General features: G+C 37.8%; 1 protein-coding gene across 1 annotated transcript; it reads right to left on the bottom strand.

Annotated features, from left to right (window-relative positions):
* Positions 1-30,100: 30,100 nt before the first annotated feature.
* On the bottom strand, positions 30,101-66,194 carry LOC149080559 (protein D3-like). The gene is made up of 4 exons (XM_089239673.1): positions 65,675-66,194; positions 44,192-44,315; positions 34,526-34,663; positions 30,101-30,426 (listed from the first exon to the last, which is right to left on the bottom strand). Exons 1-4 carry the CDS (start codon positions 65,858-65,860, stop codon positions 30,206-30,208), a joined length of 669 nt encoding a protein of 222 aa, XP_089095799.1. The 5' UTR covers positions 65,861-66,194; the 3' UTR covers positions 30,101-30,205.
* Positions 66,195-71,241: the final 5,047 nt, after the last annotated feature.

Raw genomic sequence — 71,241 nt, 5'->3', positions numbered from 1 at the left:
ACAAAAGTGATTAGACGGCAGGCTACGAAAATATTCTTTTCGATATTTTAATCTTTTTACAAAATCTTTAAAGTATTTTCAATTTTTTATCGTCTTTGGAGGAGAGCACAACCCCACCCCAGCGTACGCCTGTAGAAAGGGAAATACCTACGGCAATCCGTAAGGACTTTAGACAATTGCTAATTCGTTTCTCTTTTAAATGAACATATTGCGTTCATTTATATATATATCTATTTGTTTACTTTATTATTAAATGTGGAAAATACAAGGAAAATTTTGGCTGAGTACAAATAAATGCACACGAGTCGATATGAAATAAATAACAATGAAAGTGAAGTAACCGTAGTGTCGCTTTATGCCTTCAGATAGTCTAATCTGGCCTGATACCTGATAGCTCACGGTCGATTCAGAGGGCCAAAATATCTCGGTTGGATAAACATCCAACCAGAAATAGAAAAACGTGACAGATTTATGCAACGGTTCTCAACTTTTGCCAATCACAGCTCCCTCTTGTCCTAGTCTTCGTTTATCCTTAGTTCCCCAGAATAGTCCAGAAAAGAACCACTTTAAAGAACTGAAAAGGACTGATATTACCAACTCACCGCTTCAACTCTGACAAAAAAAATTGGCGACTCCCTTAGGAACCATGCAATCCCCTTTGAGAACCAGTGGATTTGAAAGTCTATCAGCCCGTAGGATAGATTACTTAATTATTTTTCGAAGGAAGGAAGAGAAATAGAGGGAAAAAACTCTCCTCAAATAACATAAATGACCGGTGCCAAGAGTATTTATCTCCACTCTAGAAGAAACTTCACGCTTCTACAGAGAAAAGGAATTCCGACTCTACTCAATCGTCCTGTGATGATATGCGGTCAAGAAAGTATACGGAAACTACAGTTTTCTACCGATTCCGAACAACATCGTTCGACATTTTTTACTTTCATGTGTCTTCCTGAGAGGTTGGGAAAGCCCTCGGAGGGAAATTTCATGCGGTAGCAATCTGATTTGCTGCCATCTTCCCACTAGTTCTGTTCTACCTCCACGACGGGAAGGATTCTGAAAAATCGAGTATCAAACTCACGACACCTCTGAACATCCTTTGGTACAATAGGCGAGTATCGTATCGACCAGGGATACATATTTGATCATTTTTGTCGCACCACGGTCATTTTCTGCACACGAGGGCAAAGTAGACCAGGACCTACAATTTATTGCCGATTCCGAACGGCAGGCTTGTTTTTTATACTCATCGAGAGGTTGGTGCGCTAACCCCTCGATGGGGGACTCCCTGCGGTAGCAATTTTTTGCTGCGGTCAAGTCGCCGTTTTTTGTTGTACCCCTACGTCACAGGAAAGTTTTCTGACAAGGACGAACCGGGTATCGAACTCGCGACACCTCTGAACATCCTTTGGTACTTTAGGCGAGTATCTTATCGACCAGGGGGTCTATTACGCTCATGTCGTTATGCCCGCGTTTCAAACGTGTTTGGGGTTTGCGGTGCATTGTGGGATAGATTTACGTCACCATCGCTAAAGGTTGATTTTTCTCACATCGTTACTAGCGATTTTCGTTATGGTCATCGCTACGTGAAACGTTAACTAACGAGAACCGAAGACCACTCGTTATGTTCGCGTTACGGAAATAAACATGGCCGCTCGCGCGTACATTTTTCGATGGTCAGAGCAACGGAGACAAATTAGTTGGAATTGGAAATTATTCATTCATTATTAATTTATCAAGTTGTTCATTATAATGAATAATAATTCTCTGAATTACGTTCCTTAATTTAGTAACATGATTCAGAGACAGCATTATCGTTTAAAATGTTATCTGTACACATACTGATTGGAAAAAATTATTCATAGTCGTAAATCGTTATAAATTATTATACTCGGTACAAAGATAAATCACTCTACAAAACGGTTTTTTTTTTAATCTTGCATGGAAATGCCTTTATTCTAATCTTAAACTCATCTCAATATAAGAATATTATTTAACTGGCAAATCTCTCTATCGCGATGTCTTCAAGACATTTTGAAATTCGCTCAATATTTTTTTTACATCTCGTTCAAAATCGACGTCAATATATATTTAAACGTCTCCAGATTTTCCCCTTCTTAATTCGTTTAATAACATTGATATTTTGTAATATCAATGAAGTATTGCTACTTTCTGTGCAGTACACAGAAGTGTAATGCAGTAAACACCATTACACACACTATACTCTCCGCACACTCTAAGTACAATATAAAAAATCAAAGTAAATTTTATTAATCGACAAATAAATTTTTTCTAATCCTTGAGTGCATTTTCTGATCGGAGTATAAAAAAGATGTCAACAACAGTGTAAATTTGGTGGCACTTCATTTTCATGTGTGAAACAAGGAAATCAATTGTCTAATTAATGATGTAAATAAAAGGTTACGTGTTCTTGATTTTGACTTAATATCAAGACGGTAGAAAAATGTGTTAAAAACATGGTAATATTTGATGATGATATTTTTGATAGTCATTTTGGAAATTCATAACATCAATGAACTTCAATAGAAAATCATTTTTTAAACGTAATAATTTAGAAAATTTCCCCGCGCGCCAGTATCATGTGCGTGCATAGCCTACCTTTTTCTCAAATATTTGATGAAAATAAAAGAATCCGGATGAATTAAAAAAAAATGCAGCTTAGAAAATTAGGGACAACCAACACACACTAACGCGCACAAATAAATAAAATAATAATAACGCACGTGCTGCAGCACTCGTTGATAGTGATGATGATTATCAGCAGCGGAGAAAATTATCCGATTGGTCCATCCCTTTCGGAGCTAACGAAACTCTCGGACCAGGGAGTTTTTCGTAAAATAGATAACGACATACCGCGGGTTGCTGAGAAAAATTAAGTTTTTGACGATGGTCGCTGAGATTTGCGTTATGAGGCTCGTTGAGAATTTGCGTTAAGGACGTGACGTCACTAACGACCTCGTTGTATAACGACGTGAGCGTAATAGGCCCCCTGAACTACTGCGCCCTCGACCAGGGATATCGCTTTAGAAGAGGTATAAGGCAGGCATTTTTTTTATGCCTCTGCTAATGCTACTGCACCTCTTGATCAAGAAAGAATGTCCATTCAGAAAAGATGGACAATGCACGAGAACCGAGATTCAAACCTTCACTTGAAGATCGTACACAAATGAATTTTTCTTGCAAAGGTTCATAAAAATCTTTGTTTGTTCCCTAGAATCTTCCGTGACACATTGTAAACCGGTGTTTTTAGGGAAAAGCTCACTCATCACACCGGCTACCTATGAGTATAAAAATTCCTCGTGACCGGAGAACAGTTTGTTAAGTACAAGAATTACTATCAGAATTGTGAACAAATTTTGAGCCTAAACTTTATCATTTGAACTCTGAAATTCAAAACTATTTCTTGATGACTCGAAAAACTTTTACTTTCGCGGAAGTTTTTAACTTAGACTTTTTGTGAGATTGAGTAAATGAAGTTTTGAAATCATTAAACATAAAATAAAAATGATATTTCAAATTGTCATTAGTTTGCCAGTGATAGAAAGGAACAGCAAAGAAAGCGTTGCTTTTGGCAGAATCAATCAATTTCGTACAGGCTGAATAAATTTCTTTAAATGAATGGAAAGTAAGATTGAGGGAAAAGTAATTTATTTGTTTCTTTCGAAAGTTTTCTTTGCTCGGCTACTCGCTTCATTTGGCTAGATTATATACTGGAAAGATAACTCAGCAAGGGGTTTATAAATATACCTTATACAAACACATTTTATCATTCCTTCTGACTTACTTTTCGTATGATGGAAAAAACTACTCCAAATGCTACTTTACTCTATTTTTTCCACCTAAATCCATGGAGAAACATCAATCTATATCTTTCTAGATCCTTCTTCTTTTTGAATAATTGAAAACCCCACGTGCGAATAAAAGCTTCAAGATCGTCATTTTTCTGTTTTTGATTACATTTTTCGTTTCTATTTTTTTAACCTGGCTGGTTTTAGTAGATACGAATATTTGTTTCGAATGCATACCATTTACGTTTTATATAAAAATCAGATTAACCAAGATCATTATTTGATGGCAAAACTATCATAGTAACACTCCGACTTGTGTCGTTTCGTCCCAAAAGTAATTCGTTTTCAATCTGACGCACTTTGACCAAAACTTGTTGTCACTTCAAAACTGCGTTCTTAAGCCGGTTCCGCACCTGCAGCGCTGCGCCGCGCCGAGCCGCTCAAATACCTGTTCTAGATGTGTAACTGAGGTGGCATTCATTGATTTTGCCATCAAAAACTGGATTTTACGCAGCCCGGAGCAGAGTAGTGCTTTGGGTGCGGAACCGACTTTAGAAATAAAATGCTTCTCCACGAGTGTCTCATCAAAGAAGCGAATAGATAAGAAAGAATACGGTGACCTCATGACCCCGTCTTTTACGGAACGTTCCTTTAATTTTTGCTGTCCCGATTTTTTTAATAAAATTTTCGTACTTTCAGCATAACTTACGCGATTTGTAATCTGAACTGAAATCGTACATGAAGGTAGTACATGTCTGCGATGAAAAAGCTTTCTTAAAAATAATTAGTGTTTTTTATAGATTTGGATGCTAATTATATACTGGAAAAATAACTAAAAAATTCCATCACGTCTGGAATTTAATATCAAAAACCTTACCCTTCCCTCGCTACAACGAAACTAATATATTTTCACGATGGCGACTAAAAAAACTAATAATTCAACGTCGTCGGAAGAAATTAATAAAATGGAAGTGAATAAATGAAAGTGACCTTACTCAGACCTATGTAGAGCCCGTTTTGGCTGACGTATTCCGTTGATACTTGGTGCAGTCGACGTTCGTTATAACGACCATTGCTATAAGTGGTGTGTGTGGTGTACCAAATGATTTCTATTCACCCCCTCCGTTATTTTTCATTTTTCATCGAATACAGTGTTTGTTTCCCACAGGAGGCAATATCGCCCCCTGTACAATGGAAGTGTCCAGGGGGGCGGTAGAAGCTTTGGATTTAGTATAGGATCCTATGGTTGGTTTGAATTGGGGGGGGGATGATGGGAAGAAAACATTTTTGAAGAAGGTCGTGATGGAACAAAAAGCTTGGGAAACTATGATATAATATAACGATCAGGGGCGTCTTAAGTGAGGGTGCAAGGGGTGCGGTGCACCCGGGCGGCAGGTTGTTAGGGGCGGCATCTTAGACTACCGTTGGACACAAAAACTTTTAAAAATTTCCAACAGTAAAAATTCGCATGAAGTCACGTTGACAACACGTTGAAAAAAGATAGGGCCTGGGACAGTATTACCAGAAATAAAAATGCACTCTATCACAAGAGGCAAACAGTAATTTTTCCGGAAGTCAAATAACGCAAAGAAAATAATTCGTCTTCTCCCTTGCCCGGTCCCTGAAGCATCAGAAACGCCTTTGAAATAAATTTCTTTATAAAAATCGCCTCGTCATACATCAACTTTACAGGATAAGTGTAAGTAATAGTGGCCCATCAGTAAGTGCTGTTTTGTGAATTATCTGGTATAATCAAGAGTGGTAAATAACGAGAGAGAGAAAAGCAACAACTCTGCTTCGAAAACGCAACATTTTCTTCAAAAGCGGGACGTATGGTCAAGCATTCTCGGTGGATAATTATGTGAGATTTCTCCTAAAGATAAAATAGGTTTATCCCAAGGTCTCCCAGGATACAGCTCTGTCAGCCTCCCGCCATGGTCGTCTTTAGAGGCGGCGCATAAGACTGCACCCGGGCGGCGGGTAAGCTTGAGCCGCCCCTGATAACGGTCTACAAAGACCATTCAAGCCAATACAACGTCCAAACTCCACCTCTTTCTTTGAAAAGAAATAAACAAAATCCCCAACTTTCGTTTGCCGAAACTGTGTTTAACCTTGACCTTAGATATTAAAAAATTTCGTATACGAGAGCGTGCAAAGCATTTTCTATGTAGGATTATATACAGTATATGTGTGCCACATACACTGTACTTCACTGTTATATACACTAAAGAGCCAAAAAAATTGGTACACCTGCCTAATATCGTGTAGGGGCCCCGCGAGTACGCAGAAGTGCCGCAACACGGCGTGGCATGGACTCGACTAATGTCTGAAGTAGTGCTGGAGGTAATTGACACCATGAATCCTGCAGGGCTGTCCATAAATCCGTAGGAGTAAGAGGGGGTGGAGATCTCTTCTGAACAGCACGTTGCAAGGCATCCCAGATATGTTCAATAATGTTCATGTCTGGGGATTTAGGTGGCCAGCGGCAGTGTCTAAAGTCAGAAGAGTGTTCCTGGAGCCACTTTGTAGCAATTCTGGACGTGTGGGGTGTCGCATTGTCCTGCTGAAATTGTCCAAGTCCGTCGGAATGCACAATGGACATGAATGGGTGCAGGTGATCAGACAGGATGCTTACGTACCTGTCACCTGTCAGAGTCGCATCTAGACGTATCAGGGGTCCCATATCACGCCAACTGCACACGACCAATACCATCACAGAGCCTCCACCAGCTTGAGCAGTCCCCTGTTGACATGTAGGGTCCATGGATTCATGAGGTTGTCTCATCCATCAGCTCGAAGCAATTGGAACCGAGACTCGTCAGACCAGGCAACGTGTTTCCAGTCCTCAACAGTCCAATGTCGGTGTTGTCGGGCCCAGGCGAGGCGTAAAGCTTTGTGTCGTGCAGTCATCAAGGGTACACGAGTGGGCCTTCGGCTCCGAAAGCCCATATCGATGATGTTTCGTTGAATGGTTCGCACGCTGACACTTGTTGATGGCCCAGCATTGAAATCTGCAGCAATTTGCGGAAGGGTTGCACGTCTGTCACGTTTAATGATTTTCGTCAGTCCCGTTCTTGCACGATCTTTTTCCGGCCGCAGCGATGTCGTAGATTTAATTTTTTACCGGATTCCCGATATTCACGGTACACTCGTGAAATGGTCGTACGTGCAAATCCAAATTTCATCGCTACCTCGGAGATGCTATGTCCCATCTCTCGTGCGCCGACTATAACACCACGTTCAAACTCACTTAAATCTCGATAACCTGCCATTGTAGCAGCAGTAACCGATCTAACAACTATGCCAGACACTTGTTGTGTTATATATATGCGTTGCCGACCGCAGCGCCGTACTCTGATTGGTTCCATATCTCTTTATTTGCATACGTATGCCTGTACCAGTTGTTTTGGCTCTTCAGTTTATAAGATAAGAGGTATATATGAAAGAAATATGTGAGAGAAATACTCTCACTTTATTCTATTACTTCGGCGGGCAACCCCACTTTTCTCTTCACATCATATATTGTTTATTTCGTCAGTGCTATGAAAAGTGACATGTGAAAGCACCAGCTTACTGACAAATTTTACACTATTAAGCAACTAAAAAATAATGTGATTCATCAAGAACCCCCCGAAATGAGTCACCTTCCCCATGGCGGGGGGGTCTCCAGGCTATAGCCCTATGCGCTCCCCTCCCCATGAGGGCCACGAAAAATTTTCACTTGCATTCATTCTAACAACAAATGAAATCCAGGGTCCCCAACCAAGGACCTGGACCTAATTCGAATATTATTAGTCGGGGTCCCAGACTGTATTTATCTCGGGTTTCCGCTGTTGCAAATTTTAGTGTTAAACAACAAAAAAGCAATGAGATTCATCCCGAGCACCCCCTTCCCCCCCCCCCCCCCCACCGAAATGAAATCTGTCAACTTGTTTGTGGAGGACAGGGGGTCTATTACGCTCATGTCGTTATGCCCGCGTTTCAAACGTGTTTGCGGTGCATTGTGGGATTGTCGGATTTACGTCACCATCGCTAAAGGTTGATTTTTCTCACATCGTTACTAGCGATTTTCGTTATCAACATCGCTACGGCAACCGTTCGCGAACGAGAACCGGAGACCACTCGTTATGTTCGCGTTACGGAAATAAACACCGCCGCTCGCGCGTACATTTTTCGATGATCAGAGCAACGGAGACAAATTAGTTAGAATTGGAAATTATTCATTCATTATTAATTTATCAAGTTGTTCATTATAATAAATAATAATTCTCTGAATTACGTAATTACGTTCCTTAATTTAGTAACATGATTCAGAGACAGCATTATCGTTTAAAATGTTATCTGTACACATAGTGATTGGAAAAAATTATTCATAGTGGTAAATCGTTATAAATTATTATACTCGGTATAAAGATAAATCACTCTACACAACGTTTTTTTTTTTTTAATCTTGCATGGAAATGCCTTTATTCTAATCTTAAACTCATCTCAATATAAGAATATTATTTAACTGGTAAATCTCTCTATCGCGATGTTTTCAAGACATTTTGAAATTCGCTCAATATTTTTTTTACATCTCGTTCAAAATCGACGTCAATATATATTTAAACGTCTCCAGATTTTCCCCTTCTTAATTCGTTTAATAACATTGATATTTCGTAATATCAATGAAGTATTGCTACTTTCTGTGCAGTACACAGAAGTGTAATGCAGTAAACACCATTACACACACACTATACTCTGCGCACTAAAAAAAGTACACTATAAAAAATCAAAGTAAATTTTATTAATGAACAAATAAATTTTTTCTAATCCTTGAGTGCATTTTCTGATCGGAGTATAAAAAAGATGTCAACAACAGTGTAAATTTGGTGGCACTTCATTTTCATGTGTGAAACAAGGAAATCAATTGTCTAATTAATGATGTAAATAAAAGGTTACGTGTTCTTGATTTTGACTTAATATCAAGACGGTAGAAAAATGTGTTAAAAACATGGTAAGATATGATGATATTTTTGATCCGGATGAATTTAAAAAAAATGCAGCTTAGAAAATTAGGGACAACCAACACACACTAACGCGCACAAATAAATAAAATAATAATAACGCACGTGCTGCAGCACTCGTTGATAGTGATGATGATTATCAGCAGCGGAGAAAATTATCCGATTGGTCCATCCCTTTCGGAGCTAACGAAACTCTCGGACCAGGGAGTTTTTCGTAAAATAGATAACGACATACCGCGGGTTGCTGAGAAAAATTAAGTTTTTGACGATGGTCGCTGAGATTTGCGTTATGAGGCTCGTTGAGAATTTGCGTTAAGGACGTGACGTCACTAACGACCTCGTTGTATAACGACGTGAGCGTAATAGGCCCCCTGAACTACTGCGCCCTCGACCAGGGATATCGCTTTAGAAGAGGTATAAGGCAGGCATTTTTTTTATGCCTCTGCTAATGCTACTGCACCTCTTGATCAAGAAAGAATGTCCATTCAGAAAAGATGGACAATGCACGAGAACCGAGATTCAAACCTTCACTTGAAGATCGTACACAAATGAATTTTTCTTGCAAAGGTTCATAAAAATCTTTGTTTGTTCCCTAGAATCTTCCGTGACACATTGTAAACCGGTGTTTTTAGGGAAAAGCTCACTCATCACACCGGCTACCTATGAGTATAAAAATTCCTCGTGACCGGAGAACAGTTTGTTAAGTACAAGAATTACTATCAGAATTGTGAACAAATTTTGAGCCTAAACTTTATCATTTGAACTCTGAAATTCAAAACTATTTCTTGATGACTCGAAAAACTTTTACTTTCGCGGAAGTTTTTAACTTAGACTTTTTGTGAGATTGAGTAAATGAAGTTTTGAAATCATTAAACATAAAATAAAAATGATATTTCAAATTGTCATTAGTTTGCCAGTGATAGAAAGGAACAGCAAAGAAAGCGTTGCTTTTGGCAGAATCAATCAATTTCGTACAGGCTGAATAAATTTCTTTAAATGAATGGAAAGTAAGATTGAGGGAAAAGTAATTTATTTGTTTCTTTCGAAAGTTTTCTTTGCCCGGCTACTCCCTTCATTTGGCTAGATTATATACTGGAAAGATAACTCCAGGGCCCTCAACCAAGGACCCGTTACCCAATTCGTATATTTTTAGTGGAGTCCGAGACTGGATTTATCTCGGGCTTCCGCTGTTGCAAATTTTACAATGTTAAATAACAAAAAACAACAAGATTCATCTGGGGCTCCTCGCAATGAAACCTATCAACTTCTCCATGAAGGTATCTGTCCATTGCCCCGCCCTTTGTACCAGGACCCTGCGTGATGGGAGCACTGGTGATACATACGTATACATAGCTCTCGGTACATACACATAACTTGGTCCCGATGCGTCAAACGGTTCCCGATATATTCAGGAGTTGAATGAAAACTTGACCCAAAATCGTAACCAACTTCCGTTGCATAGAAACGGGCACTTTTCGAGTTTGTGATTTTATATTACAGGGTAGATATACGAGACATGTTTTTTCACAAAATTCGGATTAGGCCTGTGTTTACCAAAGTGGGAAATATCAAACCCTGGTGGCGGATAGAATGGTTCGGGGGGGGGGCGATAGAAGCTACGAGTATAACATAGGATCCTATATACGATCCGCTTGAGTCGGGAGGGGGGTGATGAGAGAAAAAAATTTCTGAAGAAGGGGGCGATGGCACAAAAAAGGTTGGGAAACTATGGATTAGACCATAGTTTCCCAACCTTTTTTGATCGCCCCAACGCAATCTAACCCATAGAATCCTGTGTTATACCCGTAGCTTCTACCGCCTCCTAGAACATTCCATCGCCCCCCGGGGACGTTAACGCCCACGTTGGGAATCACTGGATTAGACAAAGGGAAGGAAGAAAATATAATTCGAATACCATTTCTTTTCCCCGTTTCAAAAAAAAATGTGATAAAGCATTCCACACTCGGAACTTTCTGCGGCTGAAGAACTAGTTTTGAATTCTAGTCAGATGAGGTCGGATTGAGATCTCAGTCGCCCGCTTGCGTTATGTTAAGAACCTAATTTTTTTTTTCAAACTTTCGATATAAGGAGCTCCAAATATAACGTCCGTTTTCAGTAGAACGATGGGGTCGTTATAATTAGGGTGATCATATTTCGTCGAAAAAAATACGGGAAATTTAGTTCGCAAATACGGGACATCGTCAATTGTCGCCAAATTACGGTGAAATTGCCAATTAAAGCACAAAAACTAACCAAAATTTTCTAAAATATCACAAATAGCTGTTTTAAATCCCCAAGTTTGAAAAGATTTTCAAAATAAGTTTGTGGTGATTTGAGAATTCCGAATATTTTTCACATTTCCCCACCCAATATTTTCTCTCGAGTGAAGGGAAAACGACTGCTACCGGAATATTTTCACATATTTGTTTATAGTTTCACTTTATGCTCTGAATGTGTTCATTCTGCAAAAATATATATAATAAAAAAAGGATTTTCGATGAAATTCACAGGCTAAGTCCACGTTTTATTTGAAAAATCAACGCACAAGATGTTGAATAAAATCTATCTAATGAATTAACTTATTCACAGCTGCCTATCAAATGGGAAAAGCAGCAGGCTTCTGACAAAAAAATGTTAATAAGCATTCTACTCTCTGTCTGTATGGTTTATTTATGTTGGAAATACTGCCTCACTAAATATTTCGAAACCCTTCAACTCACTTTTGACAACTCAAGTGTTGTCAATACGTTCAGAGAAAATATAAATATATATCACTGGAAATAATGTCAACTCGTCAACTTATAGTTATTGAGTTATGAAAATTACCTGCATCTGCATTTTTGATGAAAAACGAATTCAAGAAAACTCTATTTAAAAAACGGGAAAAACCGGGACATTTTTGCAAAAAAGTCGGGACGGACAGAAAAATCCGGGATTGTCCCGGGAACTACGGGACGTATGTTATGACGGACATCGACTGTGTGTACGTTATACATATTAACCATGGGGTACAATAAAACTACAATAGAAAATTATAGCTCGCGTTCGACCACCATGAGAGAAATTGGCGCATAAAGCACAAAAAACGAAAATTGGAAATAAAACTTCATTTATAATCCCAGCATTCATTCACTGTGCGTTTCATTTGCATTAATCACATACATTGAAACCTTGCTGCAACGAGAGAGAGAGATAAATCCCTCTACAACAATATTTTTTTAAGTCTTGTTTGGAATTTTTTCTCTAATGGGGTTGTCAATGAGTGGAATAGTTTGCCTCCAGGGTTGTGAATTCTAACACATTTGATACGTTTGAAAAGAAGTACGATAGACATAGTAAGATAAATCGAGAAGCTATCCATACTTATATAAGACAACCATAATCTTTTTTATGCGGGCAGTGTATTATATATTATTAAATTTTTTTGGTGATATAGGTGATATATGCTTTTATATTGGGTATTTTGGTTATGTTTGACATCCATATTTTTTCATATATGGGCATGCTTTTTTCAGCCACCACGTTGGGCAATTCGCCTGTTGTGGCGTATTGTATTGTTGTACAGTTGTATTGTATTGAAATGTCTAAACATTTTTATGTTGAAGTGCTGCCTCTCGATATAACGATAATCTCTCTACAACGATATTTTTTTTAACCACAGAGCATCGTTATATCGAGGATTCGCTGTGTTCAAAGGGTATTACAGCATGTTTCAATAGTAGCGAGAAGCGCTTCTTGAAAAATTGCAGCTACACAGCGTATATGTTAGCCACTGAGCTATAAGTAAAGTATTGAGTTTACTTATAGCTCAGTGATGTTAGCTTTGAATTCAGGCCAAGTTCGTATGCTTCCTCCATAGACACGATTTTTCATTAATTCCCAAGGGCGTACTAGAGGGTGATTATTTTACACCGGTTGATTTTCTTACCAGTAATTGGTCTTGGATAGACAATTTATGAAACGCAATTCAGCTGGTCCAGTTCGGGTGGGTATAGGCGATGGGGCGTGCGGAACATGTAAAAAAAAGTTAAAAAATAATATTTTAATACCAGCTGAAAATTTATTTACGTGTTATTTGGACTATTTTATGATGTTTTAGGTATTCAGCTGGTACTCTGAAGGTGGGGTATACTTTAGCTGCTTATTTGTTTATGTAAAAAAAACACGTTCTGTAAAAATATTTTACACCGTATGAAAATTCCACACGAGATAGTTATGTAGGTATAAATCAAGAAAATCATGTTCAGCTGGCTCGGTAGTGGTGGAAAGATCTTCAGCTGAGGCTATGAAGTGGTTTCGCGCTAAATTATATTCGAGCACCGCGCGGTATCTTCAATCATCCAGCTGAAGATCTTTCCACCACTATCGAGAAAGCTGAATGGGATTTTAAAAAAGAAACCTTGCTTTTTAAACCATAACACACTCGAGTTTCGATTGTGGGACCTATAACCCGCCCTCAGAATACCTAAAAACATCACAAAATAGTCCAAATAATATGTAAATAAATTTTCAGCCGGTGTAAAATATTTATTATTATTATTTACATGTTCTGGACGCTCCTCAACCAACACCCACCGCGGTCGTGCCAGCTGAATTTGATTTTTGACATTACTTATAAATTAGCTAACTATTGTTACACAAATCAGTCGGTGTAAAATGTGTGACCCAAAAGTGTCGCTGCCTCCCGGACTAATTGGGCGCTGCACCATCTTCATGAAAAAAGTAGTCTCAAAACGTTCTCGTTCTCGTATATACACTGCTCAAAACAATTAGGGGAGCACATGGTTTTAACAAAATTACGCAAAGATGTATACCGATAAGTAACATAAAATGAATCATCCATAATTTAAAGCCTAGCAGGAAACGGAAGAAGAAAACTTCATATGCAAATCAAAGTTCATGACGTCAAAAACCAGAAAAAGGAGATAAGGGCAGAAATCGGGATGTTGCAGAAACGTCTGTTTTACTGCCGTAACTGTGAAATTCGATTGCGCAGTATTTTTTTTTGAGACAAGGTGACTTGAGGATGTCTCAACAACGTGATTTACCGGAATCCATGGCATGGCGTGTTATAGGCAGACTGGAATCCAGGCAAACACAACGTAGTGTCGCGGACGCTGTTGGAGTCGCCAGAAGTGTTGTTGCAAGGCAGTGGAATCGATTCCAAGAAACAGGAAATGTTAGACGTCGACTAGGGCAAGGTCGGCCACGCGCCACTACAGCAACTGATGACCGGTATATACGGTTAACAGCCCGTCTAAACAGAACAGAGAATGCTACGCAGCTGCAAAGACGGTTGCTCTTGGCAACAGGACGAAGGGTGTCCAGCCAAACAGTACGTAATCGGCTTCATGAGGGAGGGCTCTATGCACGTAGGCCAATGGTCTGCATTCCGTTAACCCCACGCCACCGTGCGGCCCGAAGAAGATGGGCTGCTGAACATCGAGATTGGGAGCAACATGATTGGAGCCAAGTGCTGTTTACAGACGAGTCCCGATTCAGTCTGGAGTGTGACACCTGATGGTATGGAGGGACAGGGGCACTCGAAATAACCCCGCATTCGTTCGTGAAAGGTCACAATACAGACGAGCTGGTTGGATGGTATGGGGTGGAATCAGCATAGGCGGACGTACGGACCTGCATATCATTCGGAATGGCACTTTGACGGCCCAAAGGTATGCAGACGAGATACTGCGACCTCATGTCATCCCTTACGCTGGAGCCATTGGAGATTCCTTTGTTTTCCAGGATGATAATGCCCGACCGCATAGAGCTCGTCTGGTGGAGAACATGCTTGAAGCTGAAACAATACAGCGTATGGAATGGCCAGCATGCTCTCCTGACCTGAATCCAATCGAGCATGTTTGGGACATGCTCGGACGATGCATTGCTGCGCGACCAAGGCCGCCTGTTACTGTCCGAGACTTGCAGATTGCACTTCTTGAGGAGTGGAACAGTATTCCCCAAAGTCTGATCGATAACCTCATCGCATCCATGGGAAACAGGTGTGCAGCAGTCTTAGCTGTTCGAGGAGACCACACGCCCTATTAAAACTCGTGCATCATGTCTAAACAGTACTTTTTTTTATCGTTTACATGTAACCAAATTGTTGCCCTAAATCATCTTTTCATGTTTTTTCCATATTTTCAAAGAATTAAAGCTTAATTCCAAATTTTTTTACGTCTTTTTTCTGTATTGCGCATTGATACGCGTGTACTATCCATTGTATGCCAATACGTGGCTGTCTCGCACGGTTTTCTTCACTTTTTTGCTTGCTCCCCTAATTGTTTTGAGCAGTGTATATATAAGGCAGGAATGACTTGCTGCTACATAAGATTTTAATAACGGACACTCGTGACGAAACACTTTTTGGGCCTCGCATTTGAGCATGTGGTTGAAGCATAGGCAATGCACATTAAACAATTGCTGTAATTTAATGGAGTTTTATGTTTCAAATTTGTGTTTCTTGTTATTTATGCGCCACTTTTTCACTTGGTGGTCAAAAGCTCTTGACTATTTTTTTTATTGCAGTTTTCTTTTCCCCATGGCTCACATATAACGTATCAGTATACCACACACACACACACACATAAGTTTCAATAAAATACGTCAACCAAAGCGAGCTCTACATAGGTCTGAGTATGGCACTTCAAATACAACCACCCTGTACCAGGGGCGTAGCCAGAAATTTCGTTCAGGGGTGACCAAAGTGATAGAGCAATAGATTTGGCCATCTTTTTCCCTTTTTTCGTCTATTTCCTTGCATTTCAGGGGGGGCCAGACCCCCAAGTCCTTCCCCCCCCCCCTCGCTACTTGCCCTGTACAATAAATAGATTATGATCACTAGAGCCCGGATTATATGCACTAAAAAGTGGCGAATTATGCTTTAAGAATATGCACTTAAAGACGCCAAAATACGCATTAGAAAAACCCAAAATACACACTAAACAATTCTGTAAAATTTAAAAATTCCGAAATATACCAAGAATGAGAAAACATGCATTACAAAAAATCACCATGCAAAAAAATGCAGATGTTTTTAAAAAATGCATACTTTCTATTTCTTAGTCCGTATTCGTTTATGAAAAAATATCCCCAAATATAAATATACATACTGCATATGTAAATAACTTCTACATATTTTTTATTTAGACATTTTTAATTTCTAGTTCGTTGTAGCTGCTCAGTAATAAAATGCCAGTACCAGAAAAATTTCGACACTATTTCTAAAAAAAATTAAACAACACTTATAAAACACTTTTGACATACCTCTAGAATTAGCGTTGCAATAAAACGGTCCATAAGGAGCGATATTCGCAGAGATATTTGAATTTAAAAAACGGAGGAAAGTTGGGGAAAAAAGCAGCAAGCCAACGATTCTTTCCTCCTATTTGCTCTTTGAAACGTGGAATTTCTTTTTTTTGGCATTTCTTTTTTTAGGAGAGACAGGGCAAGAACTCTCTAATTGGGTTTTTTGGGCACAGGGTGTCCGTATGAAAAGTTAATTTTATTTTAATAACTATATATTCTCTTGCAACATGAATGGCGTATCTGAAATTCCTGAGTCTCTCTTTTCGCATATTTATATTCCGCAAGAATGACCAATATCTGTCGCCGTTTTCTTGCAATCCTATTTTGAAAACCGTCAGTCAATTATGGGACATACTGTACATGCGTCGGCCAAAATGATCGAGTTAATAAAATCCGCTAAACAATTTCAATACTTTTCTGAAGTTACCTTACGACCAGCAATATCAAAGCTAAGGGGCTATTCAAGTATTACGTCAGCATCAATGGGGGAAGGGGTTTCCGATTTGCTGACTTGATGACAAGGGGGTAGGGGGTTTGGAAATGTAAAATATTTTTAATGGGATCTTACTCGGTGCCCCAAAAACGAGAAAAACCTTTCGATTGTTTGTGGGCACTTGAAGTAACATTCCCCTATTGGAAGAAAGCTGATTTTTTTGCTTTTAACTGATTTGTTACGTTCTATCAATTGGAATTTTTTGTTAACTTTTTCCAATGTTGATGAAGCCTTAAATGTATTTTATGGTATGATTTATGACATATTTAATAAGTGTATTCCTATAAGTTCAGGACTAAAAAAAGTAAATTCCCACCATGGTTCTCTTCTGATATTGTTGGATTGATCAAAAGAAAGAATAGGCTACTTAATTCATATCGGAATGGTCACTCTGAATCTGTTGATGATCTGCGCAGTGTCAGGGCTGAAATTAAGCGTAAAATACGTCTTCTGTATAATGATTATATTTCTTCACTTGAAAATGATATTAATCACAACCCTCGTAAATTTTGGTCTTTCTGCCGAAATTTAAGATGCCGTAATTGCTTTCCCAGTGTCATGTCTTATTGTGGCAGATCATCTTCTGATTTTCCTGTTATTGCTGAATTTTTTAAAGATTTTTTCAGTTCAGTTTTTCGTAGCTCCAACAACTTATCTGCGGCTGAACTACCAAGTTATGATTTTGTGAATAGTTGTTTTTTTTTTGGTTCCATTACTGAACATTTGTCTGCTGTAAAAAACTCAAAAGTCGTAAAGGACAAGGCAATTTGACTGTGTTCCTCCCATACATAGTTAAGGATTGTGGCACATATTTAGCTGTCCCTCTCTCTATCATTTTTAGTATCTCTATTAGTTCAGGTGTCTCCTACAATTTGGAAAACTTGCTCAGTGTTGCCTGTCTTCAAAAGTGGTGATAAATCTGATGTTTTAAATTATCGACCTATAGTTAAAATGAATTCTATCTACTGTATAAGGTATTTGAACTTATCAACCATGAAAGAATTTATGGCCACACTCGTTCCTGGTTTTCTAGTTGTCAGCATGGTTTTATTGTTTATCTTCATTAACTAATTTAGTCGAATTTTCTCAATTTATAGCACTAACTATAGAGCCGCTGTGGTGGTCGAGTGGTCATAGTGACGGACTCGCATCGCGGGGACCCGGGTTCGAGCCCCACCGTCGCCACAGTGGTGGTCAGCTGAAGTTGGTTTTCTGTGGTTCCCAACTTCGAGGCGCAAATGCGAGCCGATCACCCCGTTAAAAAGTCTCGCCACAGAGAGCAACAGGCCTACAAACATTACAAATATTCAATCATTACACTTCACTCACTTCACTTCTGAGATATAGATGGCAGCACTGAAAAATCATACACAACACTAGATACGCACTAAGACAATTAGGTACACACACTTACACTTCCGGCACAACTCACTAGGTAGTAAATTGCCTATGGCGATAGACCTGAGTTGTGCTCGGTTAAAAAAGCACTAACTATAGATAATAAACAGCAAATTGATATTGTTTACACTGATTTCTCAAAGGCTTTCGATTCAATCAATCATATTATTCTTCTTCAGAAGATCAGGGGTTGGGGCTTTTCTAGACATCTGTGCAAATAGATTGAGTCATACCTTACTCAGAAAGTAATTTTTAATGGATGTAAATCCTCTTGTTACGCATGATATTCTGGTGTTCCCCAGGGGTCGATTTTGGGTTCCTTACTTTTTGTTTTATTTTTGAATGATTTACCGGACTGTGCATTGATACTAAATGCTTAATGTTTGCTGATAATGTAAAAAAATTTCATGTTATTAATTATGCTGATGACGCTGCTAAATTACAAGAATCTACGCCAGTAGCACAACGATATAGTACAATATCTAGACCATATCGTTATATGGGGAAATAAAATCCTCAACGATATTCAAGTGGAAGATGTGGAGGTCCTAAATCTTCTAAAAAATATATGTGCAAGCAAAGCACCAGGACCAGATGATATACACTATCTACCAATAAGTATTTGGACACCTGTGATAGAAAAGAAAAACTAACTTTATTCAAAATCAATAGTTGGTAGAGATTCCACGAGAGGCAATTACAGCGTAAACCCTCCGGGGCATACTTTCCACAAGTCCTCGTGTGACGGCTAGTGGTATTTTCTTCCACTCGGCTTGGAGAAGACATGTCAGTTCCTTCACCGATTTTGGACGGGTAGGGCACCCCTTAATTCGGCGATCCAACTCGTCCCAGAGGTTCTCGATAGGGTTCAGGTCTGGGCTCTAGGCAGGCCAGTCCATTCGATGAACCCCATTGGCACCATACCAAGCCTTGGTTAACCTCGCAGTATGACCGCTGGCATTGTCGTCCTGGAAGTAACAGGGGTCCACCCCGTAAAACTGCCACAACGTGGGAAGCACATTGTCATCCAAAATAGTGCAGTAGGCATCGGCGTTGAGCTTACCATGAATGGGGACCAAGGGTCCCAGTCCATAATTCCACCTCCGCCGAACTTGACTGTTGGCACAATGCATTCTGGCAGGAGACGTTCTCCAGGCAGACGCCAGACCCAGACCCTGCCATCCGAACGGTAGAGTGTGAACCTTAATTCGTCGCTCCAAAGAACCCGTTTCCACTGATCTACGGTCCAATTTCGATGTGCTTTGCACCACATTAACAGAGCAACGCGGTTGGACTTTGTGATCAAAGGCTTATGGGCAGCAGCACGACCATGAAAACCAATCAGATGGGCTTCCTTACGGATGGTATTCATTGAAACAATACTCCCGGATGCCTGTTGAAACTCCTCGCGGATGAGGGCCATCGGTTGGGTGCGGTTCTTCCGAATTTCTCTGGACAGCACCCGTCGGTCTCTATCTCCCAGTTTCGTTGGTCTGCCGACTCTGGGCAAATTCCGACAATTACAGCTCACCTTCCACTTCTTAATCACATAGGCCACTGTCGATTTTGGGTACTTCAGCTCGCTAGATATGTCCCTTAAGGATCGGTCATTTTTGTGATAACCGATAATTATACCTTTCTCGAAATCAGAAAGCTCCGAACTGCGCGGCATCTTGCATGCGACTAATGCCAATGTTGTTTCCTACACGATATATACCAGCGGGGGGCGTGACGTATCTCAGGACCGCAGATATCGTCATTTGCATAGGTGCCCAAATACTTATTGGTAGATAGTGTATATCCCAGGGTCCTCATGGAATGTGCTGATGAATTGTTATGGCCAGTCGCACAGATATACAGGAGTAGTGTTGCTGAGGGTATCGTCCCAAGGGATTGGAAACTTGCTAATGTTGTTCCGATATTTAAGAAGGGTAATAGAGAAGTTGTGTCCAATTATCGTCCAGTGAGTTTGACGAGCTCCCTCTCGAAAATTTTGGAAATTATTATCAAAAAGCAGTTTGTGAAGTGGATAGACGAGAATAATGTATTGTCGGATAATCAGCATGAGTTCAGGAAGGAGAAGTCATGTGTAACCTAACCTCCTTTGCTTCTATGATCACGTGACTAAGGCTTTGGGTAAGAGCAAAAATGTAGATGTTGTTTACCTTGATTTCCAGAAGGCATTCGATCGGGTCCAACATGGTAAACTCTTGAAATGTTTACACGAGATTGGAATTGGGGGCAACTTGCTGAATTGGATAGAATCGTGGTTAAGAGATAGGTCGCAACGAGTTATGGTGAACGGGGAATTCTCTGGTTGGACAGGCGTCACAAGTGGAGTTCCTCAAGGAAGTGTCCTTGGCCCCATACTTTTTTCACTTTTTATCGATAAACTCGATCAGGGTATCGATGGGATAACTAGCAGATTCGCAGATGATGTGAAGCTAATGGGGGTAATCGGGAATCAAAGTGATAGGGAGTTGCTCCAGACCAACTTAAACAGGATTGCAGCATGGGCAAATGAATGGAGCATGACGTTTAGCGTTGATAAGTGCATGGTAGCTTCATCATGACGAGCGGCTTAGGTTTTCTGAACATTGTTCAGCGGTGGTCAAAAAAGCAAATAGAATGCTTGGTCTCATTTTCAAGGTCTCTTCGCGTTCTCCTAAAGTCATTCTTCCGCTTTTTCGAGGTTTAGTTCGTCCTGGACTGGAGTATGCTGTAAGGTTTTGGAGACCATACCTACAGAGGGACGTAGACTTGGTTGAAGGGATGCAGAGAAAAGCTACACGTGTCCTTATTGGAACACGGGGCTTGAGTTATGAAGAGAGACTTCATTTTTTGAATATGTTTACATTGGATGAACGCAGATGTCGAGGAGATATGATCGAAGTGTTCAAAATTTTTAATGAGATGGATAGAATGGACCATGAACTTTTAGTACACCGCCAATGGACTGCTTTTACAAGGGGACACCAGTATGGATTGGTAAGGGACAATGCAAGGTTATGGTGTCGCAGGGGGGGAATTTTTCTCTAATAGGGTTGTCAATAAATGGAATAGCTTACCCCCAGAGGTAGTAAATTGTAACACAATTGACACGTTTAAAAAGAATTATGATAAACATGTTGGGGTAAATCGAGAAGCTATTCATACTTAGAATAAGACAACCATAAGTATTCTTTATGGGTATTGTATAATATTTTATCATGTGTATATATTGTTTATAATGTTTCTAATTACATTTTTAATTGGGTTGCTTTATTTTTAGAAATATATGAAATCCATATTTGTTATGGGCATCTTTTTCTCAGCCACTTCATTGGCATTTTGCCTGTTGTGGTGTTGTATTTGTATATATCGAAATGTCAGAGGAATATCAGATGTCATAACTATGATATAGAACGATCTTGTCCTATATGGTGCAAATTATTTATGATATTAATTGATCTAGTGTTTAATTTTTCAGTCAAATATGTATTTGATTCCATGTGAATAATCTCTACTTTAAAGGACAACAACTTGGGACAATAAATTATTTTAATATAATTTGAAAAACATAGATCTATATCGTGCACCTGAGAAAGATCTATATCAGATTCTCGATATAGATCTATCAAAAAGACATAGCTCTATATCCTGAACATGACATACATCTATATCATGAACCTGTCAAAGATATATATCAGATACACAATATGCTGATATATCAACATATCGTGTGCCTTTAAATAAAAATTTGGAGAAAATTTAAAGTCGAGCATACAATTTTTTGTTTGAATGGAAACTAAAAACGTTTGAATGAATCATTTTTCATATGAAATTTTAATAGGATTAATTATGTTGATATATCAAAATCATTTCATCAGTTATAATTTAATCCTTACTGTATATGTTTTACATAGTAGATGTTGGTATTTTAGGAAGAACAAGAACTTATCCACCGTAACTTTAATTGCACATATTTTTTAATTTAGAAAAATTTGCTCTTGTTTTAGTTGTATATGTGTGTGTTTTTCTTAAAATTATTTATTTTTTTCCTTTGATGTTTTCATTTTTTACCATACTTTGAGAATTTTAACTTTTTTGTGTTGCATATTTTTTATTCTGTATTTTTTGTTTTATTAGCATAAATTAATAATTTTAAATAAAAAATTAATATACTACACAATACATTAATTTGTTTCTTGTGTTTTTGTATTATATATAATTTCCTTAATTATAATATAATTGTTCACTTATCTGCCTCAAAATGATAAATGTCTCACAATTTCTATTTTGCAATTTTTGTGCATACATGAAAATGAATAAATTTGATTGAAAATACAAGTAAAAAAAACATTACATGTAAATTAATGTTATAATAACAACTAGCAACCTGTGCTGTAGTGGTGGGTTGGTAAGATATGGGAAAAGTTCAGCGTGCATGGGTTCAAACCCACCCACCTCCTCCAGAAAATTGCTTTTTTTCATTTCTTCTGAAAGGGCGCCATCTATCGTCCAAAATTTGAAGTACTTGAATATATCACATTCACGATATAGATCTATTTATCTCTGACTATGCCTTTTTTAGCCAGAACGATATCGTGGTCCGATATAGATCTATATTGGAAACTGAAATTTTACGATATAGATCTATATCTTTGTGCTACTTGGGTATTAACAAACTGAATTTATGGTGTGTAAATAATAAGTTGTATTTAAACATTGATAAGTGTGTAGGATTTCGAAGTGGATTCAATACAATGAATCACATCCAAACAATCAGGGAACTTATAGAGACACAAGGAATACAAATTACCATTGTGTATGGCCTTCATTGATTTTGAGAAAGAGTTTGTCTCTGTCTTTACATCTGCTGTTGTTAAAGCTCTAGATGTAATTGGGGTAGAGAAGACTTACATCACAATATCATCAACAAAATATATGACAACGATTCGTTTGGATAAAGGAAAAGCAAAGATTACACTCTGAAAAGGAGTCAGACAGGGTGATACTATCTAACCGAAACTCTTTACCGCTGTTTTAGAAGAAGTATTCAGAAAACTGGATTGAGATTTAAAAAAAAGGAATTAAAATAAATGGAGAATTTCTCAACCATTTGCGTTCTGCAGACGACATTGTTGTTATCAGCAGTAATCCAGACAAACTAGAGGAAATGATACAAGAATTGGCAAAGGCAAGTATTCAGGCGGGCTTGAAAATGAATCTGCAAAAGACCAAAGTTATGTTCAACCCCTTTGCGTTGAAGAGGACAATCTTGTTCAACAACACAGAGATAGAAGAAGTAGAAAGCTATGTATACCTGGGACAAGAAATTACCATGGACAACAGAATCATTAATGAAATAAAAATGATAATAAATGATCAGGATTGGATGGAGCACTTTTGGCAAAAACTGTGTAATTCTGAAGAGTCACATGCCACTATGCCTGAAAAGAAAAGTGTTTAACCAGTGTGTGCTACCAGCACTGACTTATGGAGTTGAAACATGGACACTCACAAGCAAGACGATACGAAGGCTACAGACAACACAAAGGAGCATGGAAAGATGTATGCTAGGCATCACAAGGAGAGACAGAAAACGAATCACTTGGATAAGGAACCACACAAAGGTATATGGTATCATGGAAAGAATTAAACGTTTGAAATGGAAATGGGCTCGACATCTTGCAAGAAGACAGGACAAAACAGATGGACCACAAGTATTCTAGATTGGTATCCCCGTGGTGTTAAACGTCCGAGAAGGCGTCCCCACGCAAGATGGATTGACGAGATCAGGAAAGTGGCAGGAGTCAACTGGATGGCTAAAGCATCAGACAGAGCCGAATGGAAAAATTTAGAGACCTTCATCCAGCAGTGAATTGAAAATGGTTGTTGATGATGAAGTGTAAATTTATTACCTATAGTAGGAGGCATTTTTTCTCCACTTATATATGATTACAGTATTGATGGTCAATTACTTCTAAGGTTGATTGTGTGAAGGATTTAGGTGTAATATTTCACAGTTCTTTTTCATTTAACCAACATATTAATTATATTGTGTCTAAAGCATCCAGAAGTCTTGGTTTTATAATTCGTAATAGTAAGCTTTTTCACAATGTTGAAACTATTTTGTTACTTTTTAATTCCTATGTTCGATCTGTTTTTGAATACTGTAGCATAATTTGGAATCCACATAGCTTATTTAATATAGTTAAAATTGAGCGTGAAAATCTGTATTGAACACGCTATGTGTATTTTAAGAAACATCAGACATACAATCATTACTTACCAAACGAAATACTTCGCTCATCGTTCAGTTATGATTCCCTTGAAACTCGACGTCTCAGGATCCTTACTAGGTTTTTGTTAAAATTCTTCACTTTGATATTGATGCACCTGATATTCTAAACCCTATTGCTTTTTATTGCCCACGAATCAATCTTAGATGCCGTAATCTTTTTTATGTTCCTCCATATCGTTCTAATGTTTTGAAAAATTCTCCATTGTACCGATTTCTAAGATGCAGTAATACTGATGATGTATATTTTTAAACTTTTATTTTGTATATACATGTTTTTATCTTTATCTTGTATTCATATGTGCAAACTGTAACTGGGCTTTTGCCTGTAGTTTGTATTTTTAAATAAATAAGTGCCAGACACACACAGAGCCACTTTAGTGATCTCTAAATGTTTCACGGATCCAAGTGATCTGGAAATGTGTCCGGACCACTTAAGTACTCCGTAAGTACCACTTAAGTAGAAATGTGCCACGCATCACTCGAGTGATCCGTAATTATATGCTGTGGATCACACACACTTAAATAATCGGAGAATGTGCCACGGGTAACTTAAGTGGTCCCCAGTGCGGTTCTAGATCACTCAAGGGATCTCTAAATGTGTCACAGATTGCATAAGTGTTCAGGAACTGTCTCGGGTCATTTAAATGATCTGAAAATGTGCCACGGGCAGCTTAAATGCTCTGGAATTGTACCACGGGACACTTAAGCAATCTGTAAATGTGCCGCTTAGTTCATTTTTACAAAATTAGGTTTGAGGAGGACAGGCCGCATCAGATAACCCCCCAGGGCCATATTTGGTCCTCGGGCGTTTATGCGATTTATCATTATATGGCTTAGAGGGTGGGTCGCAATGAATTTATTAAAGATAAAAATTTTGTGAGTTCATAGCCTTCAAATAACATTGAAATTAACAGATATTGATTATAACACATATAAAGGTATTTTTCTCTCTTCCGAAATTTCAATTAAAAAAATTTTTTTTGATCGTCGAGGGCACATGAGCCCCCTATGCACGTCTCTAATCCACCAATATACGTTGGGATTCAGAGAGGCAGAACTGATGACGAAATTTTGCTGACAGGGAGGGGGTCAAAAATGGCTAAAAATTTGCTTACATAATACTTGAATGGCCCCTAAAGCAATATGCATACTGGCCATTTTTTTTTATTTTGTTGCAACACGAACATTTTATAAACTCATGTCTGACCAACGCTGTTTACGTTTAGGGTCAATACCAAAACAGTCCGACAAAAACAACCAAGTCACCTCCGTCACTGGCGTACGTGGGGGAAGGAGTGCTAGTGCTGCTTTTTTTTTTTTTTTTTTTTATAAAAACAACCCTTCCCTTCCCCCCCCCCGAGAAAATCCTACCATATATTCTAGTTGTTGAAAGAATATACGTATGGTGGGTATAAAATAGTATTTCCCTTCGATCGGTGATGCTGGCTGTGTGCACGTGTGAAAAAACCAACATTACAAGAATTTTAAAAAAAATTTGTTTCTCTAACCTTTTCACTTTTATTTGAATTTAATTTTTATGGCAAAATACATGTAGTACACCCACCACGTACGGGAGAAACCGATATACATAGGCATGGCCCCCACAAGGGGTAGGGTGGGCTGGCAAGGTTCCAGCCCTGGGCTGATTTTCATTATTTTTCGTTTTTTTTACACTATAACTCCACCATAAAGGGGCCCCGTGAAAGTCTGATGGTGGGGGCCATGTACATAGGGGCGGTTCTTGTGCAGTGCGACCCGTGCATTCACCTGGCTGCTGCTGCTCTGAGAAGGTCGCAAAGGTGAGTGACAAAAAAATTTTTGATCGGAAAATAAGTAAAATGATTTTCTGTCCGCTCCAGGAAAGGCGCTAAATCCGAGATAAAAGAACAAGAAAAAAAAATTAGAATTAAAAAAAAATTAGGGAAAATATCTGTTCGCTCTCTGAAGGATGCCAAATCAGAGGTGAAATAAAATTTTTGCTAATCTTAAAAAGCATAACATGATTTCTATATTCAGTCGACGCTTGTTATAACGACCTTCCCTCGTTCCACGGACGTTATATCGGAAGGAAGTCGATATATGAAAACATTTGGGACTTTTCCTGCCTGTCGTTGTAATGGAATGGCCACTATAACGCGCGTCGACTGTATACATATATACAAGGTGCACAGCAAACAGGGTATGGCATTTTACTGTCGAACTGTTGATTCTAGAGGTATACTTCTAATTAGAAAGTTTCCAAATACGTGCAGTACTCAGATGTCATTCATATTTCAAGGGGTTGCATAGTTATTAAAATAAAGAAATTAACTTTTTATACAGTCCCAGTGTGTCCCAAAACCCAATTAGTAAGTTGTCGCCGTCTCTCTCACCTGATGCCACAACAAAAAAAATTCAATGTTTCTGAGTTCAATATTCGAGATATTCTCGAATTCAAAAAACTGAGGAAATTTGGGGAGGAAAACAGCGTTAAATGCGGGTAAAAGACTTTTCCAGGGCACACGGGGACTGTATAAAAAGTTTTCTTTATTTTCATAACTATAAAACCCCTCAAAACATGAATGACAAATCTGAGTACTGCACACTATTTAGAAACTTTTTCTAATTAGAAGTATACACCCCTAGGATTAGTGGTACGCCAGTGTAAAATGGTTGTCATCGAAAAATAATTTTTATACAAAATTATCTGGGCTTGTCAATGCTAAAATAAGGGCCTTTTATGGAGGCGAGATATTTCGTCATTGTCACTTAAAGGGTTAATCTTAGTGAAAAAATTTTGTAGTTGATAGTATCAGAGTATTTTTCATGCGTTTCAGAAAACGTCGGCCGCGGTTGTAACGGCAAAAATTCAAATCTTTACTGTCATTAAACCGAGTTGACTGCTTTCGTGCCAGTACTGCAGAATGTTATATAAATATTTTGTAGTAGGAAGTCCAGGGAGACTGGAAGGGACAGGCAATTTTCAACCCTTTCTGAAAGAGGCGTTTGCTCTTGATTACACACCCAATAAATATGTAGTCATGAAATATATTTCACGTCTCGGGCCTTGGCCACCAAAAAGGCAACATGGTAATGGAATCGTTCAATTTTCCTTTCTATAGTTCAACTCTTCCCAACCTCCTTTTTGCGTTCCAGCATTTCTGAAGATGCCGTAATGAACTAAATTTATTATCCAATCCCTTGAGTATGACACCAGAGTCCAGTTCAGGCATCAGGAAAATTTTATATTTTTAAAATTTTGATTATATTAGTGACAAATTTTATTTCATTTCTATGAAACCCGAATCGAGTTTTTTGACAATACACAACAAAGAAAAAAATTTACATTTTCGGTGCACTTTTTTGAAATTACACCGTCAAGGGGTTAAACTAAAAGTGAGAGTCCATAAACAACTATAATTGAAAATTTCTTAACACATTTAATAACTTTGGCAAATGGATCAAACACGAGAAAAAAAATAGTGGAATTTTTTTTTTCTTCTAAAATAGGAAGTCAATTGAAATTTAAAATATGTGCATTAGTATGGTTGCAAAAATTACATGTAATGATAAGACAATTTAATTTCCATTCATCTGGAATGGCTAGAAGTGTGTGTGTCTGGCATCATTTCATGTACGTTCTGATGGTGTAATCCATTTCCATTGGGAATTCAAATCCGTTGTTAATCCTGTCCACTTGTAACACTTTTGATGGCTGATAAGAAAAACTAGAGATTTATATTTTTATGTAATTTTATTATAGAAGGAAAATACTCCAGTGTGCTACTTATCGTCTTATGGCGTGACAAAATGTGTTTTTGGGGAAGGGGTAGGTACAAACAAGTGAAGTATTGTTGGTCCCTGATTGGACGAAGGGAGAGGTAGATTTCCTTGTATTACATGTATATACAGGGTGTCCATAATTAAGACCCTATTTTAAAGTAGCCTAAAGCAGGGTTTAAGCTGGATAAAAAAAATTCCTTTTGCAAAAAAGCGAAAATGGGTGGAAAAGCTTTAGCAAAATGCTGCAAGGGCGTGGGGGGAATTGGGGGGGGGGGCTGGTTCTTTCCCCCCCCCCGAAATGTGCGAAAATAGCCGGAAAAAGATGGCTAAATCTATTGCTCTATCACTTTGCCCCCCCCCCCCGAACGAAATTTCTGGCTACGCCCCTGAATGCTAATGTAATGTTTGATGGTTGGACGTCTACTCGTTGCGTACCTCCTGTATGCATTTTTTGCGAAAGTTGTTGCTACTTTTTTCGCATTCTATGGTTTTCTTTCGCATTTTGCGAAAAATGCAACCATCGCTTAAACCCTGGCCTACAGGCAAAACCAGTCACCAGAAAATTGTAAAATTTTATGGAGCATTTCATGAAGTAATGGGAATTTGTTTCTGGGAAAAAAACTTGTTACACATGTTGCCATCAGAGTGCATTTTATTAAGAAATGACACATTAAGACAAACGTTTACAATTTTAACAATTATTAAACACTTTTATAATTGTTACTGCAACAAAATATGTTCCACATGATGGCCATCATTTTCAGATAGATACCATGTGAAGTCACAAGGTGGCATGTTCCACAACTGATTGAAGTGTATGCGGGGAAATGTTCAACAGATGCCATGAAATGCTGCCTTTAAGGTCAGGTAAAGTTCTTGGATTGTCACAACTTACCAGACATTTCAAATTTCCAAAGCCAAAAATTGTATGGATTAAGGTCCGGGGAGGCCATAAATTAGGGAAGTGGCGGCTGATGGCACGTTCTGTAAAATGTGTTTTAAGAACTTTCTTAACACACACTGCAATGTTTGGAGGAGCTCCATCTTACATAAAGATTGTGTCTGCAAGGCAGTGACATACTTGCAGAGCCAGAACAATTTAGTTCTGTAACAGCAATGCATATCACTTTCCGGTGATGTGTCACTGGACCTGTAGAATGTAACTCCTCGTAGAAGTAGGAAGCGAGAATAAATGATACAGTAAATCCACACCATACATAGTTTTTGGTGAATGCAATAGAACCTCTAAGATAGCGTGCAGATTTTTGGGTCCCAAATTCGGCAGTTGCGAGTATTGACTGCACCATCAAAATGTGCTTCGTTTGTCCAGAGGATATTCCAAGGCCATTCTGAATCAATCTCAATGCAAGCTAGAAACTTTAGTGAGAACAGGAGCCGAGCATCATAATGATGTGGAAGCAACCGCTACGCAAGTGAAAGTTTGTACGGATAATATCAGAGGATATTCCCCATGATCTTATGGACAGTTGAACGTGGCCTATCCAATGCCTGTGATACACGCCTGACACTAGTGCTATCACGAGAATTTGAAGCTCTGTCCTCTTCCACATTAAGCAAACCTCCTGTACTGCGTCTATAGATACAGGTTTTCCTCTTCCAGGACAAAAACAGCCAACGATCCTGTGGTTTGAAATTTCGTTATCATACTCCGAAGGTGTTCAGCATTCAATGGACCTTTTCGAAATCCTCTTCCAAGTTTGAACTTTCCATAGAGCAGTTACTGCGGAATTGCTGTTCTGGTAAAACAATTTGACCAAGAAAGCACGATCTCGTAAACTTATAGTCATTTTGAGCAAACACATAGAGAAACAAGATCTCTGTGAATGTTTCTAGGTTTTATAACAGCTGCAGCGTGACATTACATAAATTTACACATTTACTACAGGTATTCAAAGTGAAACGCCCTCTAGTGGTGACACATACAACTAATCCCCCCCCCCCACTGGTTTTCAAAATAGGGTCTTTTAATTATGGACACCCTGTACTATGGTTGGGAAAAAGTACTCTGAGAACACAAACATTAAACTTTTTATTGTCTCATCAATACAAAAAAAGAAATCAATACGAAGAAAAAAAATCACTAGGCAATACACTTTTCAAATTTCATAAGTAATTGAAATCAATTACCACTAGAAAGCTGCTCATAGAGCTTAGGAACATAATCATCCCATTGAGCGACAAAGAAATTTGCAGCAATGGGCTCACCCAAAGAGTACTTGGTAGCAAAATCGCGAATCTTGAAGCAACCCCTGTGATCCCCACATCGATTTGTCAGGCGCTTTTCATGAAACTTGATCTTCCCATTCTGTTTGAACACCAGAAAGACATAACGATGGAGACCTGAATAATAAAATATCAATTTTTTTTAATATACTAGAGATATTCAGTGAAAAATTAAATTTCATGTGGAACGAAACTGAATTTAAATTGAGTTCAAATGATCAAAAAACATAAAAACAGAATATCTGCAACTAGTTTTCACCTATTAAAGAATTATCCCTGGAAAGTTTCATAATTTCCACTGTCCCTTTGCAAATATTCCACCTTAATTTTTGCATTTCAATGTCAAATTGTACTATAACATTTGTGCTGATGAAAAATATGAAAGATAGTATCTCTTACTACTGAAATGTTAGAATTCGAAATGTAGTTTACTGCACAGAAAAGTGAAGTTTTTGAAATCAATTTAATTCATTTCTTTAACCCTTTTTTCACTACCAATTTTAGTACCTGTAATGGAACATACAGGGTGCATAGTTAACTCCCCTTTCGGCAAATTACTAGAAAATCATTGATCCTAGAGGCATTCCAATTAGAAAAAGCATCCAGATAAAGTGCAGACTTCAGATACATCATTCATATTGCAAGTCCTCAAAAACCCAATTAAACAGTTATTTCCTTGTCTTTCCCGAGGCAAATGAAAAAATTCATGGTTTCTAAGTGCAATATTCCCCTGAATATTTTAATTCAAAAAACAAGGCAGTAATTTATGGGAAGGGGAGTCAGCTATGCACCCTGTATACAGGGTGTACTGTACTATATATATAGCATGACCTTTATCTCATCAACCATCCATCATAGAGGTATGATTCCAATTTTTAAAAATGCCCAATGGGCATTCATAAATTACCCTGTATCAGTTTTAAGAGTGAAAATATGTATGTGTCAGAAAATAAAAAATAAAAATTTTATACGGTCCCCATGTTCTCTTCCAATTAGAAAGTTGTTGCTCTGTCTCTTTTGAGGCCAACAAAAAATTCCATGTTTCCAAGTGTAACATTTGTAAAGACATCTGAATTCAAAAATTAAAGCAAAGTTTGGAAAGAACAGCATAAACTAAGGGGCAACACTTCTTTACCTCATTTAACCTGTTCTTTCCCAATTTTCTCCATTTTTTAAATTCAAATATATCAGCGAATATTGCACTTAGAAACATGGGATTTTTTTCTTGTTGGCTGCAAGAGAGACGGCAACAACTTTCTAATTGGAAGTTGGAGGACCATACAAAAATTGACTTTTTTTTTTTATTTCATGACGCACTGTATTTTCATTCTCAAAACTGGTAAAGTGATTTCTAAATACATTTTGAGCATTTTTTAAATTGGAACCATACCTCTAGGAACGGTTGATGAGATAAAAGCTGAGTTAGGACTTACAGGAGAGACTGCATATGTCTTCTTTTTCTTTATACATCAGAATATAATACATCTTTTGAATTAGAATATATATATATAGAAAGAGAAGAGTATGATTTTTTTTCACAACTTGCAAAAAACGATTGCCAAGGGCAACTGCTGAACCTAAAATCATGATTTTTGAACATTAAGATGTCGGTTAGGCTGACTGCACAAATTCATTAATGTTGTGTTTATACAGCATTATTATTTTTGTACTGCACACAGATGTGAAAAATAATTTGGAAAAAAAAAAATGTAGATAACCCATACCCAGGGACATGATTTTGACTTCAATGGGCCCTGGGTACAGCAAATATTAATGGGGGCTACTCTGCAACTGGGGTAAAAATATTTGGTTGATCAAAAACTTGTTAAAATTTTGGGACTCTACATTCACGAGGTTCACGGCAAATGCCTCACTTGCTCATGTAGGAATCAGGCCGTCTATATCATAATACAATACAAAATGATTTTGGTGCCTTCCAGAATTTGACGTGCCACCACTGATTATCACCTCCATAAACACCAAGTTGAAGATTTGGAGTACGTTTGGGAATTTGGCAGGATTACGAAGTGAAGTAATTAGATTTTTAAAGCATTATAACTCAATAATTATTGGTCAAATTGAAAAATGAAAAAGACATTTAACATTCGTTTTTCATGGTCGTTTAGATGAAGTTAACAACTAGGACAAATTGGGGTTCACTGACGAAAAGTAAATGTAAAAAATTCCAGTGAAATTACTTTCTTGTGTACATAGCAAAACCCAGACGTGCCAACTTTTGAAATCCAGGAATCCGGAGATTCTCCCGAGGGGGGTAACCCCCCCCCCCTCGACACTCATAGACTCGATCAAAAAAAAAAATCATAAAAAAAATTTCCGAAATTTTTTTTTTAATAAATTAAGAAAAAGTTACATTCTCCCCCCCCCCAAGGCACGTTCTGCATTGCCCCTGAGAAGAATATAATTCTATGCCATTCTTTCCATGCAGAATAGAGAAATGACATCTACATACTGTTCATAAAGTATGTGTTTCCTTTCGTGGATGCTATCAGTGATTGATAATCTTGGTTATATGAATTCTGAAAAGCTTTATATTTAGCTGTATATAGCTTAAAGTTTTATATTTTCTTTCTGAAGATGTTTAATCGGAAGAAACGATTTAAAAAATTCAAATTACAAAGCTGCGGACGAAAAAACGTGTTTACCACGCGGCTGTTATGGTGATAGATAAATGATTGCCGATAAATGCTACGAAAACAAAGTCGCGTCTTTGCCAGTTGCTTAAATGCAGTCACAAAGACCTTTTTTTACGGCTGCTCGATGAAAATGACTACGGCTGTCTTCCCTAACGACGACGGTAATTATTGACGCCACGACAACGTGAAATCTAATTTTCTGCCGAAATCCGGAGAAATTTTAACAAATCCGGAGAGTGGGAGGAAGGATGAAAAATCCGGAGTCTCCCGCCTAAATCGGGAGAGTTGGCAGGTCTGAAAACCCATCTAAATTGGCCACCAAAGAGACTGCTTTCTGGTTACTATAGAAAGGTGGTCACAAGAATATATCGTCACCTTATAATGAAAACCTCATGCATCAAAAATTCCAAACTTCACAGGAATAGTAAAAAACAGATGGGACGCCCCATTGATCATTGCCGATTTCCCCACTATAAACTCTAATATAGATTATGAGAGGTTATATTGATGTTCTCAATCTAAAACTATCAAAACGATGTTTTTGAAAAAAATTAATGTACAAAGTTTTCATTATAAGGTAACGAATGTAATATACATTTGTTTTAAGACTATATTTTTCAAGGCATTACAGAAACTTTACTCAGGTGGTCTCTCACTTGATTGTATTACATATTAAGTTGAAAAAATTTAATGAGAAATAATTACTCAATTTTTGGAAATTAGGCCATGACATGCGAGTGTGAAATAGACCTTTAATGGGATGGATATGATAATAAATAATTTGGGTTGATAGGAACAGCTAACTTGTCAAACATTTGTGCAGGAACCCAGGTCCCTTGAATGACGGTCGAGTGCTCTACCATCTAAGTTATAGTGACAGAGTATTTAACACTAATGGAGCACCTATATATATACTGAATGGTACCGTGCATGGTCTGTGGCAGTCACCATCTGGTGGCCTGATGTCATTTACGAGCCATAGCTGATTGCTGTCACCGACCATGCACAGCACCATTCAGCATATATATGCATGCTCCATTGGTTAAATACTCTATCTGTGATTATAGCTTAGATGGTAGAGCACTCGACCAGCATTCGAGGGACCCGAGTTCGAGTCCCGGTAGAGACAGAGATAAAAATGTTTCCAAAATCAGTATCTACAAAATTAGCCAGTTTTCTGCATATCTTGTATTAACAAGTGGAGAATACATCTTTCTCTAAATATTTATGCAGGACAAATAGAAAAACAAAACAAATTTGTGAAAGCAAAATTTTAAAGGCGTAAGAATTTTCTCCATGACAAAATTGGTCCAAAATAATGTATTTCTTGACTTGTCCAGGACTTGAGGATCCTTTTCCATGCTAGCGGACATCCTGGACCAATTTTGATACTTTTGTGCTGTGTTCAGACTTCAATTCAGCAATCAAACATAAAAAAATTAACCAGCCAAAGTGTGATTTTTTCTAAAGTCGCCATGACGACCTAGGGCCTGATCAAGCCCTCTATTTGTGTACATATAAAATCTTACAGAAAAACAAAGTGTATTCAAAGATGAATATACCTGTGCCCTTTGGAGGACCTGCTCCAACATACTCAGACAGAACATCACCTTCATTTACTTGGATTCCAGGAATGTTTCCAACAAGCCAATGATGCCATTCTCTATATTTTGGTTGCATCCTGCTGGGTGCATCAGGATCTATTTTCAATTAAATAATTTCAGTTAATAAAATAAGACACAGTCCATTACGGTGATTTTATCTTTACTTCGAACAAACAATAACTAAAATTTTGTATCATATTTATAGGTCATAGGATTACGGCACACTCATTACATTTAATGGCAAAAAGACTTAATTTAGAGTAGCACAGTTGTATCACAGGCAAAGATGGACTTGAAGGTCTGGGGGGGGGGGGGAGAGAGGCACGATGTCAATTCATAATTCATATACAGGGTGATTATAAAAAAACTATCCCGACATATGGGCCCCTAACTATCATACCATTCACAGAAACTGAATGAAATTTTGGCATAAGGTATTTTGATGTATGCACTCAAGAATGATATGGAAAACAACAGTGTCACTCTAACAGTTACGGTTACAGTGAGAAAATTTCGAAAATATCAAATGGCAACACCAAGTTTTTTGTATTGGAATGTGATCTCCATTGTGAAAAACCCTAAATAGCGTTCGAACGGCAACTGTAGCATGAAAATCACCAGCGGTAGATAGGCTAAAAGTGAGGACAACCAATAAGGACAGAAGCAGCATAAAATAAAGCATTTTATTGTGTTTCACAAATTTTCCACATGACCTTGTGGAGGAATAATCAGGCTGGGATCTCAGCCGAAGAAACTGTGTGACGAATGAAACGAACATTAATGCTCTGGTGCACGGCAAAGTCCTTTTTACTTTTTCCTTGCCTAGCTCCGGGGATTTTCGTGTTACAGGTGCCATTCCAACGCTATTTAGTGTTTTTCATTATGGAGATCGCATTCCATTACAAAAAACTTGGTGTTGCCATTTGATATTTTCGAAATTTTCTCACTGTAACCGTAACTGTTAGAGTGACACTGTTGTTTTCCATATCATTCTTGAGCGCATACCTCAAAATACCTTATGCCAAAATTTCATTCAGTTTCTGTGAATGGTATGATAGTTAGGGGCCCATATGTCGGGATAGTTTTTTTATAATCACCCCGTATATGCAAATACATTAGATCAGTAGGCTTTACCGTTGACGCTGGGGGCATTGCCCCCCCCCCCCATTTCTCTGTTCATGAATCGTATGCAAATCATTGATTAATTCAAGCAGTTGTTAAATAATAATGAAGCAATACCGTCTCTATATTAGTCTTTGCCTTAGCCATCAACTGGTCTGTAAATTATTCATATCATATCTACTCGTCTGTGAAATTGTTCAATTATTTTCACCGGTGTGCAGGTGAAAAAAGATTGAAGGATACTGTTTTAGAGTCCAAACTTAAAATGGTACAGCTGAACAATGAAAATCGTAAACTCCTCTACTTTTTTCTTTCTAATTAGTCATTTTTTACGACTGGAGCAAGGACTTTAATATGTCTGATAAATGGAAAATTGGTGGTTTTGAAATTTTCCTATTATTAGAACCATTATTTACCACCCATTTGTATTTTTTCAATACTTGTGGTTTGCATATGATAATGTCAATGATAATAGTGTTGGAAAAAATGTTGAAAAAAAACTCATACCAACAATTATCTGTGAGCAATGGTCTTGTCATCTTTTATATGACAGCAGTAAAAATATGATCAGTTAAACATCATTTGGTGTTCAAAAGAAAAACCACTATTTCCAGTAAAAAAATAAGAATCCTATGTATTTATAATTTCATATTACTACTGGTACTAAAATTTCTTTCAAACAGTATAATGCATTTGAAATCATTAGGGTTTCTGGATATTATACTGAGGTGAACAGGAAAAAATTGTCATTTCTCTCCACTGGGAATCGAACTGAGCAAGCACGCTGACCATTATACCATAGAAAGACTATGCTTCTTTCCTTGAAACATGCACAGTATTATCACTTGCTTAGTAGAGACATTTCAGCCTCTTTTTAACTTCAGCTAATGGCCTCCAGGTGGCGGCAGAAGAGATGGATGTTGAGTTTTTGCTCGGCTAAGATACATGAAATTAATAGGCTTTCTGGATATTATACCGAGGTGAACAGGAAAAAGTGAGAGGAAAAAAGGATCGTCTCTCTCTATGGTATAATGGTCAGTGCACTAGCCCGGTATGCATGAGGTTCTGGGTTCAATTCCCGGTGGAGAGAAATTACACTTTTTTACTCTTCACCTTGGTATAATATCCAGACAGCCTATTGGTTTCATTTATCTTAGCCAAGCAAAAACTCACCATCCAGTATATTGTATTTTTTGTGCAACTTCACTATAACCCAGGTTTCTAACTGGTGTTTTGGACGGCTTTCCTGGGACGCTTCAGTATCAAAACCTGTGTAAGTTTTCATTGACAGTGCAATAAAAATATCTATATTCAAAAATATTCATGTTTTTCCAGGTGCTGTGGAACAGTCTTAACCATCAATGGTTCAGCACAACTTTATGTTAGAAACCACTGTATCATAATGCGTCTATGGTTATTTTGTTCATTATTGATAATAGGTTATTCCATTTATCATAGTATCAATTCTTTGACTACATGTGAAATTTTTGCAATAATTAATAATATAGCCCGTTTGACACAGTTAGGCATGGTATTAGATTTTGCAAATGAAACATTGGATTTTGGTATTGAAACTTCAAATATTAACTCTATGGATAGGCACCACAAGATCTCTCCCATCCAGAAAATGCATTAATGATAAGCTTTGAACATTTCCTCAAAGACATTATTTAGGGATGCTTCATTGTTGAACCTCTTTACAGAGAAAAAAAGTCCAAATGCTTAAAAAAATATTCTAGAAAGTTAAAAGGTCTGAAAAGTATGATAAGAAGGAAGATTCCCATTTTTTCTTTTTTTAATTGAAAAAATAGCACAATGGACAAAACAGACAATAAATTATAAACACTTTTCGACCCAAAGGGTCGATAATAACCTTCCATGGATAGTAGTAATGAATTACATACAGAAATTTCTTGGCAACATACAAAGGTATATTCTACTACCCCAAAGCAGAATATGCCGAAATATGTGACGTACGTCGCAGAACAATTAGTGCTACTGCAGTGAACAAAAACAGTATTATGGGAATTTTTACCGCAGAACATTTCTAGTCAGCTGAGGGTTCGTTACAGAACAACGCAAAACATTCTGCTTTCGGGTTATACTACAATAGCTGCAGGCAAGTCACACCAAATATATTGCTTCCATGTTATATTAAATATTGATGTGTTACATTACAGATATATTTTCCTATATAACATACATATATATTTTACTCCTTAAAATTTACAAATTAATTAACCATCGAATGAAATGAACCGCTCAATATCTGTTATTTCCAGTATGCAATCTTTTACAGCCTTAAACATATAAAATTATTGCTTCTGTCTAATAATATCAAATTTTCTACATATTCTCGGAGCAAGAAAACAATAATTTTTAAAAATTGATTTTTTAGGTAATGGCATATGATATAGATATTGTGATCTCATAGTGCTTCTTTGTATATTCACTCTGAGGTACCAATCAGTATTCTTATACATGAATAGTAAAACTTTATACAAATAAAGTTGACGTATATTAAATTGGATTATTAAGTGAAGAATTGTTGGTTTGTAGAATGTCACGTCGAAAAGAGTCAAAGATAATTTATAGTATAAACTGAATTTTTATATGTTCCCTCCCCCCAAACTTCTAATCCACATAAAATATGCAGGAACACCCATGCAAAAAATACTTCTTTCAAACTTTAGTGAGAGATGAGTCTTCAATTTAAGGTTCCCAACTTCGAGGCGCGAATGCGAGCCGATCTCCCCGTTAAAAAGTCTTGCCGCATAGAGCAACAGGCCTACAACGTTACAAATATTCAATCATTACACTTCACTCACAATTTGAAGTATAGATGGCAGCACTGAAATATCAGACACAACGCTAGCTACACACTCAGACTGTTAGTTGCACTCACTTTGTTCCAGACTCTGCCACAAAGCTGGGCTTTAAGAGATCTCGGCAACGACATAAGTCCGGTGGCAGAGACCCTGGCGTTCATTCATTCAGTCTTCAATTTAAGGATTGTTGCTGTAATTGCTCTTAATTTATTGACGATTTGATCAGTGTTATCAAATGTCAATAAATTACAGTCAAAAACCCTGCTTAGCACATAACTACTTTAGCTGCCCTATCTGTGCCAAGATGATTTCTAAGATAACCAAATTTGAGAATATTCTTTCAATTGATGCATAACTTGCAGGACACGAGAATTAAAAAAAAAAACTGTTAAAGACAGTCTTTTGATGAGCCTTTTTCTTCCAGTGTTTTTCTGACCGCTGTCCGCCATGTGATAGGATTGTATATATAGCTTGAATTCATCCAGTGAACTATTAGCTTCTAGCCTCATAACCGCAACAATTGAAATTTAACAAATTTTGGGTCTTCAAGTATTCTACCATCACATAGGCATAGTCATGTGTAGGTGCTACATAGTGACTTTGCTCAGTTATTTTCCTTCATTGAAAATTAATTTTTTAAACTCAAAGTCGTGAATGCAAATAGAAAGTTCACTTGAAAATAAAATTAAAAACTTTTGAAGTGTCACAAATAGAACAATTTGAATTTAATAAACATTATGCCATTGATATTTATTTGCATAATTATATTATCTAATAAAAAATATGCTGAGTTTCCCAATAATGCAATCATTATAACTGTGACTAAACATTCAGTACCTTCAATATAATGCTTTTTCATAAAGAAAAGTGTTCTGACAGACTCGGCAGGGTTTTGGACAAGCACTATTTTAAATAGAGTACCTGCTTCATAATTATAAATGAAAAAATAAGATGTGAAGTAAGAAAAAAATAAACTAAAACATTGAAAACTGTGGTTATTTAAACAGTTATATGAGTGATATTAGTTTACTTCCAGATTTCCAGCTTAAAGCCATCAATTTGGTGAAACAATTAACTTAAAAATCAAATGACACCTTTTGAAAGATTTTTAATTCAGTTAGTTTTATATTCTGCTAGTTTTTTTAATATATTAGTATCATGAAAAGAAAAAAATCTATTAGGTTTCCACATCACATTTTGAAACTTGGGAGGTTTCAGACAGTTTATCCCACATATCCTGTCCAAATCCCCAACCGTTTTCAAAAGCTGTAAGTCAGATATTATGTTCTCAATCTAAAACTGTCAAAAACTCATTTTCAAAAAAAAATTTCCATACCAGGTTTCCATTATAAGGTAAGAATATATATGCCCTTCTTTCCAGACAAAAATTAACTTGTTCTTTTTTTTCTTTTTTAACAGTTGTTTTAGTTGGGAAAAATTGTGATAGTGGATTTTGTCAGTATAGTGGAAATTTGGAAAAGTGGCATTATTAAGGGTGCACACTCATGCACCCTTCTTTCTCAGTTTTCGAATCTGGTAACCCTTGTTTCAAGGAAATGAGTAATTTTTAATAGTCAAACCTCCATTTCTCGAAAAACTCCATATCTCAAAAAATAATAAAATCCTTGCATTTTTACTGTATTAATTCAATGCATTTTCATCTGTCTCGAAGTGATTCTCGAAAAACTCTTTACCTCAAAGGCCTAGCCTAATGATAGTAAAAAGAAAACACAGAATTTCCTCTTTCGTGCAAATCTGGTTTTTCCTCCAGAGGTGAAAAGAAACAAAGGATTATTCAGTAAAAAAGCCCATTGTGTTGATGGGTCTCATCAATCCTAGGCGGATACTGTGATTAACAGCGGGTGGATGCCATGTGGATGGCTTCTTCAGCATGCCGAAAAGCCAGCCAACAGACAATTCAAAACTGCTTTAAGAAAGCTGCGGGTTTGGAACCACTCATCTCAGTGATGAATCAGATCAGATCTGGTGGCTCAATCAAATTTCAATGAAACTCGGAACAATGTTGAAGATGAAATTTCAAAACATTAGGGAATTACTACAAAACACTTGAAGCTAGAAATTTGATTTTCCGATTTTGTGGAAATGGACAGTTCATTACAAACTTGAAGCACTTTGACTGATACCAAAATTATTGCTCAATTTATGGCCGACTCGGATGACGAAAATACAGCAGAAAATGCTCCTGAGGATTTAGAAAAAAGGAATAAATAAAATTCCAAAAAAAAAGAACATATTTTAATGTTTTTGCACATAGTGTGATTGAACATTTTTGATTATGTAACTTGACCAATAATTTCATCAGTATGTATATATAGTACAGTATTTTTTAGCCCTTATTAATCAAATTTTTAACATATTTTTGGCGTATTTTTTCCTTTCTCACTGAAAAAAAAAAAATTCTCAAAAAAACTATCTTGAAAATTTTTTCGACTATAATGATATCCTTTTTTTGCCCCTGCATAGGAAACCCCTCTCTCCTTACCATAAGTGCCAATTCAGACTTTAAAAATCTAGTTTATCAGGTGATGACATATTTTGCATCAAATAGAACTACAGATGTAAAATTCTCAAGAATAATCTTTAGGAGAATATTTGAAAATATTTTCTGGAAGGACTATTATAAATAACTTAATATTCTTTTTATTGTTAATGAGAATATTCTCCTGTTATTTATAATATATATAAATGTATACACTATCTACCAATAAGTATTTGGACACCTGTGATAGAAAAGAAAAACTAACTTTATTCAAAATCAATAGTTGGTAGAGCCTCCACGAGAGGCAATTACAGCGTGAACCCTCCAGGGCATACTTTCCACAAGTCCTTGTGTTACGGCTAGTGGTATTTTCTTCCACTCGGCTTGGAGAAGACATGTCAGTTCCTTCACCGATTTTGGACGGGTAGGGCACCCCTTAATTCGGCGATCCAACTCGTCCCAGAGGTTCTCGATAGGGTTCAGGTCTGGGCTCTAGGCAGGCCAGTCCATTCGATGAACCCCATTGGCACCATACCAAGCCTTGGTTAACCTCGCAGTATGACAGCTGGCATTGTCGTCCTGGAAGTAACAGGGGTCCACCCCGTAAAACTGCCACAACGTAGGAAGCACATTGTCATCCAAAATAGTGCAGTAGGCATCGGCGTTGAGCTTACCATGAATGGGGACCAAGGGTCCCAGTCCATAATTCCACCTCCGCCGAACTTGACTGTTGGCACAATGCATTCTGGCAGGAGACGTTCTCCAGGCAGACGCCAGACCCAGACCCTGCCATCCGAACGGTAGAGTGTGAACCTTGATTCGTCGCTCCAAAGAACCCGTTTCCACTGATCTACGGTCCAATTTCGATGTGCTTTGCACCACATTAACAGAGCAACGCGGTTGGACTTTGTGATCAAAGGCTTATGGGCAGCAGCACGACCATGAAAACCAATCAGATGGGCTTCCTTACGGATGGTATTCATTGAAACAATACTCCCGGATGCCTGTTGAAACTCCTCGCGGATGAGGGCCATCGGTTGGGTGCGGTTCTTCCGAATTTCTCTGGACAGCACCCGTCGGTCTCTATCTCCCAGTTTCGTTGGTCTGCCGACTCTGGGCAAATTCCGACAATTACAGCTCACCTTCCACTTCTTAATCACATAGGCCACTGTCGATTTTGGGTACTTCAGCTCGCTAGATATGTCCCTTAAGGATCGGTCATTTTTGTGATACCCGATAATTATACCTTTCTCGAAATCAGAAAGCTCCGAACTGCGCGGCATCTTGCATGCGACTAATGCCAATGTTGTTTCCTACACGATATATACCAGCGGAGGGCATGACGTATCTCAGGACCGCAGATATCATCATTTGCATAGGTGTTCAAATACTTATTGGTAGATAGTGTATAATATCCTTGAAAATATTGTCTGGAAGGAGTATACTTTTACAAATTACCAAGGAATATTCTTATCGAAAATAATAAGAATTATTCTCAAGTTATTAATAATAGTCCTTCCAGAGATTATTCTCAACAATATTTGTAATAACACGCATTATAATAAATAACCTCTAAAAATAACTTAAGAATAATTCTTATTATTTTACGATAAGAATATTCTCTGGTAATTTATAATAGTCCTTCGAGAGAATATTTTTAAGAATATTCTGTCCCCCATCTGTCTTCTCATCAAGAAGACAGAGAATATTGAAATTTGTAGCTCACAATATTAAAGTTTAAAAGCAAGAAAATGAAACCAAGATGGGGCTGAATTGCATAATTTGCAAAGAAATGTTATGTAAATGTTAAAAAAAAAGAATAGCTTCCTTTGTCAATCAACTTTGAATTTTGCGTTTTGCTTTGAAGTTATTTCTGAAAATTTATTTAACTTCAAGTAACTTTTTAAGGTTTTAATCTAAAGGTTTCTAAAATCTTTATAACCAAACTTTTAAAGCCTCTCATCATGACCAAGAGAATATTCTGAGAATTTTCTCAAACTAAAAGTTGTCATTGGGATGAATGGCAAAAATTTTTTTGTTGTAAATGTTTCAGGCAATAAAAAAAAAATTTATATTTCATATATAAACAAAATTAGTAAAAAAATTAAAATTATTTAAAAGGGAAAACTAAGGGATGTTTTTTGGGGATTGCATCCGGTGACCATATATCAATAGTTTTCCCAGGATGGATTTTTCACGATCATACTTTTTTAGCAATAATTGGCAACTTCGATCGCTTTTGGCACCAGTTAGATTTTTCATAATTGAAATCCTGATTTCTCATATCTTTACTGAGAAAACGGGGTCGGCCTGGAATTGCAAGGACTGAAAGAGTATTTTCGTCAGAGATTTTCCATTTGAATGAACACAATTTAAAGACTTAGGGATTATTCTATGACGAAACAAAAAATCGGAAGAATGATTTCCGATAGGAAAATTTTAATAAGGCTGAAAAATCAGAAGCATTGGCACCTATGTCTTACCTTTAAGAAGGAGTTCCGGCAAGAAGGAGTTCCTTACATTAGCATACGCAAAGGGGGTTATAACCTCCCCTTCAAGAGGAGATTATAGTATTACAGGAAAAAATGTAACCCTCCTGAGAAAGAAAAAAATTGCACCCCCAGAAAATTCTGCGTACGCCTATGGTTTCTTATACATGTAAAAATATGATAATTATGAGCAGGGGCGTAGCCAGAAATTTCGTTCGGGGGGGGGGGACCACTTTCATTTCGTGGGGGGACCAAAGTGACAGAACAATGGATTTGGCCATCTTTTTCCCTTTTTTCGGTCATTTTCTCACATTTCGGGGGGGGGGGGGGAACCAGACCCCCAAGTCCCCCCCCTCGCTACGCCCTTGATTATGAGTATCTCACATACAACATGCCCTCTAACATTTCTTGATCTCAGGGTGAATTTGTTCTTACTCTGCATGCAGAATTCTGACAACAACGCGGAATGACAAAACAAAATTTCACCAAATACATTATTGTTAATTTTTTCTGAGTAGCATGAACTAGGTTGCACAGAAGAATTTTCATCATTTCGCAGCTAAGGGGGCCAAAAAGCATAACAAACCTAAAAAACTTAATAATTTTACTTCACAGCTAAATTATCTACCTGTGAGAAAAACACATTTTTTTAATGCATTTTAAATATAAAAGAAACTTCACCAACCTGTCATACACAAAGTATACAAAGACGAATCATCAAAGGGATATTGGATCCAAGTTGGAGGATTTTTCACTTGAGTAGGCTTCAGCTCATTACCTAACTGTACCACCAAATCACCATAGGCCACCTGAAAATTTAATTCAACAATGGTTAATATATTATAGACCTAAACATATAATAATGATACGAGCCTTGACTAACTTTTTTTCTTTGTCCCATTTCCCCGTTCATTGCCAACAGTATGTTACCTTTGGTTTTTCGCAGGAATCAAAACTGTATTAAGAATTATTAATTGTTGCATTAAAATAATTATGCTACTTTCAACAAGCTTTGGTCAGAAAATGTCGTGAGGTTGTACCTTCTATTTTTTTTTTGTGTACTAGTCATTATAAATGAGTTTTCATTCCGAAATGTTTTTATTTATAACCCATTGGTCATTTTATTATATGCTGCTTAAATTTCTGCATTGTGGATACATATACGCCCGTTTATTCGGTGTGCGGCAGAGCAAGAAGCGGCCCACATTCAATCCTTAAACCAAAATACACCAAAATCTGTGATGTATGTCGCAGAACAATCAATGATACTGCCATTGGCATATGCAAAGGGGGGTTTGGGGTTCTAACCCTCAAGCCGAGATTATAGTGTTATTTTGCAGGAAAAAACGTAACACCCCCAGAAGGAAAAAAAATTGAAGCCCCCCCTTGAGAAAATTATGGCTACTGCAGAACAATCTGAAAGAATTTTAAGAAAAATGTAAAAAAAAAACAATTATAGGAATTTTTACTGCAGGACATTTCCAGTCAGCCGAGAGCTCGTTGCAGAACAATGCAAAACATTGTCTTGAGGGCATTAGTGACAAGTGCATATTCAAGAATTTATAAATTGAATTGGGCTCCAGCTAGCATCCACTGTTGGCCCATTTGGTAAAGTATATAGAACTAAAGTACTAAGGTTGATAGTTTGAATTCCAATCATATAAATCTAGTATTTTTTCCCCTTTTACTTTCATCTTCAAATTTTTCCTCCTCTCACATCTTTGATTTTTTGGATAATTGCTAATTTATTTTTGTTTTTCACTTGTATTCAAAGCTGATGATAATAAGCATCCAGTCATCCCCGAAGGGTCAACTCGGCGTGAGCCTTCATGACAATGGAGTCCTTTTTAATTACTTATATTCGGGAAGTAAAAGGTCATATGCTTGCCGTGGTCTCTACAATGTGAGGGGAAACTAACAGGGCTCCAGCCCTAAGGCCCGGGAATTAAGGAGCCCATATGGGGTGACCTTATAGATTTTTTCCTTTCATATAAGTTTCATAGGAAAACAGGACATTTTAACATCAGTCTTATCAATTTGTATGTGTATCAGTGGGTATCTTGAATTAAGTATTTCTATTCTTTTTATTGCAATTTTTTTTAACAATACCACATGTAAAAGTAACTGGAAAAGAAAATTGGAATGAAGAAAGGAAAAATGTACATGTCGCTGATCTCAGGTGGCAGTCCTTCTCCAACGAAGGAAGAAAACACGTTGCGATGATCGCTCAATGAAGGCTACTGAAAACCGCAGTAATTCCCTACACCAGCACTGGGTGTGAGAACTCAGGGCTATAGTGTGACCCCTGATGTTTCAGTGGGGGAAGGCCATAATATCTGGATGAAATGAAAATTAGGGGGCCATGAACAGATGTCGCATTCAGCAGTGAAATGTCTGTGGGTGACGATAAAGCATGACTTCCCCCCCTACCCACATCCTGGAACAGGGGTCCCCCCTAAGCAGCAATCTTCAGCAAACCGCCCCTCCCATAGTGAAAAAAAAAAAAAAATAGTCCAGGGCTGGAGCTCCGTCAGCCCCACCCTCACAGGCAGACCATGATTAAGCGACAGCTTTGCTGCCAACTTTTGTATGCACAATACAGCCAATCCCACTATAGTTTTCCTGCTTGGCAGGACTTATTTTCCTGGTGCCAACTCTTATTACTAATACTCAGAGATTTCTCGTGTAAAGCATTTTTCCACAAAAAGTAAGGTACGAAATGACTGTTGAATGCCGTGTGTACTGAATCACCCACAATGCCCCTTTTCCATAATTATAACCGATCTGCTCCCCAAAACAGTTTAACAAAGTCTCTTCAAAAAACATTTGTCAGAGCCACTGCTTCACAGCGCCCTGACAAAGTTTGGGGGGGGGGTGCATAGTTTGGTGCTCTCCACATAGAGCACAGCGGCATACAGTTTCAGAACCTCTGTACTAGGCTATTTCAAACAAGATTTGAAAAAAATATTATTCAAGAGGTATATACTGTTGAGGTCGTTGTAACGAGGTTTTACTATATATACCGGTGTTTTCCCAAAGTGGGCGATGGAATGGTCCGGGGGCAACAGAAGCTACTGGTTTAACATGGGATCCTATAGGTTCACTTCAGTACGGGGAGATGAGAAAGAATTTTTGAAGGGGAAATTGAACAAAAAGTTTGGGAAACTGGTATATACCAGTGTTTCTCAACCTTTCTGAAAACAAGGACCAGTGAAATGTCTAAAACAATTTGTGTCCTGTATTACAGGACATGTTTGTACTTTCCATTATTCCAATATTTTTTATAGATTTGTCCCTCTTTTTTAACGATACTTATATATATTTGAATTTTTAATGTTTACTAGTCATGAATACACATAGGTTTTCGTAATATAAATTATATTATGATAATTACGGCAAAAATTATAAATATTCATCTCGCATTTATTACATCCCATATCTTAGCTTCATTTTATTTATCAGGTATAGCGTTTTGTCCTCAATTTTTTTGGAATTTTTATTATGATTGGTGATTGTGCCTACTTCTAACAATGTTTTTGATGACAATTGGTGATGTCCCCTTATTTTACGGATTATTATTTAGGATTCTAGCCCTTTATTTCTACACCCTCCAGCAATTTTAACAGTAATTAGCAAATTGCATTTAAAGCATTAATTGAGGGGAGACATGCAGGTTTAGTCGCTAGAATCAAGGATATGGCGAGTGGAAATAACTTAATATCAACGCACTGTTTCATTCACATGCAAAACCTGGCTTCTAAAAAAATGATTCCTGAACTTAACAGTCCTGTTGCAATCGATTAGCATAGTTAATTTCATAAAAAAAACAGTGCTTTGAATACTAGATTGTTGAGAGTATTGTGAGATGAAATGGGTCGCCACGTAACGGATCAGGATGGTATCCTTCTCCATTACTTTTATTTATTATTTTGCAGAAGGGTTTTTCCCAGGAGATATCGCACAGTCTCTTGTTAAATCGTGCGGTTGGCTGCAGACTTCTGCCGGAATAATTGTCTTGTTTTTCTTTGTTTAATATGTATAATTTTGAATGCCGTGATCAGGGAGCCTGGCCAGCTTGCCGATTACAATTTTTTTGCCAAATGAAATAATTATTTTTTGAAAACTCAATTCTAAATGAAAATTAGTTTTTTCTGATGTCAGTTTTCATCTTGAGATGGAGTGTTACCGGTGGACGAATGGTCTTAGATTAAAACCGGTTTAAGATGTATAAAAGCACGTCTCTCATTCTCTCACTAATCACAATCACTTACTTCTTGCTTTCGCTATTTGAGTAGCTAAAATTAATTGTTCTCGGCTTTGGTCTTGAAATCTGAACAATGTTGTGATAACATAACTAGTTTTCTTGTTCCCGGTAGGTCCGGTGAAGATGTTTTTATTAAATCGAATAGTTTTATAACAAGTCTTGCAGTTTTGAGGTTGGTGACTAGCTGTCCTCACTAGGTGATAAAACTCCGAGCGGTTTAGTCTTGATGAAGCTTCTAATTTGAAGCTAATGGAGACATCCAGTATTTCCTCCATCTTCCAACGTTGATGTGGCCAAACTCCGACAGACTCATCTATAATCGTGGAGAGATCTTCTACATGAAATTGACTGCACATAGAACTCTATTCTTCGGTTGGTTCTACTGCGCGAATGGACCTACATCGTGATCGTGACTAAAACACTAACCTGGTCGGCGAACGGAAAGGTGATATTCGTCTAAATGGATATTGACTTCTAATGGTGTGATACCCATCCACTTCGATTGAAACAAACCTTGGAATATATGACTTTAACGTAAAAAATTGTTGTTCTTATTGAATGAATTGAACTTAATGTAAAATACTCATGTCTACAATAAATAATAATCTACCCTATATACTCATGCCTTCCAAATGGCATCACCAGTGGCGTAGCCAGGTTTTCATCCATGGGGGAGCGAAATCATGAAAAGTGCCTTTTTTTTTTGTTCGTGCTTAAGGTGCAAACTTAAAATTATGCATTAGTGGAAAGAACTTTAAATTTCCTGATTTAAAAAAAATCAAATTTATTTTGTTTTCAGTTGTTATTTTTCAAATTAAATTAATTACCTTTCAATTGATTGTATTTTAATTTTTTAATTAATTTTAAAAAATGCAAATTCCATTTTATGCACTTATACAAAATGCAAGCACAAAAAATAACTGGGAAGTCACCTTAAAAGGTAGTTTGAAAAAAATTTAGATTAAAATATAAAAAATGATAGAATAAAATATAAAGTAAAAATATACATTTTCTCTCTAAAATTATTCCAAAATATGAAAGTACAGAGAAATATTCATGCTTCCATTTAATCACTTTTATCATGTTACACTCTTATCGTAAGCATGTATCACATGTACACTACTTTTACTCAATTGTGCATGTACTTCCAAGACATTTCTCTTATGGAATTTCTAACAAATTGATGCATGCTGGAAAGTTCTTTCTTATATTATGCATGGCCATAACGTATCTATGATGTCATAGTTATGAATGGTTTCAGTTTGAGAAGTTTTGCTATCTGTCTTCCATATTATAAGTAAAACTGGCAGATGCCTGAAGTTTCGTGTTATGCAAATACCACAGTGAAAGCCTGCCTGCTCTCTGCGGGAAGGCTTTCCAAACGAAAGATCGGTTAGCATTCGTACCTAGAAATTGAAAAAAGACTCACTCCAGTCAACCACCACTGTGCCACTAGTGGAGTTCAAACTGGGATGAATCCATGATGATGCCCACACGATCGCAGTGGTTATCACATACTACTAGATTGCAGATGCACAAGCAGAGGGTGGCCTCAGAGGCGGGTTAACAGCCCGGCACGAGCCCGGTGCCCCCGACTTCTATACATAAAGAGCCCAGAAAAACCTAAACTTCACACTTTCTTGTAATTTAAGGGGCCCAATATTTTCTTTTGCACCCGGGCCTCGACCAACTTTAATCCGCCACTGGGTGGCCTGAATCCAAAACGGTGTAAGAACTACGTCAAACGAATTAGTGCACCAGAAATTGCCGTATGTGTCCGTAATCTATTTAAGTATCTCTGAGGCGTGTTTGTAATGCCACTGCTCATCTTCCAAATCGAAGTGAAAATGGCAGGTGTATGAACCGATTGAAATATTTTTCATGTTTTATTATCTACTGGCTTCCTATGGAGATACTATTTAAAGGGCAGTTCTGCTCAAAGGTTAAAAAATTAAAAAGGCATTGTGCATAGTATATGTATATTTATTTTCAGTGAAATAAATTCATGCGATGTTTTATATAACAAATCAGAGAAGAATGAAAATATATGAGTGATGAATGGCACAGACTAGCGTAGGGGTTCTCTAACTTTTTTCATCCGTGGTGCCCGTTACTTTAATCAATGTTTCCTCGCGGCTCCACAGATCAGTTTAAGAAAGATTCTCTTTGAAAAACCCTCGGGATGCTCCGCAGTGCCCCCGACAAAGGTTGATGATGCACAGTTTGAGAACCCTCTGGACCAGGGTTTAAGCTGAATAAAAAATTCCTTTAAGAAGCTTTAGCAAAATGCTGCAATGCTAACGTAATGATTGATGGTTGGAAGTCTACTCGTTGCGTACCTCCTGTACCCATTTTTACGAAAATGGCTGCTATTTTTTTCGCATTCTACAATTTTCTTTCGCATTTTGCAAAAAATGCAACCATAGCTTAAACCTTGCTCTGGACTAATAAGTTCTTGGATTTTTCCCCTCGTAATTTGACGAGACGGCCTTCAGGTAAGTGCTGGCAAACCTCACGACGCCATAGTTCATATTAGAAAGTATAATAAGTCCTTGGATAACAGCTAATTGAGACACACTAGATCAGCGGTTCTCAACCTTTTTTGATTAGCGAAGCCCTTTTTAGTAAAAAAATTCTATGGCGGAGCCCCATAGTCCAACTTTTTAATTATTCAAAGTTACTGATTATTCAAAGTTACTGTCTTTTTACTATTAAAAAATATAATTATTTTTTTTAATGTTACTTTTTTTAATTTTCCTCGAGCGGACGCGCAGCCCCAAGGGCTCCACGAGCACTGGTTGAGAACCGCTGCACTAGATAATTTTTTAAGAGTAGACTCAACATTTCGTGGGCACTTTATTTTTCGGAAATACTATATGTATGTATCAGGGTTTAAGCTGGATAAAAAAATTCCTTTTGCAAAAAAGCGAAAATGAGGGAAAAAACTTAAGCAAAATGCCGCAATGCTAAGGGGCCATTCAAGTATTAAGTCAGCAGATTTTTAGCCATTTTTGACCCCTCCAACCCTTGCCAGCAAAATTTCGTCAGCAGCTTAGAATATTTCATACCTTCAAAAAGGGTTGGTTGATGACGTCAGCTACCTTCAAACCCCTCCCCCCTTGTCATCAAAAGTCAGCAAATCCGAAACCGCCCCCCCGGTTGCTGAAGTAATACTTGAATGACCTCTAATGTAATGATTGATGGTTGGATGTCTACTCGTTGTGTACCTCATGTACGCATTTTTGCGAAAGTGGCTACTACTTTTTTCGCATTCTGCGATTTTCTTTCGCATTTTGCAAAAAATGCGACCATAGCTTAAACCCTGGTATGTATCTTCAGTTACTTTTGAACTTTCCTCGTAGCACATGGACAATTCCAGGCCCAGTCCAGGTGCCTCAAGTGCAAAAAGGACTTCATGAAGATGAGATCGTTAAAATTTTCGGGAGTGAACTGTTAGGCAGGAATTTCTGAACAGGCAGAGGGCCTTAGAAAAGTTCCTTTGATGCTCGTAAAACGACCCTGCGTAGACCACCTATGTGTTGTTGTGGGAAATAAAGAAACAAATAACGCCCGGAATTCTGCTTTAAAAAACGATGAGTATATATAGTGCATTTATATTATTTCAGAAATATTCAACGGATTCTCAAAGTGTGTGTGCTCGTGGCTCATCGCCACCCTTTTTTTTATTGAGGGACGTCTCAACGCGTTGGTGTATTGATGTGTGCTCATTCAGTTCTTTGTAGTGGGTTTTTTTACATTAAGCCGGAGGTTTTCTCAAACTGTGCACCCCAACACCCTGCTGCGCTTCTAATCTTCATCAGGGTCACCACTAAACAGCTCTAGGGAGCTCGCGGATAAGTATTGAATAGGGAAAAGGGGCACTTCGAGTGGGAAAAGTTCAAGACAACCCCCCCCCCCCCTCCTACGTCAGGCTATTCTGAGCAGTCACAGATAAATGATGACGAAGTCGGGGGAAGGGTGCCAAAAGTTTAAAAAATACTGGATTAATTAGAGGGGAGATATACGTGTCATGAGTTAACAAACACACCGGCCCCACAACTTTTTCCAGGGAATAATTTCTCCGATTCGGCACACTGCTGCTGTATATGCATAATGATGAAACAGTGATTTATACAAAAGAGAAACTACACCATGAAAAAAGACAATGTTTCTGAAAAAGTTACATTTAAACATAAAATTATGCATTATCACCGTATAATATATTGTACAATATATTATTCTACAAATATAGAAGACTATAATTTCCTCTCCCATTCTCTACATATTAGAGCGCTATTGACCCAAGATTATAGGTTTTTTATTTACCCACCTTTAAGAAAAACTTTTCCAGAACCCCCTTTTGTGCCCCAAAATCTTGGGTTTTTTAGGAATCAAAAACTCATAGCTATTTTCCACCTTTCCTAGTCTTTGACACTACCCTATACACAAGCTAGTAGCTCTTGCCAAGCCACCTGTAGATAACGTGGCATTTCTAGGCACTATGAATTTAGCTAAGTCCCCCATACATAAAGTGGTATTTCTAGTAGCTCAAACTCTAACTAAGGCGTCCAAAGAAAAGGCAATACTTCTTGGAGCTTGAATCCTAGCCATTAGTTTATAGGTTCATTGGTCTCTCCACAATAGGTTCCCGTGCCCAATTTCTTCAAAAGGTGCCTTAGTCAATGCTCTTGGTGACCCTTCAAAACACAATGAGCATTTCATGAATGCCATATCCTCATACCTATGAAAGGTATTTCTAGCAGCTCTAACCGATAACGACCAATAGCAAAAGAAAAAGTTACAGCTAGAAGCGGGCAAGATTCTGCCCTTTAATAAAGGTGGGGAACAGAGACTGGTCTGAACATGCTTCCAGATGAAGAGCTTGAGAGCAATTGTCAAAAATGGTATATAATGAAAACTTCCACTTTCTTTTTTTCCTTCTTCTCTTAAGGATTAGTACAAACCCAATCGCTGTGAAACTGCAAGAGACGCAAATATAAATGGCGATTTTTTTTTTTCCTTACTCATCATTTTAGTCAATGACAGCAGAAAATGAAAAAGTCAATATTTTTCAAGTTTTTTTAAAGATCAAAAGTCATTTAGAAAAATAGGTGCCAATATAGGCAAAATTTTTAATGGGAAGCAATCGATCCCTCTGCTCCCCCTGGCTATGCGACTGGACATCGCCCCACAGATGTCGCTAGCTACGCTTTTCTTTTGTTTTTTGCAGCATTTTGAATGATTTGGAAAACCGTTGAGATGAGATTTTTTTCTTTCCGCGTGTGTGATATATACAGTTTGGTTTCCACATTGGAGTATGTGGATTGCATTATTTGTTGGATATCATCTGAGGTTCTTTCTAGGTCGTATCTTTAATTTTATTATTATTAGAGGGACTTTTATGCCCTGATCAGCTTATTACTTAAAAGAGTCCGGATTTTTTTTATACAGAGAATATTTAAAATAATAAACTGATAGTGGCATAAATAGCCAGACTTTTATTTTTTTATACAGATAATATTTATGCCACGATCAGTTTATTATTTTAAATAGAGTGCAGGTTTTATTTTTTTTTTAAAAGAAAATTATTTATGCAACAGGAAGGACCTTTCTGCCTATTGCTTATTTAAAAAAGTCTGGGTTTTATTTAGTTTAAAATGTTGCATTTTTAATCTCAGTAGTGGTCATACAAGTATTACATCAGCCTCAATGGAAGGGGGTGGATGACGCTTACGTCATCAATCACCTTTAAATATGAAATATTCTAAATGGCATCTTTACTGAGTGCACCAAAAACGAGAATGACCTTTTTCTAGTTTATGGTAACATTTTCTATTGATAAGTCCTCTACAGAGCCACTTTAGTGATCTCTAAATGTTTCGCCTATCCAAGTGATCTGGAAAATGTGTCGGGGCCATTTAAGTGCTGTGGAACTGTGCCACGCATCACTCAAGTGATCCATAATTATGTTGTGGATCACTCAAGTAACCTAGGAATGTGCTGTTCATTCTTAAAAAATTAGGTTTGAGGGGACAGGCCACATCAGATAACTCCCAGGGCAACATTTGGTCTGTGGTGCCAAGGGATTACCATGTATGGCTCAGAGGGTAGATCGCAATGAATTTCTTAAAAAGAAATTGAGTTCTTAGCCTTCAAATACCATTGCTATTAACGGAAATTTATTATAACATAAAAGTATTTTCTTTAAAAATTTTTTTTTTAAATAATGAAATTTTGATCTGCCCCCCCCCCCCCACGTATGTCTCTGATCCCAACAATATGCGTTGGGGTTCATTCAAGTATTACGTCAGCATCTATGGGGGGGGGTTGGATTTGCTGACAAGGGGGGGGGGATTTGGGTGATGCTTACGTCATCAACCAACCTTTATGAAAATATTAAATATTCTTAATGGCATATTATTCGGCGCACCCAAAACGGAAAAAACCTTTCGATAGTTATTGGGCACCTGAATGAATGAACGCCAGGGTCTCTGCCACCGGACTTATCCCGTTGCCGAGATCTCTTCCAGCCCAGCTTCGTGGCAGAGTCTGGAACAAAGTGAGTGTGTACACCTAACAGTCTTGAGTGTGTAGCTAGTGTTGTACATGATATTTCAGTGCTGCCATGTATACTTCAAATTGTGAGTGAAGTGTAATGATTGAATATTTGTAACGTTGTAGGCCTGTTGCTCTCTGTGGCGAGACTTTTTAACGGGGAGATCGGTTCGCATTCGCGCCTTGAAGTTGGGAACCACAGAAAACCAACTTCAGCCGACCACCACTGTGGGGTTCGAACCCAGATACTCGCATCGCGAGTCCGTCACTATAACCACTCGACCACCACAGCGGCAGTTATTGGGCACCTGAACTAACATTCTACCTGTTGATAAGTCCCTTACACAGTCACTTTAATGATCTCTAAATGTTTCACGGATCCTTCAAGTGCTCTGGAAATGTTTCCGGCAGGGTTGGGTTTTTGACATGACAAGCGTCAAAAACAGGTTTAAACTGTCAAAGCCGACAAAAACCTAAATGAATGCTTTTTGATAATGTTTGAACACAATAGGTATATAACATGATGAAAAACTTGCATTTTGTATATTACAATGTTTTATTTTTAAACAATTTATTACAATAATTAAAAAAATATATTAATTATAATTTGCAATTTTGAATTTTTCAACATAAAAGTCTAGAACATATGAACCACAAAATTTTATTTTATTTTATCTAAGCTACCGATTACCTGTGTTCAATTTGCTAAGTGAATAAAGCTGCTTATTCAAAATATGTTTGATAGGGGCACTACAGAGTTAGGTTTTAGACTTCAGAAACTATAAATCAGTATTAAAACAGTAAAAAAACTTATTCTCAATGCTGTCAGATAGTTTTTTTAACCTGACAGATATGCTAAATAAAAAACACTTACTTTTATGTAGATTAAAGGGTTTTATATTTGGAATTATAATTACCGAGAATATATTTTGATATTTTAAATTTTCTGATCTGCCCAAAATTTTATTCCATGTAAAAATTCTCACACAGAATCTGTTAATAAACTAATTAAACTTTTTTTTTTCATCTAAAAAATTCCTTAGAGCTCAGAGTGTAGGCCCTATAAATTCAGTTTTTAAGAGTATTTTCAACCAAAGCAGAGCCGACAAGACTTGTCGTATAAAGTATTTGTTTTGCACATTTAAAATTAAATACAGCTTCAATTGGAAAACCATTGCATTATAAATGCTAGTAAATATACCATATAATGCAGAAGCAAGAATAACTAAGTTTGACTAAGGATAAGTAACAGGAGTTTCTCAAGCGTCATGTACAAGCTAGCATTGCCAAATTAAATATTTTAGTTCTACAATTTATTATTTTGATCGCTAGATATATTTCAATGTTATGCACAGTAAGAGTTATCTCAGTGATTTATCTAGAACAGAAATCAACATTACATATATGATGTAATGAACTTTTTTAAACACTTATGTGTTGTAAAAAAAAAACACACTGATGGCTGCTGACAACAAACACACAGCTCTAATACCAACTGATAAGAAAATTCCATTTACTTTTCAATACATGTTGTATAGACACTTATGGATAAGTCAATGAATAGAAGAATTCAGTATGTACTTGTGGGGGTTGTTATTTACAAAGGTTTTTGTGAAAGTGTTTATCTACTACAGAGGTACACACCTATCTGACATTTTCTTTTTCTTTCTCTCTCAATACACGGCTAGTCACATACAAATACGGATGTAAAAAACCTTATCCAATTTAAAAAGAATTCCAATTATCCTATTATTCTTGGAATCCGAAATTTTCTTTCAGCACTGTACATGAAACGTCGTTTTATATACAGTGTTGTGTAATATTAATTAATTGCATCTCAATATTCCTCATTCTCATATTATTTTGCTAAAATTAATGTTACTGTAAATAGAAAAGGTAAATTTTTGTATCAATTTTTACTTCATAAGGCAAATTTTCGGTCTTTCGGGGCATAGTCATTTTTTATAGAGCATTTTTTATCAGTTTTCATGTCCTGAAAATCCTAGCCTTAATTATAAGCATACTTGCCAACTACTACGGAATTTATGTAGTTTCTACGGATTTCCACCACAAAATATGAAACTACTGTGGAAATCGTGAAAAATTATATATGGTTGTTTTAGAAACTTCTTTTAATCAAGGATTTCCTTGAACTCCATTATCCTATCGTGTATAAAATGACGTCACACAAAGACTGCACTTCCAAAGAATAAATATCAAATTAATAACAAATCAAAAAGGTGCGGTTTACACTAAGATAACTTATCGTGCAGGCGGGTAACTAGGCTGGGGCGACCAGGGCCCTCTTTGAACTTCCTCCTTGAGAGAGAACACACATTACTATTATTATATTTTTTATAACAAGCTGCAACATTCCCCTCCGTTATATTCATTACCTCATCATAATATTATAAATTATAATGCAATTGTAAATCCTATAATTATTTTGATACAGTAATACCCCAACTTACGCTACCACGAGTTGCGTGATCTTCTATGAAAAGTTGCATGTTCTGATATATTCAAACTTAATCACGGTATTAATGCTGAGATAGTAGAATATGTTAAATAAAAATCAAGAAAGAGTTGTTTTATTCGATCAGAACACCATATGTAATGAAACTACATCGATTTCTGGGAGGCTACAGTATATAAAGATGAAAAATTTGCAGTGATTTAGAAATTAAATCTCAAGGGTTTCATGATACCAGCCATTTTCTGTTAAAAAGTCATAATTTTCAACACACCCGGTAAAACGGGCGGGGGGACTATTTTTAAGGTTAAAAAATGAAAAAGAAAATATATTTTTTCCACAACGTAAATGCAAAAAAAATTTTGTTTGCTAATTGATTATCATGGTGCACCTCCCGGAAAGAAATGCTAATTACGGACCTGGGGGAAAGATGAAACAAGTAAGGTGTGACGGACCAGAGGTGTGCCAAAATGGATGTTGTCGGGCTGGCCGAATTTATGGCTGCAGCCCTGACCGAATTAACCTACTTATTCAATTCTTGAATGATTCTCGAACTCTCAAGAATCATTTAAGAAATATTATCAAAGAAGTATTACAAAAAATATTATTACAATTATTCAAGAAATGATAATTTTTAGAGAAAGAAATCTTGATATTTAATTTTTAAAGAAAGGTAATTTTAAAAGTTTAAAATTTTTAACTTGTCAGAACTATTGTTGTATTTAACAAGTGCAATCAATTATATTACGATGTTTCCGAAGTTCTTTGGGAATATTAAGAAAAAGTGCTCTTGACACAAGAAAAAAAAACGAGTTTTCGTAAACGCACAGTTATAACCACACACACCCGCACAGAGATTTCGCTATTCAAGTTCTTATGTGTGTTCTCTATTATAGTACATAATAGAGAACACAGTGTCCATTATTCATGTCTGCTTGCTGTATTATGTGCCAGTGAAGAGCATCCTACAATGAGATCAGCATTACTGAATGCAGAGGGGGGAGCTCGTCAAACAGCATGGGTGACAAGTCTCAGACAAAGCAACTAGGGGAAAGCACTGGCCTGACCAGGACGCGTTGACGCGTCCTCGCCCGTTTTCGAGAGAATTTTTTGGTCGCGTCAACACGTCCTTGCCCGTTTTCGAAGGAATTTTCATGACGCGTCAACACGTCTTCGACGACTGAAGGGTTAAAGAGAAATTTTGAGTTCTTACCCTTCAAATATCATTGAAATGAACAGAAATTGATTATAACATATATAAAGGTATTTTCTTTCAAAATTTTTTTAAAAATATTTTTGAATTAAAACAATTTTTTTCGTCTGAGGGGCGCACAAGCCTAATATGCCCCCTCCCTCGTACGTTTCTAATCCCACCAATATGCGTTAGGAGGTGGTCAAAAATAACTAAAAATTTACTGGCGCAATACTTGAACAGTCCCATACCTTATGTTGTTTTGATGTAGTCCAGAAAGTGATATTTTTCATTACTATTATTATTATGCTTGTTGGTTTCCATTATTGTTTTCTTTGCTGGCTATTATTTTTTTTGGTGTTCATAGCATTAGTTACGGCCTTAGCAACTATTTTTTTCGCAGTGTTTGGTGCCAAAAAAGATTAGCGGCAGATTATACTACAGCTTCTTTTAGTCATTCAATTCCTAGGATTTCGAAAATGTTTGGCGAACAAAAAAATTTTGAGTCACCAAAAAGGGTCAAAACCTTGGTGCAATCGTAAATCTCCAATTTGACAGAAACCTCACTTATGTAATCTTAGCTAAATGTTTTTTGGCTAAGATTCCGTAAGCAAATTGGCAAAATATTTGGTATTTTTGACGCTAACTAATTACTTTACTCTTACAAAAAATTTCATTCGTGACGATGATGGGTTTTTTTACAAGCCAATGTGCTACCCTTATCTATTTTAGCACAATTTTCACATTCTTTATTATAGTTAATTCCGAATATATATTATCTTTTTGTCACCAAGTTTTGAACTGCACCAAAAGAGCAATATATCACAAACACCATCCTCTGGCAATATTAATTGTTTTTATCTTTCCCCGGTTACCCTAGCAAACAGCATCAAATCTGATATGGCCATACATAGGCAGGAGATAAGCTTTCAAGTCTGGGGGCATGATCATGTCAATTCATATACACTATCTACCAATAAGTATTTGGACACCTGTGATAGAAAAGAAAAACTAACTTTATTCAAAATCAATAGTTGGTAGAGCCTCCACGAGAAGCAATTACAGCGTGAACCCTCCAGGGCATACTTTCCACAAGTCCTTGTGTTACGGCTAGTGGTATTTTCTTCCACTCGGCTTGGAGAAGACATGTCAGTTCCTTCACCGATTTTGGACGGGTAGGGCACCCCTTAATTCGGCGATCCAACTCGTCCCAGAGGTTCTCGATAGGGTTCAGGTCTGGGCTCTAGGCAGGCCAGTCCATTCGATGAACCCCATTGGCACCATACCAAGCCTTGGTTAACCTCGCAGTATGACAGCTGGCATTGTCGTCCTGGAAGTAACAGGGGTCCACCCCGTAAAACTGCCACAACGTAGGAAGCACATTGTCATCCAAAATAGTGCAGTAGGCATCGGCGTTGAGCTTACCATGAATGGGGACCAAGGGTCCCAGTCCATAATTCCACCTCCGCCGAACTTGACTGTTGGCACAATGCATTCTGGCAGGAGACGTTCTCCAGGCAGACGCCAGACCCAGACCCTGCCATCCGAACGGTAGAGTGTGAACCTTGATTCGTCGCTCCAAAGAACCCGTTTCCACTGATCTACGGTCCAATTTCGATGTGCTTTGCACCACATTAACAGAGCAACGCGGTTGGACTTTGTGATCAAAGGCTTATGGGCAGCAGCACGACCATGAAAACCAATCAGATGGGCTTCCTTACGGATGGTATTCATTGAAACAATACTCCCGGATGCCTGTTGAAACTCCTCGCGGATGAGGGCCATCGGTTGGGTGCGGTTCTTCAGAATTTCTCTGGACAGCACCCGTCGGTCTCTATCTCCCAGTTTCGTTGGTCTGCCGACTCTGGGCAAATTCCGACAATTACAGCTCACCTTCCACTTCTTAATCACATAGGCCACTGTCGATTTTGGGTACTTCAGCTCGCTAAATATGTCCCTTAAGGATCGGTCATTTTTGTGATACCCGATAATTATACCTTTCTCGAAATCAGAAAGCTCCGAACTGCGCGGCATCTTGCATGCGACTAATGCCAATGTTGTTTCCTACACGATATATACCAGCGGGGGGCGTGACGTATCTCAGGACCACAGATATCATCATTTGCATAGGTGTCCAAATACTTATTGGTAGATAGTGTATACACATATACATTAAATCAGTCAGCTCTGCATTTGATGCTGGGGGGAGACAAACCCTGTATCTCCACTCATGTATGATAATAAAAAATAGTCACCAAACAGTGGCATACCATAAATCGGGAATTTACCCTTATTGTCTCCAGCATGTTAGGTAGTATTATGCACCTGTGGGTGCTTGGCTTAGGCCGGTATTACACTGTAAAAGTTTTGTAAAAGTGCTTTGATAAAACTTGAAAAATACAACCAATAAACTGATCAGTTGGATAAGTTTGAATGTAACCCATCAGCTTATTCGCTGCATTTTTCAAGTTTTATACAAGCACTTTTATAAAACTTGTGTAGTGTAATACCGGCCTTAGGCTCTTTACAGTAAATTTTGATTTCTGAATGAATTCTGGGGGTGCTTGGACTGGTGGTACAGAATACTCTGTGGTTGTTCCAGCAACCTCTATTCTGATGTCACTGTGCTCGTCATTCATGATTTTTTTTTGAATTTGCATTCTTTAGTTTATTTGAATATTAAACTTTTTTTGGGGACATTGATTTTCACCATGTTGAACATGTTTGGAGAAGAAAAATGTGTTGCCAAGGTTTTGGCCCCTTGGGAAAATTGAAAATATCCCAATTTGGAGCAACTCAGCTTACACTTTCTTTTGCTGCCATGATTTCAACAGTAGGGTTGGATTGCAATTTATACTTTGCATTCTAACTTGGGTTTCCTGGTGTAAATTAACCGCTGCACCAATTTATGATATTAGTCCGCATCCTTTATCTCCATTGGTTGTAATCTTACAACCAATCTTTACCCTTCATTACGTGTTATGGAGCACGTACAATTTTTCCTCAGATGTGAAATAGGAAAATTCTTTCATTACGAATTTACAGAAATAATAAAAATTTCACTGTTTTCCAAATTTTGTTAAAATAAAAACAGTTAATGCTAATTAAAATAGGGAGAGGTGTTTCTCAAAATACTTTTAGCCGTGGTTTTATATATTCCGTGGGAGAGAAATCGCCATTCAAATATTCAAACATTATTACAAAATATTCACAAAATAAATAAATAAAATATCAAATTCAGCATCCAATGGTATGGAGGTAACTGGGGGACTTTGTGACTTGCATGTTTTGCTACTTCATCTACAACATACTTATCTCATTCATTTTTGCATTTTTCCACAAGCTGTAGCAGTTCCATTTTGATGAGGGAGTCGTCCAATATTTTTTTTTATATTATACAATACTTTATTCGTCAGAAATGAGGAATACAGAAAAAAAAAAGAGAAAAAAATTACCAAGGAGCCAAATGGTCCTTACTGGTAATCACAATTTACAATTTGATATGAAACTTATTTTGTTTCTTTGCTTCAACCAGTTGATGATATCCTGTTTCTCCCAAGACAAATTCGGTTTTTTCCCTGTGAACGCTATGGTATGGAGCGTTGTTCATCACGATGACACTATCTGGATGAAGTTTGGGTAGTACGATCTCAAACCAGGTCTTGAAAACTTCACCATTCATGTCCTCGTGATAATCTGCAGACTTTTAGGACTCGAATAACAGTAGGCCGTCTCTGAAAAAACCAATATCACTTCCAATGTGGGAAACGATTAGCCTTCTACCTTTCCCAATGGGGACTTTCAACCCTGTCAATAAACCCTCCAGATACACTTGTCGTTTGGTCTTTATTATGCTGTCACACCACACTTGACTGGTTGTGTGCCTTTCATTGACCCAAGTCTCATTTAAAAATTAGATTGTTTTACCTTCATCTCGAAAATGCCTGATTGCTCTCAAGTACTGCCTCCGTCATAATATTATGTCATCACTTTTGACAATGACAGGAGTCTTGCTAAGGCTGTAGCAAGGAGGGACACTTAGGGGGGTCTGGGTTCCCCCCCCCTCGAAATGTGAGAAAATGACTGGAAAAAGATGGCCAAATCTATTGTTCTATCACCAGAACAAAATTTCTGGCTACGGACCTGGGTCTTGCTCCTCGCTTTATATACAAATCCAAGACTTGTAATTAACTTGTAAAGCATCGTTCTTTCCAAATTCTCAAAACTCATTGCAGAATTTTATTCAAAGCTTGAATTTCGTTTCTTCTAAAATAATTGTTAATTACCACCCAAACTGCACTACGTACATCATCATCATCACATTTACCAAGCACAGGTTTTTCTTCTATCCTTTTCTTACCTGGTGTAACAACTGTTCCGGTGTCTTGAAACTCTTTCTGAGCTATCTGTACACTAGGTCTTCTGACACCTGTTAGTTCTGCTGTCAGGAGAAGTCACTATTTAATTGAAGTAAGTTATTCAAATAGAGACTATAGACAAGTCACTATTTGAATTGAAGTGTCAGCACTCAACCTTCTACACTAGTGATACATCTATATTGGTGAGCGCACTTTCCATATTGGATATTTCTGGACAATTGGATACTACCTTCTGAAGTTTCTGTTCCGGTTCAGCTTCGTACGGATCATGAATATCTCTGTAACTTGGATTTAATTTCAGTTTCGTGGTGAGTGAATAATTTTTCTTTTGTAGGACTATTACCGCTATGGCAAATCTGCAAGCAACTGCCAATCAGACTGAACTTTCCCTTTCGGGAGCCAAAGTCTCACATGTTTCATTCTGTGCGCCTCCATTTTAAGAAGTCGATGTTGATTTATGGTTCCTTCAAGTGGAATCCCAGTTTATCACAGCAGGCATTACCGCGGATAAGACGAAGTTTCATTCAGTGATTTCCGTGATCGACACAAAAATCTTGTCTTACGTGAGTGATTTAGTACATAATCCTCCCACACATTTTGATTTATATGAGAATCTAAAGAAATTCATTCTTTCCCGATTTGCTCAATCTGAAACTGCTCGCTTGAAATTTTTTTCATGAGTGAGAGCTAGGCAACAAAAACCATCCCAACTACTTTGCCAGATGCGAAACTTGTTGAATAACACAATCAGTGATAATGTTTTGAGCATGTTGTGGCAGCAAAGATCACCCGTCAGTGTTCAACAAATTTTGTTGATTTGCCTGGATCCTCTTGATTCTTTAGCTTAGATAGCTGATTGTGTATTAGAAGATTCGAGTTTCAATGCTGTCGTTTCTCAACCTCCTCTGCCTTCTTCAGAGTTGCACGAGCTTAAAGAAGAAATTGCATCGCTACACAAGTCGAGGAGCTCTCTCGTTCTCGAAACCAATACAGAGGTCGGTCGCGAAACAATTCGAAAGCATGTGAGTGGAAAAAATCTTCAGATCGCTCCGATTGAGGCAAATTGTGCTGGTATCATGCTCGTTATGGTGAAAAAGCACATCATTGCATTTCACCTTGCCAACACTCTGAAAACTAGTGGGCAATCCTGTTACAGCGGCGGCTAGAGATTGCCACTTTCAAAGTCACTTATTCATTTGTGATAGAAAAGCGAAAATTCATTTTCTTGTTGACAGTGGTGCAGCTGTGAGCTGTTTCCCTAAATCCCTTGCCAAAGTTTCTAAGCCTGACAACCTTTCGTTATATGCGGCTAATGCCACTAAAAGTCACACATATGGAACTAATCATTTTGAACTTGATCTCGGACTGAGAATATTCTCATTCAATTTCTTAGTGTGTAACATTACCATTTAAGTTCCACCGGAAATGGTCCTTTTCCAGTCATTTTTATATTTTTATTACCTTTTTTACATTGATTCTGGGATAGATCGGCGAGATCATGTGCCGCCGATCGACCTCCATGTTTACGATCTTTTGTGCTGCCAGATGCCGAATGCCATAGTTCTGCAATATCATTTTAAGTTCATGTGAATATGTAAATTTATTTGTGAAAGTGTTCTAGCGCCGCCGAATCTCGATACAAATTGGTTCCGGTAATAATGTGAGATGGGGAATTTTCCCTTATATGCCTGTAATGTGCAGTGAACAGACACGTTGGTCCTTGGACATTGATCGTTACATTTCTTTTCATCTTGCCTCGTTCCGGAAGCCATGAGTTGATGATCTAGCAGGGTGCCTCGGCACCATTCGATATGTCTATCTTTTCATTTCATGTGATGTTTACATCCCACCTTGTTCCGGAAGCCATGAGTTAATAATTAAACTGGGTGCCTCGGCGACATTTGATCATCCTCTTCATCTTCTAGTCAAAAATCACTCTCAGCCTGTGTCTACGAGATGTCGGTTCTCGTGTGTGAAGGGATATTCGTCAGGTTTGTGTCTTCAGAAGCATGATGCTGTTGCTATGGAGCTTCCCCTTTTCCAGGAGATCTCACAGAACAATCAAGAAGTGAACTGTTCGCGTTGCGACAGTGACATTCCGAAGGGTGTAATCAATGGGCCGATCAGGTGAGAACATTTTGAATCTGATATATTATAGCTAAAACTCTAAAGGAAATTTACCGATGCATGTTGTGCAGGATTAAAATGTTTTGTTGTAAAATCTAAAGATTAACGCTGTAATAAGTCTTAAGTAAATGAAATAGTTGTCATATTATTGTCACCTGTCTTGCGAAATTAGTTTGGGAAAGATGACATTGGAATCCAGGAAGTAACAATATTCGTTACAAGTGGCCAACGTCACAAATCCTATACCAATTTCTTGGAGAGATTCGGTTTACTTGTTGATGTCAAGAATCGCCGGTTAGTTGATAGCTTGACAACTCTATACTCACTTTGTGTAGTTACTACTGGTCCTTCTCTCGATCGAACAACAGTTTCTGGTGCCACTACATACCATAAAATATTGAATAAGTTTCCAAATCTTACCGGTTCGGTCTTAAATTCTCAGCCCCCAAACCACATGCTATAACCCACTTCATTGAAACTTCAGGGCCTCACGTCTTTGCAAAGGCTAGACGTCTTTCTCCTGAAAAGCTGTTGGCCGTCAAGAAAGAATTTAACTTCCTTTTGAAGCAAGGGATTACTTAGTGAAATGGGCTCAGGTCCCAAGTTAAAACAAATGACTTTCGGTTCTCCTGAAGTCACTCTACAGTGTGATATTTTTCACTGGTTCAATTAGACCTTACGTACCGTCAAAGTTTCGCAGCGCAATTTTTGATGCAGTGCACAACCTCTCCCACCAAAGCTACTACTGAAATGGTTCGCAGACGAGGAACAGATGCAGTATGGTCCGCCACTACTTTGGCGACTTTTTCCTCGCGATAAGTCGCCAAGACCGTCATAATGGTGCTCTGGGTTGCCGTATTTTTTAACATCTTTACAGTTTTAAACAACAGGAAGGGCTGTTGTTTATTTAAAAGCGTCTCGATGCCTTATGTTGTTTTATATAATAATAAAACAACATAAGGCATCTAGTAATTATGTGCTTGTTAGTTTCCGTTTTTTATGCTGGCGATTTTTTTTTTTCGGCGCCCGTAATGTGTCTAACGGCCTTGGCGATTTTTGATCGGGTCGTCTGACATGTTTTGGCGCCGAAAATCGCCAAGCTGCCCCTTATACCGAAGCTGTTCCAAAATATCTATTTACAAACATTTATCATACACCATACAGTTAAGCCTACCTACCTCCATGGTATGAGGAGGAGCTTTGTTGATCACATCAGGAATGATATCTTCTTTGATCAAGGTATTCATAGCTGTTCCAGCACACTGACTGAGACGCCTACTGGAAAACTGAGCAGATAAAAACCTCAAACTATTGACTTTCAAAACGTAACGGCAATTCAGAAGCAGCAACCGGCAAGGAACCATTGATCACTCACGACGGCGTCCCTACATTAAAGATTGACGATCTGCTCAGTGCTCATGAGCCGTCTAGAAGAGCGGCTCTTTTCAAAGAGCGAGTGAGCGACGGTTCTTGAAAAAAGAACCGCGGCTCTTACACTTGCAACGCACACAAGAAACTACCAAGAACAGGCAGGCTTTCGCAAACGTTGTGAAAAGAACCGTGACGACTCATATTGCCCGCACCTAAGGCGACTTGATAAGGGCCCTTAGACTAATGACCCCTATTGTAGTGGCTATATCCGCACCTATTGGCTACTAACGAACCGTGATGAACCACGAGCGAAGGAAATTCAAGAGAACCGTTTTTCCCGTTGAAACGCTTCCTGTAATTGGTCAGAAATGACCCGCGAACCGTTTCGCTTTTATTCGCCCATGTAGCCTGCTCCTATTGGCTACTAACGAACCAAGAGCGGCGGAAATTGAAGTAAACCGTTTCCCGTTAAAACGCCTCCTGTAACTGATTGGAAATGACCCGTGAACCGCTTCGCTTTCTTCCGCCCATGTTTCTTGCTCCTATTGGCTACTAGCGCGAGAGGCAGAAATTGAAGTGAACCGTTTCCCGTTTAAACGCCTCCTGTAATTGGTCGGAAATCATCCGCGAACTGCTTAGTTGTTTTTACCCATGTTGCCTGCTCCTATTGGCTACTAACGACGAGTGTCTCGCTGCAGTGTTCTGCAGGTTGAGCATAGTCAGAACGCGTATGCGCGAGTTTGGCTCTGGCTGTAAAGGCCCGTTTACAAGCGGTAAGTGATTAAGTTGGTAACTAAATTTACCGATTGTTCAGAAAAGTACCCACACGATAAGTAGTAAGTAGATGCTCATTGGATAATTGTTACGGAGGCGAGCGCAGTTGTCTGTCGCAGACACGTGCGTCTGCAGCCTCCGGTAGACCCAAAACCAGCAACCAATCAAAAAGCAGCATTTATGACGAAGTGGAGATTTCCCCCTCGCTTAGCGGTGACTTGTCCTGATTGGCGACTTGTATCAACAGTTTCTAGAATATATAAAATATATAAAGTATGTCATGTTGGCGAGAGAAATTTGTGGCGTCTGTAAAAAGGATTTGAAAAGTAAATCCCCTTATTAAGGAAACACGCGTGAGAAATGTCCACAAAATTTTATGTGAAGGTTCCATTTCTTGCTTTGAAGAGAATTGTTCTGCAAAGTTTAGAACATTTTGTGATTACAGAGAACATTTGAAAGACGTGCATTCTGTTACGTAAACTTAACATAAAATTTCTGTTACGAGGATATAATACATAAAGAACAAATGAGTTTTCCTTCAAAAAAATTATAAACATGGATTTTTTTGTAATTAAAAAAAAATCTATGAAACAAAAAAATAAATTTTACAAGTCATTTCATATTAGCTATTTATGCGCAATCTGCGTTAAAACCCTTACTTTTTTAGTTTATTAATCACCTTTGCAATTTAAATATTGAAACAATTAAGTTTTATGTTTTTTCTATTTTTATTTTTTCTGGTTTAACAGGGGTTTGATCCTTAAAATTTCTTGGGATGTGTACTATTGACAATAACTTAATATGATTTTTAAAAAAACAAGTAAGATTCATCCTGTTTTGATTCTATCATGTCAGACATAATATAAATAGAACATTTATTTATTTATAAAAGCATGTTTATTTTGATTGGATACTAGTGATATGAATGAATCACATGTAATCATACATTAAAAAAACGAAGATAGTAATGAGAAAAACAAAAAACCTCAGTCGAGTTAGTGGGATTTGAACCCACAACTTTCGCAATGCGTGTCTTACACTATGAAAGTTCTTTGTCAAAGATCATTTATAAAATAAGTTTGACAAAAAATTTCATAGTGTAATGGGCAACTTCGATAAAATCTTTATCAAGTTTTATTTTATCAAAGTTAGCCTCCTCGTCCTATCTTCGAAAAAAGATTAATGCTGATGCTTTCCATACTGCAGTTTCAATTGCTGAAGTTTACGTATAGCTATACTTTATGATTTCATAAAGAAATTAGAAAATGAGTTGTAAGGTAGTCAGTGGGAGCTACAAATATCTTAATACCGTATATGTGAACATCAGACTACAAAAACAGAAACAAACAGTTGGATGCTTATCGGTTATAACGAATTCAATTCCGTCCTATTGAACCTGCAATGCAATACTAAAATAATGTTGAAAATATCGTTATAACGAATGGACATATTTATATATATGGGATACAAGGGGTCATATTTTCAAGTAATACGTAATACGTCACCACTCGTGGTGTGGGGGGGGGGGAAGGAGTTCGAGTGATGATTGTTTGAGAAATAGAGTGGTACGAAAATATGAAATTGGGTTATGATAATTGGGTTATGGTATATGAAATGGTATATTATTTCCTGAAAGTAAAGTATTTATGTAAATTAGGCCCTATACTTCTGGTACTTGCAATCAGGTAGTGGGGACCCTATAACATCACTCGACCTGGGGCCGTGGCCCATACAAGGGGTGGGCTGACAAGGCTCCAGCCCTGGGGCCCGGGATGATTTTCATCATTTTTTTGTTTTTTCAACTATAAATTCATCATAAAGGGCCCGTGAAAGATCCCAGCCTAGGGGCCCTGCTTCAGGATGTAGAAGCCATGCCCGGGGCCTTATGATGCTCTTAAGTTTTACAGACAGGGGTTATAGCAACATTGGGATTGGATGGGTCAATGAAGGTTACATGTCGTGGATGACAATCTACGAGTCCGCAAATTTTAAGGAGGCGGGTTGTTTCCAAGTTTTTGTTAGGGGAGCCACACTGGTGGGTCGATTTTCTTTCAATGGATTAAGTTCCATAAAATCGAAAGTTGTATTTCAAGAAAAAAGCCCGAATATCTCTCTGAAGTACTACCGTACTATTGCGAGAATCGGCTTCGGGTTTGTTTTGTCAACGCGATAGCTAGATGGCGATCTCTAGCTTTAGATAACGCTCTGATTCTGTTCATTCCCATATAACCACTCAAAGAAGGATCGACGTAACTATAGATTTGTGTCAGAGTTCCTCAGTCTTGGTAAGCCAATGCGCCACAGTGTTGGTCGATTTTCAACTTTGAGCCCTGAAGGCGAGTCGATCTCACGTTAAAAAGTCGCGCCACTGAGAGCAACAGTCCTACAACAGTACAAATATTCAATCATTACGCTTCACTCACAATTTAAAATGTCGATGGCAGCACTGGAAAATCAGACAACACTAGATAGGCACTCAGACTGTTAGGTACACTTCCACATTTCCGGCACAACTCATTCGGTAGTAACTTGCCCATGACGATAGACCGGAGTTTTGCTAGGTTTGAAAGAAAGTCTTTGTAAATGTTAGAACCATTGAAGATAACAATTCAATGGACCGCTTAGAGCCATGACTCCCTTGTCTCAATCAACGGTTTACCCACGACTCCCTTAATACCTGAAGTACTACTTCAAATCACTGAACAGTTACACATCAATATAGACAGCTTGCCTCTGATAAAGGCTGGTGACTCACCCATAGAAGCTGCGACTCACACTTTGAGAACAACTGACTTGCAGTACACGGGTATTAATATTTTATTCAAAAGCTACGTTAACATCTTTAATGTTTGTGACACATACGTAAATAATTTTCATTTTAATTTTCTTAAATTTTTAAGTCTGTTCGAGGACCACCTCTTCCATCATCGCGAATAGGTTGAGGAGTCAGTTTTCCTCATTAAACTTGAATATTCACGTTGTATCGGTTTTCACGAATATCGGATCTGTCGAATTTTCATTACGTGCCACTTCGCTATATCCGGGCTCGACTGACACATCACTGGATTTATTGGTTCATATTGATGATACATTTATTTCATTATCATCTGAGATAGTTGACAGTAAACCAATATCAGGTGGGAAATCTTTTATCAAATATTGCCTCCTCATCAATGTTTGATAAAAGAGTTATGCTGATGCACTTCCTATCCTGCACTGTTACGTATTAACTCTTCAAAAACCTGTTCTTTCTACGCAGAGCCGCAACTAGATATTTTGTCACCCTGGCCAAGTCGGCATTTTGGCGCCCCTTGTAATGTAGAATCAGTTAAAGGGTGAATTCGGCACCCCCTTCTGGTTCAGCGCCCGGGGCACCAGATCCGCCTGTTCCCCCCCTATTTGCGGCCCTGTTGCTACGTTACCTTCTCCTCTCATTTGCCACTCCCTACTCTGGGGAGAAAAAAAAGATTCTTTTCCGTGTGTATTTCTTGGATTTAGAAAAAAACTTGCGTTTTTTTTTCAACAATAAATATGATAGAAAATCACGAACGTATAACTAGGATGAGACAATCGGAGCACTGTCCCATGGCTCAGAGCCGAATGTGGCCCACAAAAATTTGCACTTACTAGGGGTCTGTTCATCGAAAATTTGGGTCCGCTTTCCGGACCCTTCACAAAATTCCGTATCCGAAAAACGAACCCTTCACGAAATAAAAAATAATGAATCCATAAATTTTAAATTTCATTTCTTTTGCTATAGATCAACTAGTTTATTTCGCTTCCCACAAAATTACTCATTTCATCCAGGTTTAGGTTCACTTGTATTCAAGGCCATTAGTTAGGGTCCCGACATTTCCAGAGGGGTGCGGGGTCATCATGCGCTCAATGCGTGGAGAGGTGGATCAGTGGGCAAAGCGCACTCGGCATCATAGACGGAGATAGACTTGGAAGTCTGGGGGGCACGATGATGATGATGTGTCAATTCATCTATACATGTATGGATTAGATCAGTCGACTGCATCTTTGATGCTGGGGGACAATGTCCCCCATGGCCGCCCCCGTATCCCCGCCCATGCTCGGCACCCCCGCGCGTCATCTCATGACGAAATAAGTTTTACTTAAATACTTTATTAATTCATCAATAAGGGTCATTCACACTAGTAATTATAATTATTAAACAATTATTAATTAATCAAGATGGTTGGGGAACGATTGAGTTAATGATGTTAAATGAATTAAAACGGGCTTTAACTGGTAAGGGGGCCGTTCACGTATTACGTCATAATCGATGGGGGGAAGGGGGTTTCCGATTTGCTGACTTTTGATGACAAGGGGGGGAGTTTGGATAATGCTTACGTCATCAACCACCCTTTATGAAAATGTGAGTTAGGATTCAGATGGGCAGAGCTGATGACGAAATTTTGCTGACAAGGGGGGAGGGGTCAAAAATGGCTAAAAATTTGGTTACATAATACTTGAACGGCCCCTAGGAGTAAATTAATTATGAGCATCAATTACTCAAATAGCGTCCAAAACTCATCATGGTGGTTATTTCGTTTGTTAATTCATTATTTGTTTATAATTAATAAATTATTATTCA

The sequence above is a fragment of the Pholcus phalangioides genome, unplaced genomic scaffold, assembly GCF_987345545.1.
Source record: "Pholcus phalangioides strain wild (caught in Gottingen) unplaced genomic scaffold, Ppha-v1.0 ptg000011l_1, whole genome shotgun sequence".
NCBI lineage: Eukaryota > Metazoa > Arthropoda > Arachnida > Araneae > Pholcidae > Pholcus > Pholcus phalangioides.
The sequence above is the reverse complement of the archived record's forward strand: the minus strand, read 5'-3'. Positions and strand labels throughout refer to the sequence as shown.

Excerpts from the sequence above, each read along its gene's own strand:
- LOC149080559 (XM_089239673.1), bottom strand. The coding sequence starts at position 65,860 with ATGGTTCCTTGCCGGTTGCTGCTTCTGAATTGCCGTTACGTTTTGAAA. Across the intron at positions 44,316-65,674 it reads CTCCTCCTCATACCATGGAG|GTGGCCTATGGTGATTTGGT; the intron begins GTAGGTAGGCTT and ends TTAAATTTTCAG. Across the intron at positions 34,664-44,191 it reads GTATACTTTGTGTATGACAG|ATCCTGATGCACCCAGCAGG; the intron begins GTTGGTGAAGTT and ends AATTGAAAATAG.